Source organism: Rhinolophus hipposideros, assembly GCF_964194185.1.
Source record: "Rhinolophus hipposideros genome assembly, chromosome: 6".
Lineage (NCBI taxonomy): Eukaryota > Metazoa > Chordata > Mammalia > Chiroptera > Rhinolophidae > Rhinolophus > Rhinolophus hipposideros.
The window spans coordinates 39,236,482-39,308,570 of record NC_138052.1 but is presented as its reverse complement, the minus strand read 5'-3'; positions in this window follow the sequence as shown (position 1 = coordinate 39,308,570).

The following is a 72,089-nucleotide window of genomic DNA, read 5'->3' as shown; positions in this document are numbered from 1 at the left end:
GTATTAAGCATTTTAGAAATTACTTATTTAATCCTCCCAGCATCCCTGTGAAATAGCATCATTACTTCTGTTTTACAGATGAGGAACTTCACTTCACGCAACTTGCTTAAAGTCTCACTCTCTAGAAGGTGGAGCCAGGATTCAAACCCAGGTCAGTTTGACTTGAAAGCCAGTGCTTTTAATCTTGTTTTTATTCTGGTGAAATATGAAACATGATATGAGAATAATAATAATCTTTTGCTGAAATTTAAAATGTGAGAACGTTTGTCCATCATCCCACTTGGCCTGTCCTAGCTCCATGTAGCTGGAAGAGCTAAACTCTCCACCTTTAAGAGAATCAGCCTGGAACATCAGGTCAGGAATCACTCTGCCATCCACAGCCAGAATCCCAGGTGAGTCCCCTGGGCCGCTACTACCTGGAACCCACCATCAATCCCACTGAGGCCCCTAGAATGTGGATGAGTCTGAGCACATACAGGCAGAAGCTTCGTCTTTCCTGCTCTTCCTCCCTGTCTCTGCCACCCCACCCCCACCAGCTCTACTATCTTGTCTGTTCGTATGAAGTCAGGTCTCATCAAGAGAAACTTTAACCCTCAGGCATCCGTGATTCATGTTTCTCTGGGGGGCAGCTAGCCCCAGTCTTCTTAACTTTGACAAACCCAGCTAGCTCTCTCTCCCACAGAGCTATTAAAAATCCCAGCATGCTTAGGGCTGGTAGATAAAATATAAGTGCCCAGTTAAATTTGAATTTCACATAAACCAGAATAATGTTTTGGTTTAAGAAGGTCCCAAATATTGTATAGGACATAGTTAGACTAAATTTTATTTGTTATTTACCTGACATTGTAGTTTTAACTGGATAGCCTATATTTTTATTTGCTTATCTGGCAACCTTAACAGGCTTAGTCACCAAGTTTAGGCAGGTCTGAACATCAATGTGGGAAAAAGGAGATGAAATATCCAAACTCTTATCACAGCAGACTATATACAATAAAGACTCTAATAGAAAACTTTAAAAGAGTTTTCTTGTTTCAGTGTCAAACTTTTATAAGCATCAGTGAATATTGGCTTAATTATTTTGAGGTGATAAAACATGCCACAATTTGTTTCCTTTATACCTTGATGACACTCATAGTAAAATTGCTTTACTATATCAAAAATGCTTCTCTTCTGCTTTTCTCTCTGACTGCAACCTCAGATGAGTCTTTTCTTTTTTTTTAAACACTGCAATATGCAGGAGGGTAAAGAACAAAAGTCCCTGCCAGTGCCATTATCAAAATACAACAGTATTTGTGATAATGTAAAATAATAGTAGTGGAATTTGTTGTCCAGAAATGCCAAGAAATTTTAGAACACTTTAGTAAGTCTTATGACACTGCTTTGAAGGGATTATTACTGCCTGGATTTTCTGGGTAGAAAAATGTAAGTTCAGATAATTACCTTCTTTGTGAAAACAAAAAATTTGGGCCACCCTGTGTTAGCCATAAGCTCCCTACACCTTCCCCTGACCCAGCGATTTAACTCGCGGCCCCCAGAGCTTCAACAATCCTGGTCAAATTGCCTGGAGTTACTAAAGAGTTAAAGGAACTGAAAAATAAAAACTGAAGAAAATTCTGGTAAGTTATTTTAAAAAAGTGTCAAGGAATATCACAACTATTTAGTAACTCATCAAGTTCCCAAGGGGAGGAGGGCAAGAGAAGAGCAAATTCAGCACTTCGTCAAAGCTCAAATATAAAATGTGCCTTGCCCTCAAGTGACTCGTGAAAAATAAAATTAAATCTGATATATGTAAACTAGCTCTGGTTGTTCAGGCTGGGTAAATTGTGATTTGTTTTTCCTGACACTGTATTTCTCCATCTACTGCAGTGCTGCTAATGTACACACATTCAATATGTGAGATGCTTCCTATATGTCATTCAAACATGCCTATTTACCTTCGTGGGTTAAGCGGCTTTAATTAGTCTTCATACTATCAATCTCTGAGATGGTTAAAGACTTGCTGAAACTCTGTGTGTAAGGCTTTTGCTACGCATGAAATAGTGTCACAGCCTGAGCACGGCGCGTGTGTGTGTGTGTGTGTGTGTGTGTGTGTGTGTGTGTGTGTGTGTGTGTGTGTCTGGAGTAGCAGGGGCACCTTGGCGGAGGCGGCGGCCTTCATTCTATTCAACTAGGTGACGAGTGGTTTGAACATCCACACTGTGTTTGAAAATGCAGTCATGTGAGTATTTCTACTGTTCTAAAGTGCAAATGTCCCTAAGTCCATAAGTGGCACATAGTGTTTCACAGTGAATTGGGGCTTTTATCAGGGAGCAAATGACCCAAATTGGTATGTTTGTGAACATAGTCCATCTACACAAACCCTTTAATGAAAGAGGACTTTGGAGGTGCTGGCGGGTTGATGATGGAGGAGGGCACCCCAGACAATTTACTGTGTAAGCATGAGTCTTTTCAGCAGAATCCCTGCCTGAGAATTACCCTTAGACGGAGTAAATCCAGAGATTAGTCTGGAGTCTCTTTTGTGCACTAAAACGCGGCACATTTTGTCCGTGCCTAAGCCCTTTCCTGAAAATGGGTTTCTAATATTATGTCTAAATTCCTTGTTCACTGAACCTACAAGGAACGTATGGAGCAATGGAATTAAAAGATTAAACCTCAAGCCACTTGTGCTAAATCTTTAAATGCCTTATGGAGCACAGTTTACATAGCAACCCAGTCCACAATGGGAGTTGCACGACTCAATTGCTTTTAGAGAGTCTTAGAGACTCAGGTGTAAGGAGAATTTTTTTCTTAACTGTTTTCCTACTGTAGCAATAGGCCCAGTGGCATTATAATTTCTCCTGGTGCACACCATGAAGCTCTCACATATGGTTGGATATATTTATGTTGAGTACAGGTTTCATTTCAAGTATTACCTGGTGATCTCATGTGATATCGGCTTGGAGATTAGGTCCTGTTTAGACATCATGTTTAGCGTCTTGAGTAATCCCATCTCACATGAGATGGATAGCTGGATAGCATTTTAGAAATATATACCAGCTATTTTTTAATAGATGAGAAAAATAAGGTCAAGGGAAGTTACTACTACAACTACTACTACTAATGATTAGGAATGGCTAACATTTGTTGGGTACTTTCTATATGCTGTGAACAACTGCTTTTCACACATTACTTCCTTTATTCCTCACAGCAGGTCTGTGAATTCTGTACTTATATTTTCCTTAATATGTGCTTTTGTATCATATCTTTCCCCTCTTTCCTGTGGGAGTATATTCTGCCTTCTCCTACATCGTCAATGGTTAGCTGTCTATTAGATCATGTCCATCAGAAGGCAAACATGGTGTTAGTTCTGCCTTTTAAAAGACAAAACAACAAAACAAAACAATAACAAAGCCTTCTCCTGACCCTACTTCCCTTGCTGTCTACCATCCTACCTATGTCTTACTCCTTTTTGCAGAAAAACACCTTGAAATACCTCAGCCAATTCCTCTCATCCCATTTCTCCTTCAATCAGTGTTTACCCCTACAGCTCTGGTCAAACTACTCCCTCAGGTCACCAATATTCTCCATGCAACTAAATCCACTGGCCAATTTTCAGTCCTCCTCTAATCTGACACTACCAGCAGCTTTCAACACAGTTACTTCCTTCCCCCTGAATCACTGTTTTCCCTGACATTGCACTTGATTTTCCTCCTTCTTCCCTTGCTCACCAGCCTCCCTCAGCTTCTGTTCACGTTGGAATGCCCCGGGCTCAGCCTTGAGTTGTCCTGGTTCTCTATCCACATATAATTATTTGTGGACCTCATCCAGACTCATGGCTTAAATAGCATATATGCTTCATATTTTCTGTTGGCCTTTCTAGAGTTGCTCTCCTCCCTTCTTTCCTGGAGGCATAGCAACTTGCTCCCATGACCTTTAATTTTCATTTGGGTTTGGCCCATGGGAGGCACTGGCAGGAGATAAGAGGATAGAAAGAAAGCCAGGTTGGAGTATGTATTTCTGCCAGGTTGCCACAGATTTGCTGCATTCCTCTATGGAAGGCCGCTCTCCTGTCAGAGCTCTCCGCCCACACAGTCACCCTTTTCAGGAATGATGGGTGCTCCCTCCACTCGCCTTTCACACCAGGGATCTTAATGCCTCGGGAGTACTCTGCCAGTCCTGTTGTGTTCCCTAAACCCTGCCCATACCCTTGTAAATATTTCCTTCTCAATCACTCAGTTTGCATATACCTTCTATTTCCTGCCAGGACCTTGACTGATATATGGTTGTCATGCGGGGTGTCCGGTGGGGCGGCCTGCGGGGTCTCTGCTCCCGCTCCCCACATAAGGACGCAGGACATGGTGAGGCCAAAAAGAAACACCCACGGAGCCATAGGTAGGGAAGTCATACCACTATGGTCTCACTGGAGGCTGGGTTTACACGACGTGCGACCTGCTGTCCACTTTGCTGCCAACCGACCAACTCTCCTCGACTCTCCTTACTCTCCTTCAGTCTCCTCCTTCACTCTCCTCGGCTCTCCTCCGTAGCCGCGGCAGTTATATCAGTGACCAATGGCTTAATGACTATAGCTGATGGCCAACCAGCCACAGCTGACGGCCATCCACCATCCGAGCCAGCACCTCTCCACATGAGGCCGAGAGCCTGGAAACTGCTTTCTGGGGCTCTGTCCCCACAATGGTCCACCTTCTGACTCTTCCAAGCCCATACCTCTCTTTCTTTAACATCAGTCTCCTATAACCAACTACTTCGTCCCATGTTTATTATATCCAAAACTAAACTCTGCATTCCCCTTTCAAACCTGTTTAACCTGCAGCCATACCATCTAATTGATGACAACTCCAGCTTTCCAAGTGCTCGGACTTAACACCTTGAGTCATCCTCTACTCCTTTATTTTCCTACAGCATCTCATCTAATATGTTAGGAAATTTTGTAGGCTCTTTCTTCTAAATATATTCATAATTCTACCAGTTCTCACCATCCCTGCTCCTACCACCCTGTCCCAAGCCGCAAGTATTTCTTCCCTGCAATTATTGTAATAACCACCTGCATTACCGCTGCAGCTTTCTTATTGGTCTTCCTTTTTTTTTCTGTCCTTATCACCTATAGTTTATTCCAGAACACAGCATGACACTCCTCTGACGGAAATCCTGAAATGGATCTTGAATCACTCAGAGTAAAAGCCAAAGTTCTCTCAGTTGTCTGCAAGGATTACGTGAGGTGGCTACTTGTCTTTCCTCCTCCTGTACCCCTCTCACTCTGCTCCAGCCACACCGACTTGTTGGCCATTCCTAGATCATGTGAGGCATGCCTTCACTTTAGGAACTTCGAGCTAGCTGTTCTCACTCTTAGAATGCTCTTCCTTCTGATAACTATTTGGCTAACACCTTCAAGTGTTTGCTCAAAAGTCCCCTTCAAAATAAGCCTATTCTGACGATCCAATTGCCAGCTCTCCCAGTTCCCCATACTCTGCTCCATTTTTCTTCCTGGTACAAAGCGTGCCTCATGCACTAAGTCTCTACGAGTATATTATTTATTTAATATGTTTATTGTTTGCAGTCTCACCCCCACCACATATTGTTTGCAGTCTCACCCCACCACATACATACTAGAATATAAACACCTCAAGGGTAAAGATCTTTTTCAAAGAAGAGGACACACAGCAAATTGGAAAATATATTAAATTGAATGAACATGAAACCAACACATATCAAAAATTGTGGGAGGCCAATACAACAAATACTTTTTGAGTTAATACTATGAGCCAAATACTGGCTCCGTGTTTGACCCATGAGTTAAGTAGAAGTTTGCAGTTTCATTTCCAAATATTTAGGGATTTTCAGATAGCTTTCTGTTATTGATTTCCAGTTAAACTCTGTCGAAGAACACACTTGGTATGATTTTTAATTCTTTGATTTTTTTGAGATTTGTTTGATGGACCAGATTATGGTCTCCCTTGGTGAACGTTCCATGTGTACTTGAAATGAACATGTATTCTGTTAGTTTTAGGTGGAGGGTCCTATAAGTGGCAATTATGTTGAGCTTATTGATACTGTTGTTCTATACTCTTATTGATTTTTCTGTCTCTTTGTTCTATTGATTACTGAAAGAGGAGTGTTAGTGTTCAGTTATAATTGTGGATTTATTTGTTTATTTCTCCTTTCAAATCTATCAGTTATTGCTTCATGTATTTGGACTCTGCAGATAGATACATAAATATTTAGCAACATTATGAATTCTTGATAATTGACCCCTTTATCACAACGTAATATCCCTCTTTACCCTTGATAGTATTGCTTTTTCTAAAATCAACTTTGATATTAATATAGGTACTTCAATTTTTTTAAAGAAGAATATGTCTTTTTACATCATTATACTTTTAACCTATGTATGTCTTTCTATGTAAAGTGGGTTTCTTGTATAGTATATAATATATAGTTGGACATTGCTTTTTAGTTCAACAACCTCTGCCTCTTAATAGGGGCATTTAGACCTCCCTTTCATTGTTGAAACTCATTTTCATTGGGTATAGATCTGAGTCAGCAGATTTTTTCTTTCAGCACTTGGCTCATTTTCCTCTGACTTGCAAAGTTTCTGATGAGTAGTCTGCTGTACTTCTTTGATCTTCTCTATGTAATGTTTCTTCTTTTGCTGCCTGCAAATATTTATTCCTATCTTTGGTTTGTAGCAGTTTGATCAGTGGTGAGAATATTTGTGTCTTTGAGTTCATTCCACTTGAGCTTCTCTGGGCCTCTGGGTAGATCTGTAACATGTTGCCCTTCAGCAATTGTGGAAATTTTGAAGACATTATCTCCTCAAATATTTCTTTTGCTCCATTTTTTTCCCTCTTTCTGGGACTCCATTTTCAGATATGTTAGAACTTTAAATTTGTGTTCAGATTTTTGTGTAATCTGTTCTTTTAAAAAATTATTCTTTTTTCTCTTTGTACTTAATTTTGAATAATTTCCATGGATCCATCTTCAAGTTCACTAGTATTTCTCAGTTCCTCTTGTCTGTGCAAACAATGGGGTCTCTTTGTGCTCTTGTCCCTCCCATGTGGCTGACGGCTGTTGTGTGTTGGCTCACTGTTAGTATCACAGTGGAGACAGAGGGGTTCTCTTCTCCTGGTCTGAGTCTTAAGCAGGCCTTTTATACCTTGTCCTTGGGGGTGATGATTTTTCAGCATTCCTGCCCTCCTCGCCTGCTGCTTGTACAAATTCGACCTTCTATCTGTGATTGGTCTTGGGTTGGATAGAGTTTTTTGCTGAGCCTTCGTAGTAGCCAACTTCTGTTTATTGGTGCAGGATTCTCAGGAGCAGAGTGTTTACCTCCCCTGGCAGCAATGAATTCATCCCTGAGTTCCACACACAAAGGGACACAGGTCTTGTTTCTACTTATCCCCTGGAAGCAATGGTGTTTTACTTGGGCTTTGGGGATGAGAGGGTTTGCTGCCCTTCTCCTGGTGGCTTCATAGAGGAGAGGGGTCCAGAGGAGCAAAGGATAAGGATAACGTTATTTGTCTACCAACTCCTGTGATTTATTGAGGCCTATTTTAGGGAGCATTAACTCCCTGGCACTTTTGGCCTGCCACAAATGCAAGTCATGCATCTCCACGTAGTTGAAGACAGCCTTCTGGAAGAGAGTTCCAGATGCTTTCAGTAGGATTCATTAGACTATAAGGAACAGTGGGTGCTCAAAGGATGTGGTCAAGGCACACGCATCGGCTACCACACATGGCCTACCAGGTGATAGAAATGCCCATTCTGTTTGCCTCTCCCCAACCCAACTCTTGGTCTCGGCATCTGCAAATCATATCATCATGCTTTGCTTTGATTCAAATGAGCTGTAGTGAGCCAAAGTCAAAAATTCTGGGCAGAAGAAACACTTGAAGCTGAAAAGCCAGCAAACACCAAAGCCTTCCTGACATATGACAATGGGAAACTATGACTTTTTCTTCTTTGGTCAAGTCTCAGACAGATAATGGGATTAGGAAATAGTTCAGGTTTTTCTAAAGAAGAGCTGGAGCCAGCAATGTAAAAATGGCATGCCCATGTTAGGGAACGTATTGTTGGTTTGTAGTAGGGCTATGAAACCACATCTACATAGGAATGGTTATTACTGCTTATGGCACCAGCTTCAAATACTATAAATGAATTAAAAAGCAGACAAGGGAAGAGAGAAAATGTGGCAGGAGTTAAGAAACTACACTACACCAACACTGACTCTTCCAGGACAAGTAAACCCACAGCATATCCTGGTACTGTGGTGAATTACAGGTGGGCATGAGAAGGGCACAGAAGAAGCAAGGCTGAATTTCTTTCTATAGAAAAGCACTGCTTATGATCCAGGGATGGAATCCTGGAGGAGTGGCCGAGTTTAGGGGGAGTACTCTGTGGGGAGAGTACATATCTGTTCTTTTTGCTATCCTACATCCATTTACTCAACTCCTTATGACAATGCTTGCCTTTCTCTTTGAGAAACAATTGTCAGCTCATGAGCTTCCAATGGAGTTGACTTTACCCTCAACTCAGAAGTTGACATGTGGCTCAAGCCTGACAATCAAAACATTACATTCTCTAGTCACGGTGATTTGTTTGCTGTTGGACACATGATCCAATCAGAATCAATGAGGGGGAATTAAACTTTGCCATGGCCCTTGGAAAGCGGGGCATACTCTCTTTTTCTGGTGAATTTCAACCCAGAGGATATGAGCCTGGAGTTACAAAAGGTCATGACAAAGGGCTTTAGGACGAAGCCAAAGAGCAGGAGGCAGGGCCAAGAGATTGAGCAGAACAGATAACATCATTCCCCACCCCTTTTTTTTTCTGGAGTCAGTACAACCGTGGACTTTGAGTTATGTAGACCAAAAAAGTCCCATTGTTGTTTGTTGTTTCAAATTGAAAGTTCTGTCGCTTGGCCCCAAAAGATTCCTTCCTGACTGATATATCAACTCAGGTAAACCCTCTAGTGTTCACAAGAGAATGGAAAACAAAAGTGTTCACCTGGAGCTTTGTGTTGGTGTGCAAAGCCTAATTTTCTTAAAGAAGCCAAGGTAGTCAGGTTACCATAGAAGCAACTTTAAGGCAATTAAAATTTTTGGTTTTGCTTTAAACAGACTTTTTATTTTAAAGTCATTATATATTTAAAATAAATTGCAATGACATTACAGAGATTTCCCATAAATTTTGCCTTGTTTCCTCCACTGTTAACATCTCACCTAATCATGGCATGTTTGTGAAAACAGTGGTACGTTCCTATTACCTAACCTACAGGTTTTATTTGGATTTCACAGGCTTTCCCGCTAATGTCCTTTCTCTGTCCCAAAATTCCATCTAAGATGCCACGTTACATTTAGTTGTCTTATCTTCTTAATCTCCTCTGATCTGTGGCAGTTGCACAATTTTCCCTTGTTTTTCATGACCTTGACAGTTATGAAAAGTACTGGTTTTATATTTTGTAGAATGTTACTCAATTTGAATTGTCTGGTGTTTTTCTCATGATTAGAATGAGATGATGGCTTTGGGGGAAGAACACCACAGAGGTGAAGTAGGGTAAAATTCTAACAGTTGATTAGATGATGAGAAAATGAATACGCTACGCGTATCACTGAGTTACAGAGGCCTCTGAGTGTGGAATATGGTGGTCCTTCTAGGGTGGCTGTCACTCAGAATCATAGTGCATTGAATATTAAGCATGGAGCTCTGTATTTCAAAAAGACAAAAGTGCATAGTGATTTGCTATGAGTCTTTTTATAGTCATTGTAAATTTGAATGAGATTTTACTTTCTGAAAAATTAAGACACAAAGATATCAATTCAATTCAATAAGTGAAAAGCCAGGCCTTTCAAAACCAAAACTGGAAGAAAGGACACCATTATTCCTTCTTACTACTATAAGAAAAGCACCTTCATTTTGCAGGGACCTCTGCTATAGGAGTCCTCTGATTAGATGCCTGTGCCTCCAAATGATTTTTATAAAATGCTTCAAATAGAGAATGTTTTAAGCCTACCTCCTCACCAATTTGCGTGTTGAAGTCCTAACCCCTAGTACGCTAGTATTAGGAGGTGGGGCCTTTGGGAGGTGATTAGGTCGTGAGGGTGGAGCCCTAATCAGTGGGATTAATGCCTTTATCATAGAGACCCCAGGGAATGAGGTCCCTGGGGTCTCTATGAGCCAAGAGGCGCTCACCAGACACTGAATCTGCCAGCACCTTGATCTCGGGCACCTCAGGCTCCAGAACTGTGAGAAATAAATTTCTGTTGTTCATAAGCTACCCAGTCTGTGATAATTTGTTATAGCAGCCTGAATTGACTAAAACCAATAGTCATCTCACACATACACACACACACACACACGCAACTCACATGCCATTGTCAAAGGTTATATGGTTTCAAACAAATGTATTATTAAATCATCTTGCTATATTACCATGAAATACCCACTTCCTCCTCTCTATTATTCCATCAATTATTGAGGTAGTTATTGAACTCACTGGGCAAAGCATTGGGAAAAGTCAATTGAAAAGACACGAAGGATTCAGTTCTAATCCAAATGTCTTATGTTCTAACATAGATAATCATTATGTCCAAATTAGGGCAGGTATGTGAAACATTATAAAGTATATGTAACAAAGTTGAACATTTAACTTTCAATGAATTCTCCTGCTGAAGACTCATAGAAAACAATAAAACTTATTTTCCACATTCCCTAACCAACCACTCAGCCTCTGTTCTCGAGGTATGATGAACTTCTCGAGATTCCAGTTAGGAGTAATTAGCTTTTATTGTTTGTTCATTTGTTTTTAAATTCTAGGGTTGGTAAGTAGAATTTTCCAGAAAAAAAAATTGTTTTTCTTCATATACATGTGCATTTAAAAGATCTAGGTAAAAGGTTTTTACAATGGTAGCCCATTGACTACAGGTGCTTTTGGTTCAGTTTGAAAGGCATTTAAAAATATCAACTTCTGAAATTTGGAAGAATTCCTCTAAAAGAGTATACTCTTGGCTTCTCTTGTTGAACCAAAAGACTTAGTATTGCTGGGTAGTGCTGCACCTTATAGGGAGTGTATATAGTTCCTAACTTGTCAGTCTTAGACTTGGCCAGCTTACTCATTTGCTTTCAAGATCGGGTCAAGAAATTACAATTCCTGGTCTACACTTATCCAAATAATTCAGGTGGATTCTCTGGAAAGGCAAAAGAAATGGAGGGTTTTGCTTTGAGGGTAAAGAAAGAAGTGGTTTAACCCCAATGGAGTTGCAGCCTCCAGGAATGGCATAGGGGCAAGGAGGAGGATGGTAAAGAATTTTGTGGAAGGCAGTTGTGTGAGATGGCCAAATGCAGAAGGGGCAGGAACCTGTGAGCCCTTTGAATGAACTGCTCTCTCTGTCTTGATAAGAGTCTCCAGTAACTGAGCCTGCCACACAGGACTGGAGCCATTACACAGCTGTTGTCTTTTTTTAGTCCTCAGGAGCTCTGCAAAATAAAATGGCAGCAGCAACCTCCAAAGCTGAGACCCAGTCATGCTCCCAATTTCTAGGGCCTATGTATACCCAAGAGAGAATGGCAGTCCCAAAAAAACCACTGACACAGGAATTGGACTTTCTGCCAATTTTAGTGGACAGAGAATTGGAGTTAGATTTGATTTGTTTTAGAAAAATTTAAAAATATAACTTTACTTTCCTCCTGAGGTTTCGAACAACTTATTCTTGTGCATCACAATATAAATGTTGCTTTTTCTTTAAGAGAACATAGATTCTTGATTTAATAAGAAGCAAGGAAGCTTAGTAAGATGATAGTGATCAAACTGATTACATTCGACTACATACACAATTAAGTTCATATTCAAGAATAAGTGGTTGAACTAGATTGTCTCCAAGCTCTTTTTTAGTTTGAAAATACAAAATATTGGTAGTCTAAGGGAAAATTCAGAATATAGTTGGTGAATGGAGGTTGAATTACACAGGCTGGCAGGTAGAATAATTTAGCAACCAGGCATACGAGGATGGAGATGCAGATATCTATCTTCATTTTGAAGCCACTGTCACTTAACAGACAAATACATTGCACGGCAAAGATTTAAATTTAAAGGAAACGGTGGTTCTTAAACTAAAATTGACAGTTTAAGTTAGAATTTACTACAGGCCTCTTGTTGCAACTGTGAGTAATTTTATTTCTTTCTATCCTAATAAACAGGTTTTATTTTTGAGCTCAGGAGTCATGTGTACAACTGCCTCCTAAACATTTCCCCTGGCAAGTCCCACAGGCACCTCAGACCCATGTGATTAACATGTTTCAAAACCCCCCAGCTCTCGAAGAGCCCCTTCTCTCTATTCCCATTTACTAAATTACCTGAACTAGACAACCTGGGAGCCACTAATACATCATTATAATCCCTTATCTAGTTAGTTATCTAATCCCTTAGATCCTATGGTCTCTGTATCTTTAACTCTTCAAGGTCATGAAGCAGCCATCTAGCCTCCCAGCAGCTCTTTTTTCCAGATAGTCATTATCTCTGTCCAGAACCATTGCAAAAATCTCTTAACTAAATTTAACCTCCAGCTTTTAGTCCTATTAACATCTGCACACGGGCTCCAGAATGATCTCTTCATAATTCATTAAAGAATGCATTGAAGTACATTGAAGTACGGATGCTTTAGAAGACAGGTTAGCAGTTTCTAACAAAGTTAAATATAACCTTACCATACAGCCTAGCAATTATGCTCTTTGGTATTTATGCAGATGATTTGAAAACTTACATCAACGTAAAAAACTGCACAAGAATGTTTATGGCAGCTTTATTCACAATTATCACAAACTGAAAGCAACCAAGTTATGCCATGGCAAGTGACTGGATAAACAAACTTTGGTACATCCATTGCAATGGAATACTATTCAGGGATACAAAGGAATGAGCTTTTAGACCTTGCAAAGACATGGATGAATCTTAATTGTGTTTTGCTAAATGAAAAAAGCCACTCTGATAAAGTTATATATTATATGATTTTATTTATGTGACATTCTGGAAAAAGTAAAACTATAGAAGTGATAAACAAATAGTGTTTGTCAAGGATTCAAGGGTTGGGAAGAAGGAAGAGTTGAATAGGTAAGGCACAAGAGATATTTTAGGATAGTGATATGTGTGTGATAATGTAATTGTGGACGCATGACACTATGCATTTGTCAAAACCCATAGAACTTTACAGTGACTGAATATTAATGTATGCAAATTTTAAAATCATTTAAGAGGTCAGCGAATTTTCAGGATGGAATGCAGACTGTGACAAAAGAATCTAACTATATTATAAATATCTGAAACAACCTCGCTGAAGCGGGTGAAGGAAAAGGTGCTGATTTAAGTAGTTTTGGAAATGATTGCAATCTGTAAGATTTAAGGCCAAAGGAAATGTACATATGCATTGTAATCTAGTTAATGAAGGTGTTTCCCGTGGGTATATGGGTTAACAATTCTGAAAACACTCTACACGTATAGCAGAACTGAACAACTAAGTAAATGGATGTCAGATGGAGGGAGATAGGTTTCTCACTGTTGCAGTGAGAAGTTACAGATAAGCAAGGGGGAGAAGGCCAGAGTGATTTTTGTGGGAATGGATTAAAGTTGGAGACATGAGTATGAACTCATGTTTAGCTTGATATAGATATAGATGGTCATGTATAAAAATATTTATGGAAATGTATATATACAAGGGTTAGCATACAAAAGTATTTTCTTGCTCTCTTAGCTGAGAGACCTGGAAGCAATAGATCTCTGGTAGCAATGAAAATACCGAGTGATCATATCTTGGTTTCTAATCTGATATTCCCTGAAAAAGAACCAGGCCCCTGAAAGTAGCCAATTCTAAGACTTGGGCAGGAAATATACATGAGCTCTGAGTATCTTCTCATGCGAGAAAGTAAGGAATTGAGAGGAAAACACACACACACACACACACACACACACACACACACACACACACCCCACACAGTGACGGGGGTATTTCAAAGGGACACAGGAGCTAACTAAAAGATCTCCTAATGGCCAAAGCTGGAACAATTTGAGCAAAAAGATTAAATAAAATAGCATTGGATTATAACACAAAGCATAAAATAAATAACCATCAGTTACTACTGGTATAAATAAGTTATTAAATAATAAATAAATAAATAATAATAGACAAATGTCTCATGCAGAAACAATCCATATAATTTATGCAGATACTCCAACCTCAGGAAGGTAAAACATAAATCCCTACTCCTTATGTGTGAGCTATGCAGTGGCTTCCTTCCAAAAATATACTAGTATGCAAAGCACCAAGGAAAGAATAACTGTATAGTGGTGAAACCTGACAATACTACCTTAGCCAGGTGAAAGGTTCACATCAGCAGTGATCAGTCATGTTGATAATATGAACCCTGATATGATATAATAAACATGACACTTTACTTTGGTGGTCTTCCTCCCCCAAACTCATAACCCCAATGTAATGATAAGAAAATCATCAAGCAAATATCAATTAGAGACATTCTACATGACCAGTACTTCTTAAAACCCTCAAGGTTATCAAATACAAGGAAGGTCTGAGAAATAGTCACAGCCAAGAGGAGCCTAAGGAGACATGATGACTAAATATAACGTGATATCCTGGAAAGGACCCTGGAATAGAAAAATAGCATTATATAAAAATGGAAAAATCTGAATAAAATATGAACTTTAGTTAATAATAATGTATCAATATTTACTCATTTATCATGGGAAATGAACCATACTAATGTAGGATATTAAAAATAGGAGAAACTGGTTGTTAGGTATATGTTAACTCTCCATTCCATCCTTGTTAATTTTTCTGTAAACCTAAAATGATTTTAAAATAAAAAATTATTTTAAAAAATGCAGTGTCTACTGTGTGCCAGACATTGAGCTAGGCACCGGGAATACAGATGATAGCCGCTGCACCCATGAAAATTATTATCTGGTCAGGGAGACAGGCAATATTAGTAAATAATCATATAAATATTATTCATTTTACAAAATAAAATTACTGAGTGATATGATATTCTAATAGAAGACTTACCCTAGTCTGTGGATTATGTGAATTTTCTCAGTAAGGTGACATTCAAACCAAGCAGGAGTTACCCAGAAGTGGGTGGAGAAGGGTCTGGGGAGAAGCAAAACACTAAAAGGAAAAGAAATAGCATGTGGCTATTCCTAAAGGATGCAATGCAGGAGAAACTTCACATTGTGGTGGAGCAGAAAAAAAGGCCTTTTTTTTTTTTTTTGAATTGAGTACAAGATGGGATGGGGGAGACAGAGAGAGAGAGAGAAACCAGATACTTGAGTGGTTCATAAACTAGGATCTATAGATTCCCAATGGACTGAGGGGTAGAACTTTTCGTTTCAACAAAATTGGTTTTCTTTATAATCCTGTGTATTTTATTTTATGTATTTAAAAATACGTTCTCAGGAGGGGTCCATAGGTTTTAACGGGATGCCAAAAGGGTCCAACACAGAACCATATTAAAGATATTAAACTTTATACCAGTGCAAATTAAAAAAACAATTGAGACATTTTAATCCTTCATTGGTTAAAGTTGCCTATAGGATAAAGTCCAAACTCCTTAGCAAGTCTTGCAAGACTCTCCAAGAAATTGTCATCACAGACTTTACCAACATTTTTGTTCAGCACTTGCTTCCCAGTTATCCATCTTGTTCTATACACAAATCCTACCAAACCTCTTGAGGTCATCAGACAAAACCCACTATTTCCTGTCTTCTTACTTATGCTCATGCTTTTTCCTGTGCCTATAAAAGTCTTTCTTATCTACTCATGTTCCTAGACTTGGGTCAACAATAACATTTCTATAAACTTTTTCCTGTCCCCCTATATTGACATAAATTTTTTTTCTTATGTGGTCCATTATACCCTTGGTGTGGTAGACAGAATAAATGGCCCCCCAAATGTCTACACCCTAATTCTAGGACCCTTGAAAAATGTTAACTTACGTGGTGAAAGGGACTTTGCAGATGTAATAAAGTTAAAATTTTTGAGATACAAAGATTATTCTGAATTATCTGGTATGCTCAATGTAAACACAAGAGGTCATTATAAGAGTTCTGGAAGCAGGAGTGTCAGAGTGAAAGGAGATGTGACAAATGCAATCAGAGGAGAGAGGTGGGGTAGGAGGAGGGAGCGAGATTTGTAGATGCTACACTGCTGACTTTGAAGATGGAGGAAGGAGTCCCAACCAAGGAATGTAGGAGGCCTCAAGAAGCTGAAAAAGGCAAGGAAACATTCTCCCCTACTGCCTCCAGAAGGAATTTCTTCCAACACTGACTTTAGAACTTCTCAACTCCAGATCTATAAGATAATAAATTTGTGTTATTTTAAGCCACTAAATTTTTGGTAATTCGTTATAGTAGTAATAATAAGCTAATGCACCAGATATACCTCTACCTGGTTTTTTACAAATTACTATATTTATTTATGCCTCCCAATTAGGCATTGGATTACTTATTGAATTACCTATTCCACAACAATTAATGTGCTGCGGGACGTCTCTAGGTTTGGTACTGTTCACAGTGCTATAAATACAATGGTGGACAAAACAGATGGAAACACTGATCTCATAGAGATTACAACCCAATGTCTGGCACATAATTGGTTTTTAAAAACATTTGTTAAATAAACCAATCAAGGCAGTTTTATAAATATGGACATTTGCATCACTTTAAGTAACAATTCTACAGAAAATGATGGTGGTGTATTTCCTCAGAGATGGTAAGGCCATAAACAAATTTTATACCAAAGTAAACTTTATGCCACTGCTTCTGAACAAGGAGGAATTCATAGAGTTGAAATTCTTATTATTAGTTTTTCCCCTCCTAGAAAACGAAATGTACACATCAGGGTAAATACTATACATTTTACACAAGTAGTTGAGTCAAGGTGATGATACTTGGGCTGATGGGAAACGTTGTACCATTTGATTTGCCCAGTAGACTAGTCATAACCTGAGAACAAATTCCAAACAAGAAATAATTGGGTGGACCCTCACAGATTCTTAGAAGCATGCTTAGGGGTTGACACTTTTTATAGTGGCCGAGAAATACAACTAGTATACCAACACTATACAGTAAACACAATGAATACATATTTCTTCTATTTAGTTTTCAGTGATAAACCTAAAAATCTTCCAGAGACTATCCAGAATATGTTCTGCGCTTCTAAATGACCTTCCCCTTTCTTCTCCATGTTGTGCCTACCAAAAGCTAAAAATCAAACTAATGACTAAGTTCTTAGTAGACATTAATCATCTAGTTTTCCATGAGGCTCAGGCTCCCAATCTTGAGACTCAAAGTCTTCTCAGATTCCATTTTAAGGTCAAGACCAATCTGTATGAGCTGTAGGCAATTTGTAGAAAAGCAGATATAATAGGACAAACCACCATGAAAGTGAGTAGTGAAATAATATAGACTTGGCGATGGGGTAATACATCTGATTACTAAATGAGAGCCTCTTACGAGAGTTGAGAACCAACCCACATCCCATGAGGACTTTTTAGATTTTCAAGTAGGAATTTCTATTGAGTAAGACTGACTTTAAATAGCATTTAGCACAAATTCTTCTGTGACCAGAATGAAGAAGAAAACATGGCATTAGAAACTTAGAAAACTTTATTTAGACTCACAGGAGAAATGATTCCAATAAAGATTTTCAGGGTTCAGGTAAAGATAACTTATTTTCCTTTCAGCCCCTCTCTAAAATGATAACATGGAAGAAGAAAAGCAAGAATTCATAAAAACAAGAGACAGGAAGACATTACATTAGTGAATATGAGTTTTTTGTATTTAATTTACTTTGCAGTGAGAATTGGTTTAGTGTTTGGGAGACTACATATACATCACTCTTTTTTCTCTAGTTCACATACACTAACCTAATCCATTATGTCTATTCATAATGGAACAAAAATACTGACTCCAAGGACTGAACTATAAATAATTCTGCTTGGTCAGCGTAGGATCCTCAGTCCTAGTAGAGCAGCCTATCAACTGCTGAGGCATCCAGGGTACAGGTGAGATTTAAAGCAGTCAAGTTAGCAGATGGAGGTGTGGTAATGGAGCAGGTGGAGGGGCCATGATTTATAGTGCTACAGACAGGAAGGCTGGACAAAGAGAACAGGTTGGCACAGCAGAATCAGCAGGAAGCTCAGAATTGGAGGGACCAGAGGTGGAGATAAGGCCGCAGATGGAACAAATAGAAACTGAGTTAGAGATACTATACAAAACTGCCATCCCCAACACCAGCCCCTCCACACAGACCCAAAGATCGATGCTTGATGCTTGTCTCCTAATACTCCCAACCTTGCCATGCAGGAAGAGATCCGAGCTTTATTCTCTTGAATAGAGGCAGACTAACTGGGAATGTAATATAGCTTTAACTTCAAAGTTCTTCATCTGTGTGGACCCCTTCTAAGAGAGAGTACATGGAATGGGCCCTACAATGTGTTCACATGGCCATATGTATATATTTTTAATTTTACAAAGTAAAATATTTTAACCATAATTATTTAAGACCGCTGTATTTCTAGTTCAAATTCTTCTCCATCATATTTTCTCTCATTTCAGACAGGCTTGGAGTGGCTATGGGCATCTGGGGGAATTGTCTATGGGGAAGTTGAGTTGGAGATGCATTAATTTGAATTCACTGGGATATGTTTATGTGGTTTGCAGGCACTCCTGTGTACAATTAAATGTTTGTTAGTCATCTCAATGTATAGGGGCCACCCACTGTATCAACTACTACCTATTGTACCAACTAAATCTGCATTGTGGCCCAAAGATTCAAAGACAAATGTTATACAATGGTATGAATGTGTCATTCATTCCAGCAAAGGGGATAAGTAAATAATGGAGATAAACAAGCTAGTCTACGGAAAACTCTTCCAATCATCAAACTTACAAATAGTAAGCAGATGGTTCCCATCAATGTTTGGTCAAATAGAAATTCTCTTTTTTCAGAGACATGCTTGATAATGCATCATACATAATTTTATGGGATTACATAAAATGGAATAAGTCAGAATTCCTGTGTGTGGGCACACACACACATACACATAGCAAGTGTGTATACGTGAAGTCAGATGACTTAGGTATTCCAATAAATCAGCTTGCTATCAGGCCTAAAACAACAGGTGGCTCTAGTCTCTAACCTCACATATATATTTGAGAATAAGGCCAAATATGTAATATGAGTATTTACTTAAAACTGAAAGAAAGTTGAGATCACGGAATATGAAACAAAAGTTAAGCAGTGATAACTAAAATTGGTAGAGTATTCTGAGATAAAGCAACTTGAAACAAGTAATTTTCAGATTATTCTAAGTCAGTTCTAATGCAATAATTCTTTAAGAGACAGAGAAAAAATAAATAGCAATAATGACTTTGAGATAATTTAATAATCCAATAAATAAAAAAGTGAGAATCATGTGAACACATTGGAACCATTTTTAATTTCTAGCTGTTTTACATGAAATATTGACATCGTAAAGATAACATGAAATTCATAATATGCCACCATGAAGGCACTGTTGACAAACTGACTAATGAATGTCATCAATCTAAAGATGTTTGAAGACTAGTCATTATACAAGGCATGTTGAAATTCTCTGAAAAATTAGTTTACAATGGAAGAAATGTAAGAGAGGCCTCCCCAAATTTGGCAGCAATCTTAATTTATCTCAATCACAATGAAACGTGAAGCTGAAAGAAACATTCTAAACTATCAATATTTTTTAAAAATCCAATCAAACTAGAGGAATTATTTTCCTCGTTTCTGTACAGAAATGACATTATACAATTGTTACATAAAGAGGCAAAGAGTCCATAGCAAAAAAATAAAATAAAATAAAATGTAGGAGAAAATGTATTACAGAGTGGATTAATAAAATTATCATTTCCCTGGATTTCGTGCCATTTGTGGAATTTGTCAGCTTTTTCAACTGTGTTTTTTTTTGTGTAACTTTTTTCCTCAGTATAAATAGTGACTTTCATACTAAATCTGGACTCTTGGTTTGGTATTCTTTTCATTTAAGGAAGTTCCATATTGCAAAAGATTCAGGCTCCACAAAAGCTTGTATCTGTCCCTTCTCAAGACATCCTAAAAGAGACAGCCTTGGGGCTCCCCAGGAGATACAGAGCTGAATGGAGATTCAGCTGGAAATCTACGGATTTGTCTGCATAGACCTCTGTCCAGTCGCTCAACAGGGAAGGTGCAAGTCTGCAGGCCTTATCCACAAATGTGGAGTTCTAGCGAGGTCTTTAATACCATGATTAAAAAGAGAAAAAAAGTGAAATGTGTCATAGAGAATTACAGAGAATACTATGTGTGAACACATGGGACCCAGACTAATCAAATATACTCATATGAACATTTCCCCTATGCTCTTTGGATATATTTTTTAAAGAAATAAAATATCACACTTACAGTCGAAGTTCCCTTTGATATTCTTTTGTTTCCCTCACATCCCACATGCCAATTTTAAGCATGCTTGTTGGATTTGATTTTCGAATATATTTCAGATCTGGTCACTGCTCCATACTTCTACTGTTATTGCCACGTCCCAGGCTACTGTCACCTCTCACGGAGATTAGAACAATAGATAGCCTCATAACTGGTCTCTGCTTCTACTCTTCTACTTCACTTCCATTTTTCTACTCTCGTCAGTTTTCTGTACAGCACAATGATCTCTGAAAAAATTAGATCGCTTCATTTCTTTGTTTTAAAACCTTCTGGTGGCTTTCTGTTGTAATGAATTTTTTAAAACTCCACATTCTACAAGAATCTTCATGAAGTAAGACCAGGAACAGGCCTACTCTGGGAGATCATCTCTCATCACTTCTTCACCAGACACCAGTCACTGTGACTACTTCCAACAAGCCCAGTTGGTTCCACCTTGTGCTTTCTGTCCCCCCCAGATCCATCCTTAGACCCACTGGGCCTTGTTCCGGTTTCAGCATAAATGGCACACCCTCCACCCACCCACCCACCAGCTCACATGACTGTCATGAAGCAGCATCTCCACTCCCACCCCTTGACGCTATCTTATTTTCATCCTCAATTTTTCATAATCTATTATTCTCTCCTTTATTTGTTACCTTTTTGGGGGGTCTGTTTTCAACACCAAAATCGAAGCTCCATGAAGGTGAGAGATTTCTTTTCATATTGCTGTATTTCAAGCAGTGTCTATTATATTGCAGGCAATCAATACATATTTGTGGAAGAAATTCAAATTAGATTCCTTAACAACATCACTGAATGTTAGCCAATAATGGAGCAATGACTTCAAAAATCTGAGAGAACACGATCTTCAGCTTGGAATGCAATATCCAGCCAAATTATTAATCAAGTGTGAGGGCAGAAAAGGACATTTCTGACATGTTGGGGCTCAGAAAATTTACTTCCCATATTCTTTCTGTGAGAAGCTGGGTAGGTTCCAATTAAAAGAAGTGCTAAACAAAACAAGAGGGAGACATGGGCTCCAGAAAGCAGTGTATCAAACACAAGAGCACAGGAAAGAGATGTCTCAGGATGACAGCAGAACAGCCAGCCTAGGGAGCAACTGGTCCAGAATGCAGCCAGAGGACAGAGGTTGTGAGGAGGAGGCCACCAGGAAAAAGACCATCTGATAAGAGAGGTTCCTTGGAAAAACAAAAGAAAACAAAACAAAATAAATGGTTGGAAGATAAGGCACTTTTGGAAAAAAATTAAAAGTAATATTTGCATAGTCATAAAATATACACCAAAAATAGCTTTATAATTCTATTTAGAAAATGGGTTAAGGGAGCTAAATCTTATGTGTAAGAGGAGGAAGTTAATGTTTAAGATCAACAAACTGAGGACAAGCGGTATACAATTATTTGGAAGGAAGAAGGTAACTCTGATGGAATAGCTACAAGAATAAAACATGGCTGCCTTTGGTAGGTTGAGCTGGAAAGTTAGGCAATTTGAGGACTGCAGAAGGGGAGTGTTGTTTTCCTTGTCAGTCTTAGGACTATCTGATATATGACTTCGGTGAAAATAAAAATATCAAAAATTTTTTTAACTATAATTTCTTCTGATAACACTAATGATGACTACAGCAAAAACAAATAAACCCTTCAGGCTTATCCCAGTTCCATTGTCTGATTTTGGAAAAGCTGTAGGAGTGTCCTGGAGGTCTTCCTACCCATTTGTGAATTATATCCATTCATTCTTTTGGGGCACACTGGCTTAGATAATCTTAAATCTTTAAAAGCCAAATTATGCACTGGACTTTTCAATGCTGCAAGGTTTAGAAATGACATAGCTGTGCACAGAGAGAAAGAGAGAGGAGAGAGAGATGTCTTTGGGACATGTCAGTAGATATGGTCGAGAACAAGAGAAACTTGAATTTTTCCAGTACAATTCACAATTGGCCTGCAGTGGTACTGCTTATGGGAGATCACATTTATGCATGTGGTAATGTCTAAGACTTTGGAAAAAACCTTTTAAATATTAACCAGACTCTTTGAAGTGAATTCAAAGTACTGAAAAATAATTTACAAAGAATGTCCTTTTGGAAGTGGGGGGTTACACAAGGATAGGAATGGCTTTCATTTTCATGACTGCTTTTGGAGGTAAATAAGCATATTTTAAAATAAAATATGAAAAGATTATAGTTGGAGTTTTGTTCTCCTATGGTAAGGGGGAACACAATCGTTTTTATTTTTTATTTTAAACAGCAACTTTCGACTTGACTTTTGTCCAAACCAAATAGAACTTAAAATGTAAAAGTTTTGACATTTGTAAAATAAAAATCTTTGCACTTTTGCATGATCCTAAATAGTTCCCCATTCCTAACTCAACAATTGTTAGTAACACAATACTAGGTTGCATCATTTTCACTGTTATTGGGCAATGCAGCCTGGGTACATTCAACTATTTGTTGACTAGTTCTTCACCCACAGGAGTAGACTGAACCAACCTTCTTCTCTGTGGAGAAGGAAAATTGTTCCTAGGACACAAAAAAGCTGGCAACCTTCTACCAAGACTCACTTCCTTCCTGAGTCATTTTTATGCAAGCATCCTTGGCTTCATCTGAGAGAGGGAGTATGAGAAATCTATTTGGATTTCTCAAAAACCACAACTACTATTTTGTAGTAACTGGGAAGGATGTTTAGTCCTTTAGTTTTCTGGGTTTGGGGTGAGAAATAGAAAAATGGGAACAGACAGTTTGAAATAGACAGGGAGGTGATCTCAAGAGCTCTGTTGGCAGTGTTACCTACTTGATAGGACAATTCTGGGAAAGGAAGCCATGTCTGGTGCCACGGCCAGTAAAAAAACAAAACAAAACAAAACAAAGCAAACAAACAATAACAGTTTTTGTATCTTGCCAGAGTCTGAGATCAAGTCTGGCACTAAGTAATCTCATGAAGTAGAAAATTCATTGTGTATGGTTCTTCACTTTAAGTCACTCTCCCCTTACTTCCAACTCCTCAGGTAAATGGTACAGACTTTTTAAGCACAACTTACCCAATCACAGTGACTCTGCCTATTCATTAGAACAGGCCTGGGAGCCAAGCTGTTTTGTTTGTTTGTTTATTTTTTTTGAGCTGGAGTTGTGAGGCTAGCCCTCTTTCTTCTTTGGATGTGCTGCTTTAAGAAGGTAAACTAGAGCTAATTGGGACAATTGTTCTGGCCTCTTAGGGACAGCCAGTTTGAGAGAATAAAGCCAAAGAAGAACATGTCAGAAATTTGAATAGGAAGGATGGAGAGAGAGAGAGAGAGAGAGAGAGAGAGAGAGAGAGAGAGAGAGAGAGAGAGAGAGAGAGAGAGAGAGAGAGAGAGAGAGAGAGAGAGAGAGAGAGAGAGAGAGAGAGTCTTTGATGAAAGCAATTGGGAGTGTTCGAAAAGAACGGGACAGTAAGTGACTGCAGTCAAGCACAGGATGTGTCCCTGAGGCCAATTTCCAAGTGTGTTCTGTCTTTGGTTTAGTCAATGAATTCCATTTTCTAATTTAAGATGTTTCAAGTTAGATTTCAAATTGCGTTTGAAAGATGCAGCCAAGAGTCCTGCCTTGAGTGATAGTACAGTAGTCTCCCTTTATCCATGATTTTACTCTCCACTGTTCCAGTTACCTACAGTCAACTATAGTCCAAAAATATTAAATGGAAAATTCTAGAAATAAACAATTCATAAGTTTTAAATTGAGCACAGTTCTGAGTGGTGTGACGAAATCTCAAGACATCAGCTCCATCCTGCCCCAGATGTGAATCATTCCTTTGTCTAGCTTATCCATACTGTATACACTCCCCACCCATTAGTCACTTAGTAGTCTCAGTTATCAGATCAACTTGTTCTGGTATCACAGTGTTTGTGTTCAAGTAACCCTTGTTTTACTTAATAAGGCCCCAAAGTGCAAGAGCAGTGATGCCGGCAATTCAGATATGCCGAAGAGAAACCATAAAGTGCTTCCTTCAAGGGAAAAGCTGAGTGCAGTAAAATAAGATATTGAAAGAGAGAGAGAGAGAGAGAGAGAGAGAGAGAGAGAGAGAGAGAGAGAGAGAGAGAGGCCACATTCACATAATTTCTACTACAGAGTATTGTTATAATTATTCTATTTTATTATTAGTTATTGTTGTTAACCTATTACTGTGCCTAACTTACAAAAAAACTACATATATATATGGGGTTTGGTACTATCCATAGTTTCTGAAATCCATTGGGGGTCTTGGAACATATCTTCTGCAGATAAGGGGTGACTACTGTAATGATCTCAAAGGGAATGAAAGAGTCTTGGGTGAATTTTTGGATATTGTAACACCTGGGCAGAGGACATTTTGAGCAGGGACCCTTCAGCTTTTCCTCGTGACATATTGCTGCTGCTGCTGAAGGGAAATGTGGCAATGACTGGGAACTTTTAAATAAATTTATTGAGTTTCATTGAACCACATATATTTAAATGTACAATTTGATGAGTTTTGATATATTCATATACCATTGAAATCGTCACCAAAATCAAAATAATGAACGATCTGTCACTCTCATAAGTTTCCATGTAACCCTTTGTAATCTCTCTAACCATATTCTAACCTTCCACCTCTATCCCCAGGCAAACAATGATCTGCTTTCACATAAATGGAGTTATACTGTATGTACTCTTTTATTATGTATTTATTGTAGGTCTGGATTCTTTCGTTCAGCATTATTATTTTGTGATTTATCCACATTGTTGTGTGAATCCATAGGGGTTTATTTTTTATTGCGGAGAGTATTTCATTGTGTGGATATACCGCAATTTATTTATCCTTTCACCTTCTGAAGGATATTTAGATTGTTTCTAGTTGTGGCTATGAAAAATAAAGGTGCTATGACCATTCATGTACAAGTGTTTGTATGGATGTCTTTATTTCTCTTAGGTATATTCAAAGGAATGGGATCGCTAAGTTGTGATGTTTAACTTTTTAAGAAATTGTTGAACTGTTTTCTTAAGTGATTGTACCATTAATTCCCATTAGTGGTTCTAGTTGCTACCCATCCTCACCTATGTTTTGTATTATCTGACTTTTAATTAAGCCATTCCAATGGGTATATGTGGTTTTAATTTGCATTTCCTTAATGACTAATGACATTGAGCATTTTTAAATGTATTTACATGCCATCCTTATGTCTTCTTTGATTATCTGTTCAAAGATTTTATTCATTAAAAGAATCCTAAAAATTTTAAAGAGCTTTACTTAGGTATAATTGAAATATTGTAAAGTTCACCCATTGTAAGTTTGCATGTCAATAATCTCTAATAACTTTTATACAGTTGTGTAACCAGCACTACAGTCCACTTTTAGAACATTTCCATCACATCAGAAAGCTCTCTCTATACATTTGCATTTAATCCCTGCTGCTCTCCCAGGTAACCATAGATCTGTTTTCTGTCTTTGTAGATTTGTCTATTCTAGAAATTTCATATAAATGGAATAATAAAGTATATAGTCTTTTGTATCTGGCTTCTTTCACTTATCATAATATTATTTTGAGGTTCATCTAATTGTTGCATGTAACAGTAGTTTGTTGCTTTTTGTTGCTGAGTAGTATTCCATTGTATGGATATACCATATTTTGTCTATTCTGCAGTTGATGAACATATAGATTGCTTCTAGTTTTTGACTACTATGCATAATGCTACTGTGAACATTCCTGTATAAGTCTTTGTGTAAACATGTATTTTCATTTTCCTTGGGTAGGTACCTAGACATAGAATTGTTGGGTTGTATGATAAGTATATATTTAACTTTTTAAGAAACTACCAAAGTGTATTGCCAAGTAACTGTTCCATCTTACATTCCCATCAACAAAATATGAGGGTCCCAATTTCTCAGTTTCTTTCTATGGGATTCAAGCTAAACAATGCCCCCATGCTGGTACAAGTGACTTTCCACTTTGGAAGGTTAAGTCAGGGGTGGGCCCATGGCCAATGGTGTTTCTGACATGAAATCTCTGTCCAGGAGAACTGATGGAAACCAGCTGGGAAGTCCTCTCTCTGGGAAAATTTGACATGAAGAGAGAATGAAGTGGTTGGTGCAAATAAGCAGAAGAAAATAGAGATACCGAGGCTGAGTTCTGTGTGGGCAGAACACTAGAGTAGAGCTTGGTGAATTGTTTTAAGAGGGCAGTGATGAGAGAACCTGGTCTGCACTGGACCTTGATGGGTCTTCTTTCTGACCTAGCCTTTCCCGCCCTCCATCTGAAACCTTTCCACTCTGACCTTTAAAGTAGCCCCTCATGATCAAAAAATTCTCCCATATCCTCATTTTCTTCTGCCTTCTCTAAAACTGATTCTGTCCCTAGGAGTTTCCTCTCAGATTGAGGTGGCTGATCTTCTCACAAACCACATCCATTAAGGTTAAGAGGAAAAGTCAATGCTCTCCTCTCTCTCATTGCCTTCACTACACCATGCCTTCCTGCCCCAGACTAGATCTCTACTCCTTTGTTAACAAACAAACAAACAAACTTCTGTTCCCATGAGAGTCAAATCATCTGGCCCCACAGTTCAGTCTTCCTCTCCTCAGACTCCCTTCACATTGGCAACACACTCCACCTTTTTGTTTCTGAATTCTTGGAACTCCTCATTTCCAATGCCTGTCTCCTCCATTTTATTCCAACCACGTCTTCCAAAGTCACACTTCAGAACTTGTCATCACTACCATTCCACCTCCGAAATTACTGATTTTAACATTCCACTTTACGACAATAACTTCCCAAACTTCCAATTTGTTTGGTAAAGTACCACCTCTGCAAGTGTTCTTTCACCTCATCAAAACTTCCCAAACATTGATAACTATACTCTCTCTTAATTTATCAAACTCCTCTTGTCTTCACTTCCTTCTCTCTACAGCTCAGATTCCATGTTTTATTTCAAACACTCCTTTTTATGTACTATAATTTCCCATACCTTGTCTTTCCATCACATTCACCTTTAAAGAAAAAAAAAAGGAGTGTAAAGAACTCCACCATTCATCCACTTCATGCATATGCCCAGGCAGCTGAGAATATAGCGATCACTATATATTCATGGTTTCCAAGTTAAACCATGAGTAGACGGTGTTTTTGACCCAGCCAGGTAACACTTCTTTACCACTATCTTCAACAACCACCTCACAGGCTTTTCTGCTCTCAAACATTTGGCCACTCCTCAACAATATTTGCCTCCCTCCTCTCAGCATATGACTTTACCTCCGGCATCACAGAGAAAGTAGAAGCCTTTAAATACTGAGTTGTTGAATTTACTATCCACCAGATGTACAGCTCTGCGTCTGAGGCTTTTGCATACTTCTCTCCTCCCCACTGCAATGCAGGAGGCACCCTTCCCTCTGTACTTTCTTGTGTTCTCTGGACCTTACCCATAGCCACTTTCTCAGAAACTTAATTTATCCTGTGTCTCAAAAGTATCTCTGATTTAAAATTTTTTCTCTTTACTGAATTTTTCCAAGTAGCATTGAAAATTACTGTAGGCTCTTCAGTCTTATAGGAAACCTTTTCTCTTTCATTCCCTTAAAACAAAACAAAAACAAAACACAAAAAAACCTCTCACAGAAACCTTCCTGGACCCCACATCTTCCAATTGCTGCCCAATTTCTTCATCTTCAGAGTCACTGTCTTTAAAGAGTTGTCTCTAAATGTCTATTCTGGCTTCTGTTCCCCACCATGTCACTAAAATTGTGTTTACTAAGGTCACTAAGACTTTCCACATGGGTAAATCTAACAGATTCTTGAGGCCGTTTCTTACTTGACCAGTTAGCCCATTTGATATGTTGTCCATTCCTTTATTCTTGAAATGTTAGGCTGGCCAAGAGATGGAGTGCATAGCAAAGAGAAGCATTACAACTAGGGAATGAACTCCTTGGTTCTCTGCATCTTTTCTCTGACACCAGCCTTTCTGCTACCAGATCTCTTACATCTCTGGACTTCAGGTGTCATTTAAACTGAAGAGAAGACTACAAGTGTGCAGAAGTAGAGGTTGACCAGATGGCTTCTTGAGGTCTTTTTTATTCCCTGGAATCCATGGTTGCTGATTTTGAGTCACACATGAGTTAGCAGTCACATTTATATGCATGGTTCAGCATTCCCATCTTTGAAGTGAGACATTTCCTCTTACTGCCTAAATTACTTCTAGGTTATAAATTCACCTTTGGAAGCAATATTAACTCTTTCAGTTCTCCAGTATGCTGCTTACTAATGACTGGATTTCTAGAGAGGAATAATTAGTCAATTGAAATATCAAACAGGCTCAGCATGTTAAAGATCGTTAGATATTTAAATTCATAGAAATAAAAGTTTGCTCACTGGTCAAAGCATTAAGGCAATAACATTTTCTGCCCCAAAGACTACAGCTATCAGGAAGACATATACAATGTTTATACTGTGCTCAGTACTATGACTACTGCTTCTTTAGTCTTAGGATAGAAAAATAGGCTTATAAAAAGTCTTGAGCGGAAAAAAGCAGCATAAGTAAAAGAAAGAAAAAAATAAAGATTTTTTTTTCTAGACTGCCCAATTGCAGTATAGTAGAAAGAGCATGAACCTAGAACTAGAACTAGATTTAGACTTGGTCTAAACACCAGTTCACTCTGTGAAACTGGGCAAGCCACCCCCAAGTTATTCATCTGTAAAATGGGGAAGTGAGATACTTACTGGGCCTCCCAGCATGACTGTGAGAATCAAATGAGCCAAAGAATAGAAAATATTCTAATAAGTAAAAAGTGCTCTATAACTCAAGATATTTACTAACAGAGAAACAATGTCCTGGTAAGAAGGGTCTATTGGAGCAAGGGACCCCTGAATCCATTTCTAGTAGATAGGGTATTAGATTAATACTTCAGTATACTCAGGTATCAGAATATTGATCTAAGTTTTTGGTGGGGAGAAGCAGATGAGAATTGTTGTTTCCAATCTCCTCTCTGAATGTTGACCTTTTAGCTTACAGAGTAAAGATATAACTTGAAGATGATTTCTGATTTTCAGCCAAAAAAGTCCCATTTTACAGAAATTTTCCAAAAGGATTATTGCTTTTTTTTTTTTTTTAAAAAAGGAACAACCCAGAACGAAATACAAGTTTTAATGGAGTAAAATAAAAATAATTTAGATCTGTTAATTCATTTAAAATTTTGATGATTTGGATATGGGCCTGTGTCTCACTGGTATGTGTCAGGAAAAAAAAAATTTCCCCTCTTCTTAAGTTTCTGTACCTACAAGACACTATAGAAAAGAGAGGTAGAAAATCCACCAGTATATGTGGTTTTTACTCATCTGAAAGACAATGTGAAATTCAACCCACATACATTAGAGTGTGAATTTAGCTACTTACTTCCTTTTTACTTTATTATATTTCCTCATATAATCCTATACATGGAATATCCAATAGTTAGACACATTATTTATCCATAGAAATTTACCTTTCTCCCTCTGTTATTCATGATTTGAATTAGGGTCACCTAAAGGTATATTGTTTTTATCCCACCCCCCATTTTTTTCCACGAACTTGCTGCTCCAGAGATGGTTAAAGGTGTGCTATTTACAATTGTCTTGTGAAAAAATTGTTAAATGATTTTATGAGTCATCCCCATTCCATCCAATTGAGGAAATAAAAATTGGTCTCAAGAATTAGCATGCTTTTTTGGCATTCTGGAGTATGAAGAAGATAAAGCTCTCTATAAATACATGGAATATTCTACTGTACTTATGTTTGTAAGATTCTTACTTACATGTAAAAAAGAGCAGACCTCACTGAATCTGAGAACCTTCAGCAGGCAGGCAATGGAATTGAGTTAAATTTTAATTTGTTGTTTTGGTCTCACTGTATTTATTTTTATAATTTACTTTTATTCATCGTGTTGATTTTTCATTTTCAGGTCATAATGTTTCTTTTAAAATAAAAAAAATTCAAATATAAAATGAGACAGTAAAGAACATATTAAATATATAACACATATGTAGTAAGCAGATATAGCAAAAAGTCACGAAGGTGGAGGGCAAATGATTGAAATCTCAGAAACACTGCCTTATGGAATGTTTCTGACTCTTTATATATGGCCTGTTAATTTTCTCTTGTTATGTCCTCAAATTTTAATAATCCCATAGGACAGTATGATGGTTTGGTAACAGAGACACCTTGGTTCAAATTCCAGTCCTTCGACTGTCTAGCTTTGTAACTTGGGGCAAATTATATTTAACTTCTCCCTGAGTTTTTTCATTTGTAAATTGGAGATAACATTAGCTTACAGAATGGAGTGAATTATGGGGATAATAAATGTCGACTGCCTCACTGTGTCCAGCACAAGGTGTAGGTTCAAAAATGATGTTATTATCAGAAAGGGAATATATTAGGCATCTTATTTGACAGGCGAGAAAATTCAGACTCAAAAGTTATGTGACTGGGATGAAGTTGGCTATTACCTACCTTGGGAGCAATCATTTCTTGAGTATTGATTCAAATTCCCAAAACCACATTTCCTCACAGTCTTAATGAAAAAGGAGCTAGGAAAGCATATGCAAAGACTGACTCCATTGCTGACTTGGTACAGCATTTTATTTTAATTCTAGTTACCTTACGTATACGAACCTCAGTACTTATGCTGCTATGTGTGTAAACTTGATTCTTGAGAGATCCTTTTCAATTTGCTTTCTTCTGTGACTACAGAGTATAGTTATCATTAATCTAAGTGCTGTTGGTGACAAAAGGGACTGAATGAGAGGCTGCAATGATGAAAATTAATCTTCACTACTAGAAAACAAAACTGAAAGTAGAAGCAATTTTATTTGTTCCCTTCAGTAGTGGAGCCAGAGAAGCACTGGTTTTAGGAGCACCAGGTTTGGAGTAGTCATGCATACATGTGTAAAGAGACTAGACATCAGGACTGGGAGTCATACCAAAACCAATCTAACCTGGAATTATTATTATCTCACAATGCTGTACAGCCTTTCTGACCAGGACAGATTGGTACGTGAAACTGAGCTCACACTCTCTTGACAAATGTAGGGCTGACAATCTCTAAGGGTGAAGTTATGTCATGTATTTCTGACATTTCTACAATAAGAAATAATCTGCTCCATAAAAACACACATACACAAACAAACAAACAAACAAACAAACAAACTCACACCAGAATTAAGATCAGACTATAAATCAGTGGGGGGAAAAAATTCAATGAGGAGCTTGAAAACTCCTGCTAGTGCATGTGCAACCTTAGGCACGGCCACCCCACCCTTCCTCACATACGTACGCAATGTGGTTTACATCTACTCAATAATCACATTCATTTGCTTCCCTAAGTGACCATGGTATCTTATTGTAGTATTTATCAGCATGCATATGAAATGCATGGTTCAGTTGATGAATTTTTAACTCTTAAATTAAAGGGTGATTGTGTTTGTATCACATTTTTCTTGAGCAATTCAATAGTAATTCACTGCATTCTTGACACAGAGATGATTATGCCATTGCATAAAAGTATTGACCATGACAGTTCCATGTGGAAGTTCATAAAGATGAAAGTTTGAAAGTCACAAAATGTCATCAGTGTAAGTAATTGCAATTACCCGGGAAGGCAAAAGATTAAATCTATTTTACATGAGTTTTAGACCAACATTCTAGATTGCCTTTTATGTAGTTTGTTATCTGATTTCTTGACAAATTAGAATATAAACAGGAAATGGTCTTAATAAAAAACAGTGGTGATGTATTTGTTCAAAACTGCCTGAGATTGCTTAAAAAGTAAGATGTCTATGAGAAACACATGATTCTGGTACAGGGCTAGGATCCCTCTACCAGAGAAGCCAAGACATTTGGTAAAAGGAGGGGCTTCGATGTGAAGAGTGAGGCAAAGTGTCACGTTGCCCAGGAGAGATGAAACAGGTTCATAGAGATGTGTGCTGCAAGCATCTTGATTTGTGGCAAACTCATTTACCCCAGGAAGTTGCAACAGTGGAGGAGCAGAGGGAGTAGATACTGTAATTGCATCTAGCACTGATCCAGACAAAATAGCAATCAAAACTCAGGAGCTGACATTCAATCATTAAAGATCCCAGCCATTTGTACCGTTGACCTACCTGGCATTCAAAACATCTCAAAGAAAGCAGAATCTCAATTTCCCAAGCAAGGAAATAGAAAACTGCAATGTCTGAATGGTTTTATCTAAGCTTAGATTGGAACTGTAATAGCATTAAAATAGAAGGGGTTTAATAATAAATCTTGGCAATATAACTGCGATCTACAGAATAGTAAATTTTTCAAGTTCATTTGTTCCGCCTCCTTTTAAACAGGATACAAGTGTACTATGTATGCATATACAATGATGCCATTATATTGGGGCAGTAGTGGAAGAAATGTCTATGGCATGATTAATTGTGGAACAGAATTACTTGACAGCAGAGCTGTCAAATATCAAAACACTTGCCAGGTTTTTAACTCAGACAAGTTGAAGAATGTATATTGTTGCTATAACTGAAATCAATCCACAATTTGAGTAAAAATTAACTCTTTATAGTTCCTCCTTATCAGCACAACATAAAAAAAAAAACCCAAAAACTAAAAAACAAACAACCAAAAAAAAATCAAAAATCCCTCCACAGAAATGCTTACATGTAGACTGGCATTCAAGACTGATGACTGATAAATAAATAAAGTAGCAGCATTTGTAAGGCTTTTTGAAGTTTGCAAAGAGCTTTCATGTATATTATTTTGTTTGATTCTCATAACAACACTCAGATTGATGGGGCAGGCATTTCATTTCATTTTTCACTGAGGCCTACTCTGGGCCAGGTCTCGTGCTAGACACTTAAGATAGAAAAATAAACTAGATGACATCCCTGTAGCCAAGAAATTTAATAAATGAGGAAACTGAGTCTCAGAGAGATAGAGCTTGTCTCGTAATTTTTACTGTAGAGCCCAAAAACCTGTATCTTTGGACTCAAAATCTGATGCTTTTACCCTTTTCCTATGTACCTCTTAACAGAATGAGGTCAAATTAGTCAAGAGAGAAACACATTTTTGTTGAAAGCTGGTTTCCAGAGCACTCTAAATTTCATACAGCAAAACCAGCTTAGCAGATAACTTAATTCAAAGATCAGCCAGCTGCCTATTAAAGCAAAGGTTTTGGACCACTAATTTTATTTCCTTTAGGAGCATAGGTAAATAAACTTGCATTAAAACAGTGAACTATTCAGATTTGACATGTAAAGAGCTTGGAAGAATTACTCCTAGCCTTAGAACAAGAAAAAAGTTGAACACACTGAGAATCAATGACTTTTCTTGGACACATCCGAGAACTAAGTTTGCAGAGCAAAAAGCCACTCCCAAATCTGAAGGTACAGGTGCAACCAGAAAGACACGGCTTACCTGGAACAGAGCCATGAGAGCCATAAACTGGTAGGAACACATAATGATAACATTCTTGAATTGCTGGAGGCTGAATGAAGACCATCCGAGACTTAAAAACTCCTGGAGGCCCAGTCTTAGGCAGTGAGGGGAACCACACTTCCAGGAATTTTATCACTAGGAACCCTACCAGGTACTCTAGTGAAGATTGGAGGAAAATTCCTTTGTTTTGGGCAGGGATAGGGCAAATGTAATCATTTTGAAATATCCCAGGGGAAAAGTATATAAGTCATGTTGATAGTATGTATCCTTGATATGATGTGATGAGAAGGATACTTTCCCTTTGACTTTCCCTTCGTGGTCTTCCTTTCCAAAACCTATAACCCCAGTCTAATATGATAATAATATCAGACAGACTCTAATTGAGAGAGATCTACAAAATGCCTCACCAGTACTTCTCAAAACTGTCAAAGTCATCAAATACAAAGAATGTGTGAAAAAGCATCACAGTCTAGAGGAGCCTAAGGAGACATGATGACTAAATGCTATGTGGTATTCTGGATGGAATACTGAAATACAAAAATATATTAGGTAAAAATGAAGGAAATCTGAATAAAGTATGTAATTTAGTTAATAGTAATAATAATGATGTATTAATGTTGGTTCATTTATTGTAGCAAGTGCACCTTACTAACCATGGGAAAAATTAGGGGTGAGGCATGGGGATACTCTCAGTACTATCTTGGTGACTTTTCTGATTATCTAAAACTATTTAAAAACAGTGGGGGGAAAAGAGAATGTAAATAAACAGAATGAACTGGATTTTGAAATAACTTTTTAAGCTACTTGGGAAATATGTGTGTTGGGAAGTAGAACTGACTAGGACTGATAGTACAATTCTCTGTCTTGGGAGTTCTCCTTCTTCGACTTCTGTTTTGGGTGAGACACTCGAGGAGTTGTGAGGGAGAAAGTGTTCCCCCAGTTAGTCACCCAGATTGATACATCACCCCATAATATACTGGAATGACAGATTTTGAAGTAGAAAATGATTATTGGGAATAAAATCTATCACAAAGGAAACCAACTTCTCCGCACTCATAGAACGTAAACACTCGAAGGGACCACAGTTGCACTCAAGTCCCATTTTCTCATTTTACAGATAAGGAAATTGAGGTGCAGGAGGAAAGACATCTATGTCGAATCCAGGATTAGAACTGTTTCTTTTCATTGCCAATGTTTTATTATGAAAAATTTCAAACATAGATTTAAAATTGGTACAGTGAGTACTCTATACCCACCCCTGAATTCATTAACATTTTATCATATTTACTTCACATATCTGAAAACTATTTAAAAATAATTTTTATACCTTGTGACACTTCATCTCTAAATATTTCAGCAAAGGGTTCCTAAGAATAAGGACGTTCTTCTACATATCCACAATACTATTATCCACAATACTGTTATAACAATAATTAAAAATAATTCCTTCATATAGCTAATACCCAGTCCATTTCCTAATTTTTCCATATATCTCCCAAATGTCTTTTACAGATCCTTTTCCCCCCAAATCAGGATTCAGTCAAGAAAGTTTATTGCACTTGGTTTTATCTTCATAATCTCTTTTCATCTGGAACATTCCCCAAACATTTCTTTTTTTGATACTGACTTTTTAAAAAATGTTTCTCATCCTGGAATTGGGTGACTATTTTCTCTTTATGTCATTTAATTTCTTTCTCCACTGTATTTTCTAGAAAGGAATTGAGTTCAAAGGCTTGAGTAGATTCATATATAGAGTTTTTGGTAAAAATTTTTCATGGTTGATGCTGTGTCCTTCACATTGCCTCACCAGGAGGCTCATCATGTCAAGCTGTCCTCCCATGAGTGATGCAAAGTCTGATGACTGGATTAAGGTGGTGACCTCCAGCTCTTTCCAGTGTAAAGATGCAATGTTTTTCTGTGTTACTGGCGAGTAATCTGTGGGGTAATGCTTTGGAACTAGACACATATCCTGTTTCTCAACAAACTGACACCTAATGGTTTTAACATCCACGGATGCTGCTTGCCTGAGTCAGTTACTCCATTTCAGGTTGTAAAAGGGTGATTTTTTTCTAGTTGTCTCATTCCTTGTGCTTATGTGTGATGGGATTCTTCTATAAGGAAGAGGGGTGAATGGCTGCTACCCCTCAAAAAGGACAAGGCAAATGCTTAATTCACTTTCATGTGTTCCTTATTTTCAGAGTAATGAGTTGATGTAAGACTATGAGAAAACAGAAAAACAGTTAAAAGAAAAAATTTTAAACTTTCTTTTTTTCCCTCTCACCCTCCTCTTCTGCTTCCTCCTACTCCTTTCTTTTTAGTTTCACTGGGGAATCATTGGTTATTATTTACATTCATTATTCTTTCTGATGTAGGTAATAACTGATAACTCCCCACTGACCAGTGAGAGTTTCTTCACTGTGGGGGGATTGCCATATCCCCTCTATTATGTTAGAGTCTCCTTATTTTCTAGCAAAAGGTATTCCTGGATCACTTTACATTTGCCTCCAATCTCTCTAAGGTTTTGGTTACTTTTTGTGGGAAATGATATTTAGAAACTGAAGTCTGGATGTTTGGATATCACGGTGCTCTTGGGGTCTGTTTAGTGAGTGATAAGAAATATATTTTATAAAAGGGTTTATTTGAAGATGAACTGAGAATATCTGTGTAAGCTCAGAGCATAGTAGACAATGCATTGTGGTATAGTCGGTGTCATTATCATTTTTTCAGATGAGAAAATGAGTCTCAGAGAAGATAACTTACATCAGCTTACATAGCACGTAAGTCACCAAGCTGGGTTTTGAACCCAGGTCTTCTATTATAGCATGTAGAGAGGAGACTTCTGTCATGTATATGTTCATTCAGCACCCTTACATGTTTGGGAATTTCCACACTGTGATTCTCAACCCTCAAGTGAGAAGCCAGAATTCACATTTTCATTCTCCCTTCCAGCTAGGGTGCAGGTACCATCAAGTAGAGGCACGCACTAAGACCCCATTTGATGAACCGATCAAATCTGCAGGTACTGTGCAGGTCCATTTTGATAGAGGAGGTGGTGAAGGCATCTGGTTTTGCTGGCTTCAGGAAAAGAGTCTCTGGCATCCAATGCTCAGCATCTAGAGTATAAGCAATGTGATCCCTCAGTGGCAGAAGCAATGGGGTCTTGGCTAGAGCAATCTTTCAGTGTAGATTGGCCATTCTTCCTGGTTGTATTCTCCAAGCCTGAGTGCTACCCTCCTGGAGTTTTAATAAATTCCTTTTCTGCTTAAACTGGCTAGAGTGAATTCTGTTGTTTACAGCTAAAAACCTTGACTGATGCATTATGCCACTTTCCCTAAACAGTGCACCATGGCAGACTGATGAAAATGGGCAGCAGGTGTGTCATGATTTTGGCTTGTTTCTGAACCAGTTTATATCTCATGATCCAACTGCCCCCACAGCAAGTGGGCTGCTCGCCTTGTTCTGAGAGTCTTACCGCCATACTCCAAGACTTAGAGTCTTACCTCCATACTCAAACTTAGATCTGACTCGACCTTACTTTACAAATAACAAGGAGAGTGAGAAAAGGGGGATGAAGACACAGCTACAACAAGGGAGAAGACGCCAGACACCATCAAGAAGTCAGCATTGCCCGCAACAATGGAGGTGGAGACAAAGATGGCGCTGAGCCCAAATGATAATGTGCTCATTGGAGCACTATTTACCACTTAATACTACACATGCCCTTTCTTAATATTCCCAACAATTTTATGAGGTGGTTTTTTAAAATCGCCGTTTTATGGTTAAACAACCGAGGTTCAGAGAGAATTACAAATTAAAGGAAAAATTATGTAGTCATTTATTTTAAATATAGAAATTGCATGATTCAATTTGTTTGTTGAGCAAACACTTTGGCAGCAATGAGGATAATGGAGAGGCCTCCAGTTAGAAGGTTACTGCAAAGCTCCAGGGAAGAAGTGACTAACTCTAATAAACTCCCAGCCTGTAACTTCTCTCTTCTGGATTCAAATGCACTTTTTATAGAACCAAGGATTTCTGTTACGTTGGCCGCCCAACTTCAGATCATTAGTCACCATATGTTTTAGGCATACCCCTAACCTACTGTACTGTAGGGATCTCCAACATGTTCCTGTGGGGCACTTCACCCCCTCCTCTTGTGTTGGTGATAGAATGGCATGCTCATCTCAGCCAACAGTTGCACGGCAAGGCCCTTTTTCATTCATTCAACAAATGCACATTAATGTATGTACCATGCGCTGGGAAAAGGGTGGTAAACAAGAACAGTCGCTGCCTGCCCTCACAGACAAGGAAGTATATAATAATTCAGTGCAATTGTTTCCCTGGTGATAAGAATCACATGCTAGACATAAAGTCCCAAGTCCCAGCCTAGACTCACTGAATCTGAATCTCTAGAAGAGGTTCCTGGGAGCCCAAGTGTTTAATAAATGCCCCGAGTGAGTCTATCCATCAGGGAAGTTTATGCACATTAGGTGAAGTGCAAGCTTTAATGGGAACTCCTAGAAGAGGCATGTGACACACTTTAAGACCAGAGAAAGTTTTCTCAAGAAAGTGACAGTTAACCTGAAATCTGAAGGTGAACAAATATGTATGTGTCAGTCAGGTGAAAAGGTAGGGGAGAAGGGAAAAAGTTTTCTGAGCCCCTGTTTCTCTCTTCTGGCCACACCCCAGCTGTCAGAGGCCCAACTGGGATGGACTGCTTGGGGCTCCCTCCATGGCAAACAAGTAGTCACTATGCTACAAGAGAAAGGGATAGTATTCTTACTATCCCAAGTACACTTGCAGTTAAAAGTAATAACTTTTTCTTTTTTATTTTATGATTTATATTATAATATAGTTAACATACAATATTATATTAGTTTCAGGGGTACACCACAGTTATCCAACATTTATCTACCTAAAGAAGTGATCACCATGATAAGTCCAGCAAACCATCTAACACTGTACCATGCTATCACAATATTATTGACTATATTCCCAATACTGTACATTACATCCCCATGACTTGTTTGTTTTATACCTGGAAATTTGGACCTCTTATTCCCCTTCACTTTTTCCCCATTTAAAATTTTTTCAATTACAGTTAGCATTCAGTATTATTTTATATTAATTTCAGGTGTAGAGTGCAGTGGTTAGACATTTGTGTAATTTAAGAAGTGATCCCTCTGACTAGTCTAGTACCCACCTGGCACTATACATAGTTATTACCATATTATTGACTATATTCCCTGTGCTTTACTTTACATCTTCATGACTATTTTGTAACTACCAGTTTTTGCTTCTTAATCCCTTCATCTTTTTCACCCTGCCCCACAACCCCTCCCATCTGTCACCCCAACAAATCTAGTACCCATCTGACACCATACATAGTTATTACAATACTATTGACTATATTCCTTATGTTATATCCTATATCCCCACGATTACTGTGTAACAACCAACTAGTACTTCTTAATCCCTTCCCCTTTTTCACTCACCTCCAACTTCCTTTCCATCTGGCAACCATCAATATGTTCTCTCTATCTATGAGTTTATTTCTGTTTTCTTTGTTAATTTTGTTCTTTAGATCCCACATATAAGCAAAATCACATTGCATCTGTCTTTCTCTGTCTTACAATTAGCACAGTACCCTCCAGGTCCAACCCTGCTGCTGCAGATGACAAAAACCCATTCCCTTCCACAGCCGAGCAATATTCCATTGTATATATGGAATATACCTCCTCTTTATTCATTTATCCATCAACAGACACTCAGGCTGCCTCCACATGTTGGCCATTGTAAACAATGCTGCAATGAACATGTGGATGAACAGGTCCCCTCGAAGTAGTGTTTTGGTTTCTTCAGATAAATGCCCAGAAGTGAATTATTGTGTCCTTCTTTGTTTCTTGTTATAGCCTTTGTTTTAAAGCTGTTTTGTTTTGTGTAAATATTGCTACTCCTGATTTTCCATTTGTTTCAATTATCATGAAATATCTTTTTCCATCCCTTTGCTTTCCATCTCTGTGTGTCTTTCAATCTGAAGTGATTCTCTTGTAGGCAGCATATGTAAGGGTTTTGTTTTCTTATCCATTCAGCCCTCCTGTGTCTTTTGAGTGGGGATTTAATCAATTTAAATTTAATCCATTTACATTGAAAGTAATTGTTGATAGACATGTAGCTATCCTCATTTTTAAAATTCTTTTTTCCTTTTACTGTTCCGATTGGGTGTTTCTGCTACCTTGTCTTCCAAATCACTGATTTGATCCTCTGCTTCATCTAGTCTGCTGGTGATTCCTTCCAGTGCATTCTTAATTTCAGTTATTGTATTCTTCACTTCTGACTTGTTCGTTTTTGTGGTTTCTATATACTTTTTTTATGATTGCTATCTCTTTGTTGAAGTTTTCACTAAATTCCTTGAGCATTCTTATAACCATTGTTTTGAATTCTGTCTCTGGTAGGTTGCTTGTCTCAATTTCATTTAGTTTTTGTTTTCCTTTTGGATTTGTCTCCTGTTCTTTCATTTGGGACATATTTCTTTATTTCCTCATTTTGGCTAACTCTCTGTTTCTATGTATTAAATAGATCTGCCAGATCTCCCAGATCAACCCAGTCTTGACTGGGTTGCCTCATGTAGTAGGTGTGTGTGACCATGGCACAGTCTCCCTAGCCACCTGCTCTGGGTGCTCCAGGAGTATCCTTTGTATGGGTTATGTGTGTCCTCCCATTATAGTTGAGTCTTGATTGCTATCGTCATATCAGTGGGTAGGATTTATCCTCAGGCTGCTGGTCAGGAAGCTTACCACACTGAGTGGGATTTGCTCCAGTAGGTTCTAGTGCCTGTTGAGACCACCCTGAGTGTGCCATTTGTGGGACTAATTGGATGGTGCTCTGTTGTGTTCTGAAGCCAACCTTCAAGTACTATGTTGGTTCTGGGGCCTCTTCTAAGGGCCTCTGGTGCAGGCCCAGGTCACCCACTGCCTGTGACCAGCTGGGGACTACCTGGTAGGAGCGATGAAACAATCAACAGTTGTTTGGTGCTTGTCCTAACCCTGGAGGCATGTGGGAGAGGCCACGCTGCAAACTGAGGACAGCTGCCACCAGTACTGAGCTTCTGGTAACTCCACAAAAAGCCAGGACACCCTGAGGCCTGCTGACAACTGCAGGCTCCCATAAGGATCAGCCCCCAATAAAGCCTCAGGTGGTATGCAAGTTGGGTGAGGCAGGGTCTCAGGGAATCCTAGAATGGGAAGAATTGTGGTCAACAGATTAATATATAAAGTCTGAGAATTATGTTTATGAACTTGTTGCAATGATGTTGCTAACCTTTTTTGATATCAGAGGGATTATTCATTATGAATTTGTACCAACTGGAAAAAGAGTTAACCAAGTTTACTATTTGGAAGTTCTGAAAAGGCTGCATGGAAAAGTTAGACGACCTGAACTTTTCACCAATGATTCATGGCTCTTGCATCATGACAATGCACCAGCTCACACAGCACTGTCAGTGAGGGAGTTTTTAGCCATGAAACAAATGACTGTTTTGGAACACCCTTCCTACTCACCTGACCTGGCCCCCAATGACTTCTTTCTTTACCCAGAGAAAAAAAGAAATATTGAAAGGAAGACATTTTGATGCATTCAGGATATCAAGAGTAATACAACAACAGCTCTGATAGCTAATCCAGAAAAAGAGTTCCAAAATTGCTTTGAAGGGTGGACTAGATGCTGACATCAGTGCATAGCTTCCCAAGGGGAGTACATCGAAGGTGACCATAGTGATATTCAGTAATGAGGTATGTAGCACTTTTCCTAATACAAGTTCATGAACTTAATTGTCAGATATCGTAGACTGGTTTGGTGCTGGTGCTGAGCCTGGAGCTTCTTAGCAAAAGTCTCAGAACACACCATGGCCAGCAGCTGCCTGCCTGGGTCCTGCAAACTCTAATCATTTTTAAAGAAAGAGTTCAATGTGGGCAGGGCTGGCTATTCTGGGAAAAAGTGCCTCTAGTGTTGGGTGAGTTGGGTGGGGCAGGGACCCAGTAAGTCAGCAAAGTGGAGCAGACCAATCAGATTCAGATTTGGCCTGTGGGGGCGGGCTCAACACAGGAAAGATGGCGCCTGCCTGCTGGTTGCATGGGAGAAGGACCCCACACAGTGAAAGTGGTGACTGTCCTCCAGTCCTTGCTCCGAGCCACACACCTCAGTCTGCCCCATCCCCACCACCCCCACCCGTATGCCTCCGATGCTCTCCACGTTGCTGTCCCTCCACTGGAACCCAAGGTGAGTGCCTCAAAGAGTCTGTGCATTGGTTGTTTAAGAGGACGCCTGGGTATCCCTTCACCTTCTGTCCCACCTAGATGGTCAGAATCCCACTGTTTTTCACAGCCAAATATAGTGGAGGCTCCTCTTTCTGGCACCAGTACTCTGGGCTTGGGAGGCTGGCGTGGGGCTGGGGTCTCTTGCTCCTCCAGGGGGAATTTCCACGGCCTAGATATGCCTCCCTATTCTCGTGGAGGTTTGGGGCCTGCCCATTTCACGTCTCCACCCCTCCTGCCAGTTTCAATGTGGTTGCTTTATATCCTTAGTTATAAAACTTCTCTTCAGCCAGACTTCAAATGGTTCTCCAGGTTGATTGCTCTATAATTTAGTTTTAATTTTAATGTTTTTATGGAAGGAAGTAGGCACAGTGTTTATCTACTCCGCCATCTTGAATCTCTCCATAGTAACTTTCTTTTAAATGACAGTATATGCAAACAGAAATTCATGAAGATCCACCTGGATTGGGAGGAAGGTAATCCCTTAACAGGGATTACCTGTTAAGGTAATTAGGAGAGAAAGCTCCTGCTTTTGCATGGAGACAGAGATACTTCCCAAAGGGTACTCTGTCATCCTTGACTGGATTTTTTGAGAGTTGGGACTGCATCTTGTTCACTGTTTTATTCCTGGTGACTTGTAGCTCAATAAATGTTAGTAGAATGCACAAGTGAGTTATAATATCGATTGACTACTATTTGCCTTTCTGTATGAAATATGTTCTTGGGCATAGCTTCAGTCTGCTTTCCTTCTCCTGACCAGGTGTGTTCACTACAAGCTTCCACACTGAGCATTTTCTTTCATGGTTGTTCTTTACAATGAAAACAAACAAACAAACAAACAAAAACAGTACAGAAAGTATCCTAAAACAAATGTGGCACTGTTCTCAAACTATTAGAGCTTGTGAGAAACCTCCAAGAATATCTAGATGCTGCCCTGTGGGGACAAAGCCCCAAAAAGCAGTTTCCAGGCTCTCGGCCTCACATAGCAAGGTGCTGGCTCGGGTAGTAAATGGCCATTAACTGTGATCAGATGGCCATCAGCTGTGGCTAGTTGGCCGTCAGCTGTAACCCGTAAGCCTTTGGCCACTAATATAACTGCTGTGGCTACGCTAGCAGAAAAGAAATGGGGGCTAGCAAGAGCGGATTGCAGAGAGGCAGATGCCGCCGGCGAGAATATAGTGATATGACTCCCCTACCAATGACTCCGTGGGTGTTCCTTTTTGGCCTCACCATGTCCTGCGTTCTCATGTGGGGAGTGGGAGCAGAGACCCCGCCGGACGCCCCACAGGACATGCCCTCACTTGCTGTGAGTTTTGAAGCGAAAAGACATGAGTTCCAATACAACCTAGAGCTAGTGATTTTTGATAACCTGCTAGCATTCTTGTGCACACCCAGAAAACTGTGATTCACTCAGGTCCAAATCAAAATCATTGGTGCCCTAAGTCCAGAAAATTTTTGGTACCCTACCTACCTATATTTAAATCAAAATAAAAAAATAATACACTGTAAAATAAATGCAAAGAAGTCCAACAAATTTCTAATTTTTTTCTCATGATAATTTCTAATGCTCTTTTTTTTCTTTTTTTATTGTGGTAAAATATACATCACATAAAATTTACCATTTTCACCATTTTTAAGTCTGCAGTTCTTTGACATTAAGTGCACTCACATTGTTGTGCAACCATTACAACTATCTACCTTCAGAACTTTTACATCTTCCCCAGCTGAAATTCTCTACTCTTTGAAGACTAACTCCCTGATCTCCCTTCCACCCAGCACTTGGTAACCACTATTTTGCTTTCTGTCTTTTTGATTACTTTACTGCTCTAGGTGTCTCATATAAGTAGAATCATACAATATTTGTCTTTTTGTGTCAGGCTTACTTCACTTAGCATCATGTCTTCAAGTTTTATCTGTATTGTAACGTGTCAGGATTACCTTCTTTTTAAGGCTGAATTATATATATATATATGTACATAGATATATAATTATATATATATTTTATTATGTATATAATTATATAGCATATAATTATATATATAATTATAAATATATATAATTATATATATAATTATAAATAAATATATATATATATATATATATATATATATATATATATATATATATATATATAATTTACACACACACACAGGGGGTGCCAAAAAATGTGTACACATTTTAAGAGATGTTAACACTTTGGTCAACATTACTCAAGCAGTACTTTGCTGTAATCAGAAGTGTTTAGATGCTGATGGTAACCACTTTGAGTACCTCTTGTAATTGCAGAAGTCAAACATGACTTGAACTCATCTTTTGTTATCAGTATATATTAATATAGTTTTTTTCCTTTCTTAAAATGTGTATATATTTTTTGGAGATTATATTTCAATATAATATTTTGTTTATCCATTCATCCCTTATTGGACATTTGGGTTGTTTCCAATTTTAGAATATTATGAAATTATGAATAATGCTGCTATGAACATAGGTGTACAAATATCAGTTTCAGTCTCTGCTTCCAATATTTTTGAGTGTATACCCAGAGGTGAAATTGTTGGATAATATGGTAATTCTATGTTCAATTTATTTGAGGAACCAGCATACAATTTTCCACAGCAGTTGAGCAATTTTACATTCCCACAAGCAACACACAAGAGTTCAAATTTCTCCACATCGTCACTAACACTTGCTATTTTCTGTTTTCTGTTTTCTTTAATAATAGCCATCCTAATGGGTTTGAAATGGTATCTTATGTTTTTGATAGACTTTATTTTTACAGCAGTTTTAGATTCACAGCAAAATTGAGCAGCGAACATAGAATCCCATATAACCTCTGCTCCCACACATGTATATCCTCCCTCACTATTAAAATCCCTCACCAAAGGGTATATTTGTTATAACTGATGAGCCTACATTGACACATCAGTCTCACTCAAGTCCATAGTGTACCTGAGGTTTTAGTTTTGGAGTTGTATATTCTATGGTTTTGATAAATGTATGATATTTATCTACCACCTTTATATGTAATGTATAATACAATATATAGAATAGTATATAGTAGAAAATACAGAATAGTTTCACTGCCCTAAATGTCCTCTGTGCTCTGCTTAATCGTCCATCTCTCCCCACCAACCCTTTGTAATCACTGATCATGTTACTGTCTAGGTAGTTTTGCCTTTTTCAGAATGTAATTAGAATTATATAATATGTAGCCTTTTCAGGTTGGCTTCTTTTGCTTAGAATATGAATTTAAGGTTCCGTGTCTTTTCGTGGCTTGTCAACTCTTTTCTTTTTAGTGCCGAATAATATTCCATTGTCTGAATGTTCTACAGTTTATTGATTAATTTGTTTACTAAAGAATATCTTGATGGCTTCCAAATTTTCACAATTATGAATAAAGCTGCTATAAACATCCACACACAGATTTTATGTGGACATAAGTTTTCAACTCCTTTGGGTAAGTATCAAGGAGCATAATTGCTAATTGGTATGGTATGAGTATATTTAGTTTTGTAAGAAACCTCCAAATTGTTGCCCAAAGTATATGTACCATTTTGCATTCCCACCAGCAATGAATGAGAGTTGCTGTTGTTCCACATTCTCACAAGCAGTTTGTGTTGTCAGTGTTTTGAATTTTGGACTTTACAATGGGTATGTAGTGGTATCTTATTGTTTTAATTTGCAATCCCCTAATGATACATGATGTTGAGCATATTTTCACATGCTAATTTGCCATCTGTATAACTTTAGTGAAGTGTTTGTTGAGGTATTTTCCCTTTTCTAAATTGAGTTGTTAGTTTTATTGTTATTGAGTTTTAAGAGTTTTTTGTATATTTTGGACATCAGTGTTTTATTGGATATATTTTTTACAAATATATTCTCCCAGTGTTTGGCTTGTCTTATTCTCCAGACAGTGTCTTTTGCAGAGCAGATGTTTTAAATTTAATTTAAATTTAATATAAGTTTACTTTAAAAGTCCAGTTTTTCAATTTTGTTTTCATGGATCATGGCTTTGGCATTGTATTGAACATGTCATCATTATACCCAAGACATCTAGATTTTCCCCTATATTATCTTCTGAGAATTTTATTATTTTGCATTTTATATTTTGATCTCCAACACATTTTTAATTTTTGTGAAGGGTATAGGTCTGTGTTTAGATTCACTTTTTCCTGCATGTGGATATCCAGTTGTTCCAATACCATTTGTCAAAAAGACTAACTTTTCTCCATTGAATTGCCTTTGCTCCTTTGTCAAATGTCAGTTGACTATATTTGTATATAGTTAACCAGACTCTCTAATTCTGTTTCATTCATTTCTTTGTCTATACTTTTATTAGTACCCATACTGTACTGATTACTGTAGCTTTCACAGTAGATCTTGAAGCCAGATTGTTCCAGTCCTCTGACCTTGTTCTTTCTTTCAATATCGTCTTAGATATTGTGGGTCTTTTGCCTCTCCACATAAACTTTAGATTCAATTTGTCAATACCCACAAAATAACTTGTTAGAATTTTGATTGGGATTGTGTTGAATCTATAGACCAAGTGAGGAAAAACTGATATTTTGACAATATTGAGTCCTCCTATCCATGAACATGAAAAATTTCTTCTTTTAGTTATTGTTTGATTTCACACATGAGTTTCATAGTTTTCCTCATACAGGTCTTGTACATATTTTGTTAAATTTTTACCTATTTTATTTTTGAGTGCTAATATAAACGATATTGTGTTTTTAATTTCAAATTCCATTTGTTCATTGCTGGTTATAGGAAAGAAATTGACTTTTGAATATTAACCTTGTAGTCTTCAACCTTGCTATAATCATTTGTTAGTTCCAGTAATTTTTTTGTTGTTGGTGGTGGTGTTTTTGGATATTCTACGTAAACAATCATGTTATCTATGAACCAAAACATATTTATTTCTTCCTTCCAAATCTGTATACCTTTCATTGCCTTTACTTGTTGTTTTACATTAGGAAGTACTTCCAGTATGATGTTAAAAGGGAAAGGTAAGATGATGGGACATCATTACCCGGTCTGATCTTAGTGGGAAAGCTCAAGTTTCTTGCAATTAAGAATGCAGTTAGCTGTAGATTTTTTGTTAATATTTTTTATCAAGTTGATGAAGTTCCTTTTTATTCCTAGTTTACTGAGGGTTTATTTATTTATTTATTTTTAAGAATGGGTGCTGGATTTTGTCAAATGCTTTTTCTACATCTATTGATATGATCATATGATTTTTTTCTTTGTAAGGCTGCTGATGTGATGGATTAATTTTTAATTGATTTTTAAAAGTTAAATCAACCTTACAAACCTGGGATAAATTTTACTTGCTTGTGGTATATGATTCTTTTCATACGTTGTTGGATTTTATCTGCATTATTTTTTTGAGGATTTTTGCATTTATGTTCATGAGAGATATAACTCCCTAGTTTTCTTGTAATGTCTGTCTGGTTTTGGTGTTAAGGTAATGCCAGACTCATTGAATGATTTGGAAATTATTCTTTCTGCTTCTATCCTCTGAAAGAGTTTACACAGAATTGGTATAATTTATTTCATTAAATGTTTTGTAGAATTCACACATGAACCCATCTATGCCTGGTGATTTCTGTTTTGGAAGGCTATCAATTATTGGTTCATTTTCTTTCATGGATATAAGACTGTTTATATTGTTTATGTCTTTTTGTGTGAGTTTGGGCACATTGAACCTTTTAAGGAATTTGTCCATTTTATTTAGTTTGTCAAATTTGAGGGCATAGAGTTGTTCATAGGATTGTTTATTATCTTTTTATATTTATGGGATCTGTCGTGTCTCATTGTGATTTTGATATTCATTTCTTTAGTAATTAGTGATGTCAAGGATCTTTTCACGTGCCCGTTGGCTTTTAATGCTCTAAAAATCATATCAAATACCTGAGTCTGGCCAAGAATTGTGCTCTATTGTGTGCCCTAAGCAGACGTTTAGTGTCCTATTGAGACCATCTGTGTTGGCTTTACTTCTAGGAAAGGGAGAGAAAGTGACACAATACCATATGGCAGGTACTTTACCTCCATAATCCAGGTACTTACCATTTCACTAGGAAGACCAGCCTATTGGGTTGAAATGCCTCCTTGAAGATAAATGTTTAATAAATTAAAAACAATGCAAACATTATATTCAAAATCCTGCTGTCATACTGAACAAAGACTTGGAAAACGGTGAGCTCAGTTTATCACCAGGAAGAACCTTGTCTTCAATGGAGCTGACCATGAATATATTCTGAGTCCATAGCACGGTTAAGAATTATTCTTCTGTGCTAGCCTCAAGTAGTCTTTTCATTGCACTATTGCCAGAAAATCCCCCTGCTTCTTCCTTCAATTCCTCTCTCAGGGGGTACCCAGCTTTAATCTGCCCCTGTGACTTGTAGTAAACTCAGTAAATCTCCCACTGCCCTAATCTCTCCTTTCTTCCTCTCTCTCTCTCTCTCTCTCTCTCTCTCTCTCTCTCTCTCTCTCTCTCTCTGTCTCTTTCTCTGTCTCTCTCTCTCTCTCTCTCTCCCCCTCCGTCTCCCCCTCTCTCCTTCTTCTTCTTCTTCTTCCTCTCCCCCCACCCCGCCCCATCTGCCATCCCACTTATTCCAAGTGCATCATTCCTAGTGCATGCAGTGGGCTCTTAGTCTCAAAGCTACAAGAGACTAGTCAGGAAGTCCCACCATGGCTCATTTAAATTAACTTAAAATAAATGTGCTCAAAAGAGAATAATGGAGACATACTTCTTGCCATGTTGATTCTGGGTTCCAGAGAACTACTTTCCCCCAATAGAACTATATTTAACATAATTGGAATTATGCAATAAAAGAAAGGTACCCCCCATCCTGAATACATGCAAAGTTCAGGAAATGTCATCTATGAAATGACTGCTTTTGCAAAAATTGTATTTAAAAGATGAGATTTAGAGAGACAGCTGAATTCTTTTACTCCTCCCACACCATCCACATATAGAAGAGCTTCATGTGTTCCTAGATTCAAGTGCAAAAGAGGACAATTTCTTTCTTGTTTATTCACAGGGCAGAGAAGCTGGGCTCTGATAAAGCCTGCACCTCCTGTTACTAGTGGAGCTTTTGCTTTCTTTGAAAGCCTCACAATCAAAGCGATGACTGTTGTCTAGCATGGCCTTATATTTGAAGTACGACTTTACCTAAGGCTATTCTTAGCTCTGAATCAACAAACATTTACCTTCTTTAAAACCAGAGTCTTTTTCATCTATTCAAGATCCCCCAATATCCTATCATGATTTGTAAACTTCTACAAAAATATAAGAAAAAACAAAGTATGGGAAGAAGCTGAGCATACGATTCAGCAGAAATTTCTGGAAACTTCTGGCATTAGTTAAGATGACAACAGAATTTTCTCTTCTATCTGCAGGGTAAACCTCGTTTCAGGAGAAAAATGCACATGGAAGAGAATCTAGACGAGGCTCATAACATCTGTCTGAGTCCATACTCCCTTCCTTGGCAGCTATGTGGACTTGGCCGTGTTGCCTAACTTCTCTGAATCTTATTTTCCTCAACCAGTAGTTGGAGACAGCATAGATTAATGAAATGATTGACATTACAGTGATTAAGTTTTAAGTTCCATAGTGCTACATAAATGTGAAACAATAGTCAGGTTAATATAGGTTGCTATTTCCCTCAATTTCTCTTCACTTCCTGCTCCAGTATAACTTATTAATTTATGGAGTTGATAAGACATTTTTGTAACAGCCTGTAAGAATATGCTCATTCCCTACACGTATTAGTTTGCTCATTGGCTTGTTTTCCTATTTGATAATGATGAGGTGTATATCAGTACATAGGTAGCTAACTGGTCTTCTTTGTAACACTGGCTCACATGTGTTAAATGAATCGCGGATGTTTGTATGTTCGCTACAGGGCTCGTCAAGGGAGAGAGGCCTCAGGCTCGTCTTCATTAGTGTCTGTGTTAGCCTCTCCACATTCCTGCTAATATACCAGTCAAATCAGCTGTGTTAAGATGCTGAGGTTTACAAAAACATTGTTTTTCCTCTTTGCACTTTCCTTGTGCCATGTAGACAGTGACAATGGAAACAAGGAGTCAGATAATACTCGTCATGTTTCTCTAACAGGAGCAGCCAAATGTGGCAGGCTTGTCCTGGAGTACCTCAGGGCTTAGACAAATCGACTGTTTTAGCACAAAATAGCAGGGCACAATATTGCCTTTGTGCTCAATTCTAGGCTGCTCTGGGCCTAAGCTTCGGGAATGTGCACAGTGTTCTGAAGGCTGTTGAAAAGCTTACACAAAGAGATGGGTCCTGTATACCCTCCTGAATGGCTTCGTGTATACATGCCTTTCCTGGAAAGCAAAAAGAAATTCTCACCCTGATTGCTGGTGAAGAAAACCCTCCCTCCAATCTGAGACTATCTGTTAAATGTGACAAGACTGTGGACTATGAATCACTTCATCAAGTGTTTGAAAACCATGTATGCAAGAACCTGACCATATATTTCAATACCTAGAGTGTGTGTGTGTGTGTGTGTATGTGTATGTGTAAGAATCATGATCTCTGTAAATGACATCTTTTTTTTTTTAAGTTAAAGATTTGTCATCGATTTATTGGGGAAAATGGATGTAACATTTAGTGTTAAGTTTGTAATCATGTACATTATTTTTATTATGAGAGTAATAACACATTTTAGAAGAAAAGGCTAAAAAGTTAACCTAAGAAACATTTAGCATCTTAATATATTTCCTCAAAAAAAGAAAATATAGTAATATGTATAGTTTTATATTCTGCTTTCTTCAAAGTTTCTGTATAAGTTTCATAATCAAGATTTTAAACACTTGCATACTAAGGCCATCGAATAAAAATAATATAATTTACTTAGCCCTGCTACCTAGCTGTCCACATTGTTGCTGTATTTTATTTATAGTTATTTCAGTGAATATCTTTTTTTAATACAAAAAAGATATATTTTATAGGAACACATCGAAAGAAAAAGAACTTGAAGATGTTAAACACAAAGCGCAGAGAAATATTTACTTTTCGCTCCCATCTCAGCATCGCCTTACCCCTCCCAGCAGAGAGCTGTCTCATCAGTGTAGAGCAGGAACATTTTGGGTACAGGCCCTGAGCAATCTGAACTTAGGTGCCAGCTGTTTGGGGGAGTGCCTGGGAATATCAGTGAAGTAGGACCCGGGAATCCATATATCACTTTGGGAAGAATTACTATTTAACAATATTATGTTTTCCAGTCCATGAAAAAAAATAAAAGAATCATGATCTCTGGGGACTTACTTTGTATAGGAGAAGAAAACTCTTTTTCTCTTTTGCATACTGGTCGTGAAAGAGTTCTGCCTAAGAATTTAATTATATTAGAATAGAAACTGGAATTTCAATTTTTCTGCTGATACTTTGTGCTGCTGAAGGCTAGAAATGATTACCCTTTGTCTAGCAGAGTTTCCCAATAGTTTTTCAAAATGCAAAAGTAGACTAAAAATATATTGGAGGTTGGGAGAGTGTAGACACTGTTAAATTTCTCTGTATAAAATGTAAGTACGTTGGAAAACTGGATGCTGGAATATCTTGATTGGAGAAACAAAGACCAGAAAAAATGGCAAGCTCTGGCCTAAGGAGTTCTGGCTAGTAAGGAATTCCCTTGGCAGGGAAAGGATGCTGACATTTTATGACAGTGATGTCTCATATTAATTTTGAAGTTATTGCTTGGAATACGCTGTGCTATTTCCCTCAAACTTTGGTAAAACTTGATTCACACACAAGTGTGTGCTGGTGGTTCACTAGGGAAATGGAGGGCTATGGGTCATACCAAGGGGGGGGGGAGGAGGAAGGACACGGGGTACAGAGGGTGAGTTTCAGATCAGGAATAAAAGTTCAATATGAGATATTGGAATCAGAGGTAATCAGGAAGAATATCAAACACCCAAGAATCCTTACAGATTGGGGAGAAAGAGGAAAGTTTGAGCCACTTTACTTGAGCATTAAAGACCAAAAGGACCGCTGAAGTTGAAGGACTTGGGAGTACCCAGGTGGTTACATTTGGGAGGTACTAGAAATACGTACACACATGAGCATTTTTTCCTCTGTATGAATTTGCATATAAAACAAAATGATGTGGTTGCAGTGGTGTGTTTCTGCCAGTGGAGCATGTTCTGCAGCAACGGGGCCCACAGAGATAATCCTAGAAAACCTAGTGGGCATTGGAATAGGATTGTTTCAGCTTCCAAGGAATTCACAGCATAGTGGGAGAGATCGCCAAACACGCTTTGTTGTTATAACAATAAAATGTGATAAGTGTGGTAATAGAGATATATGCCAGCTGTTGTGGGCACACAGAGAAAGCAGTTTTTTCCTCTGCCTGGGGAGGATGTAAAAGGGAGAATGAAGGAAGCATTCATCCACAAGGTGATGCTTGAGCTCTGATTTGAAGGCGTCTACCCAGGAAAAAAAAAAAAAAGAGAAGTAGGATATCCAGGGCTGAGGGAACAGTATGCACAAGGACCCAGAATGTAAAAGAGCTTCGTACATTCACGGGAAATAACCTGCATGGGATTGACAGAGGGGAAATAGGGGATGGGAGGTGGCAGGGGTGGAGCTGGGGGTGGAAATAGATAGGAATCATATAATAAAGAAATAGGCATGACAGGTTAAGAATGTGGACTTTTGGAAGAGTCACTTTTATTATTCCAAGATACCCATAGAAATTACTGTGTTGGAACAATCAGCAGGGTCTTGTTTTGAAGGGGGAGGGCAGGTCTGCAACAGCTGAAAGAACTAGACTAAAACTCAGTTACTCTTGCCACCCTATATATTCCAACCCTTACCTTGATTTTATCTCCTCTGAGAGCTGTTGCCCTTGACTACTTTTTCCCAACATCACCAATACCTACTAATTGATGTTTTAAGCTCTAGGTTTATTCTTGAAAGTTATTTTAACCAGATTCCATCTGGGTAAAATGTTAATACAGGCAGAGGCACCCAAATAGCATGGTTTGTTCCAAAATCTTCTGTTCCATATTACTTTTATTCTTGCCATCATTTTTTTAAGACTTTTTTTTTTAGAGCAGTTTTAGATTCACAGCAAAATTGAGCAGAGAAGGTAGAGATTTCCTATGTGCCCCTGGCCTCAACACATTCATAGTCTCTCCTATTATCGACACCCCTCACCAAAGGGTACGTTTGTTATAATTGATGAACTTATATTGACATATCACACTCACTCGAAATCCATAGCTTACCATAGGTCTCATTCTTGGTGTTGTACTTTCTATGTATTTAGACAAATGTGTAATGACATGTATCCATCATTATGGTATCATGCAGAGTGTTTTCATTCCCCTAAAAATCTTCTGTGTTCTACCTAATTATTCCTTTCCGCTCTCTCCAACCCTTGACAACCACTGATCTTTTTACCATCTCTAAAGTTTTGCCTTTTTTAGAATGTCATATAATTGGAATCATACAGAATATGGTCTTCTCAGGTTGACTTTTTTCACTTCGTAATATGCTTTTAAAATGTCTCTATGCCTCTTCATGGATTGAAACTCATTACTATTTAGTGCTGAATAATATTACACTGTCTGATGGTTCAACATCTGCAAATCAATCACTGCATTAATAGACTGAAGGATAAAAATATGATAATCGATGAAGAAAAAAATGGACAAAATTTAATATTCTGTTATGATAAAAACTCTAAGCAAATTTGGTATAGAAAGAAGTACCTCAATGTAACAAAGGCCATGTGTGACACCCACAGCTAACATCATACTCAGTGGTGAAAAACAGAAAGCTTTTTCTCTGAGATTAGGAACAAGACATGATTGCCCATGGTCACCACTTTTATTCAATGTAGTACTGGAAGTCCTAGCCAGAGCAATTAGGCAAGAGAAAAAAAAAAGCCATATAAACCAAAAAAGGACAACTATCACCATTTTCAGATGACATATTATGTACAGAAAACAATAATGGCTCCACCAAAAGCTCTTAGAACTAATCAAGAAATTCAGTAAAGTTGCATGATATAAAATCAATATATGAAAATCAGATGTGTTTCTATATACTAATAACAAACTAGTGGAGAAAGAAAATAAGAAAGCAATTACATTTATATATCATGAAAAAGAATGATATGCTTAGAAATAAATTTAACCAAAGAGGTGAGAGTTCTTTACACTACAACTATAAAAAACTGATGAAAGAAAATGAAGTCACAAATAAATGGAAAGCTATTCTGTGTTCATGGATTGGAAGAATGAATATTCTTAAAATGTCCATGCTACCCCAAATGATCTATAGGTTCAATGCAATCTTTATCAAAATTCCAAAGACATTTTTAACAGAAGTAGAACAAACAAGTCAAAAATGTGTATGGAACAACAAAAGACCCCAAATAGTCATAGCAATCTTGAGAAAGAAGAGCAAAGCTGGAGGCATACATAAATTGATTTCAAACTATATTACAAAACCACAGTAATCAAAACAGTATGGTATTGACATAAAAACAGATACATAGATCTGAATAGAATAGAATATAGAATAGGGAGCCCAGAAATAAATATACGCATATATGGGCAATTGATTCTCGAGAAAGGAGGGGAGAATGTACAATGGGAAAAGGTAAATCTCTTCAACAAATGATGTTGGGAAAAGCTGGAATGCCACATGCATAAGAATGAAACTGGAACTTTATCTTATACATCCATAAAAATCAACTCAAAATGAATTAAAGGCTTCAACATTAGACTTGACATGTTAAAACTCCTAGGAGAAAACAAGGTTATAAGTTCTTTGACGTTGGTCTTAGAAATAATTTTTTGGACTTGACACCTAAAACAAAAGTAAATGAGATATATAAAACTGAAAAGCGCAGCAAAGGAAACTATCAATAATATAAACAGGCAGGGTATGGAATGGGAGAAAATTTCTTCAAATCATACCATGTTTCCCTGAAAATAAGACCTGACCGGAAAATAAGCCCTAGCATGATTTTCAGGAGGACATCCCCTGAACACAAGCCCTAATGCGTCTTTTGAAACAAAATTTAATATAAGACCTGGTCTTATTTTCAGGGAAACATGGTATATCTGATATGGAGTTAATACAAAATATATAAAGAATTCACATAAAACAATAGCAAAAACAACAACAACAACAACAAACACCCCACAACCTAATAAATGGACAGAGGAACTCAATAGACATTTTTCCAAAGAAGATGTAAAAATGGTCAACAGGTATGTGGAAAGGTGCTCAACATCACTAATCATCAGAGAAATGCAAATCAAAACTACAATGAGATATCTCTTCACAACTGTTAGGATGTCTATTATCAAAAAAATCCAAAAAATAACAAATGCTGGTGAGGATATGGAGAAGGAACATTTTTACATTTTTGATGAGAATGTGAATTGGTACAGCCACTATGGAAAATAATACAGAGGTTCCTAAGGAAATTAAAAATAAAACTACTATATACTCCAGAAATCCCACTTCTGGGTGTATATTCAAAGGAAAAGAGATCGTTATCTCAAAGAGATGTCTGTATTCTCACATTCATTGCAGCATTATTCACAATAGCCAATGTATGGAAACAATCTAAATATCTGTTGATGGATGAATAGATTTTTTAAAAAAGTGCGCGCGTGCACACACACACACACACACACACACAATGGAATATTATTCAGCCTTAAAAAAAGAAGGATATCCTGTCATTTGTGACAACATAAATGAAACTGGAGGGCATTATGCTAACAAAAATAGTAAAATAAGTCAGTCAAAGAAAGACAAATATTGAATGTTATCACTAATCTGTAGAATCTGGGGGTGAAGTCAAGTCAAACTCATAAAAAGAAAAGTAGAATGTTCTTTTGCCACTCCACATAAACTTTAGAATCAGTTTGTTGATATTCATAAAATAACTTGCTGGGATTGTGATTGCAACTGTATTGAATCTATAGATTAGTTTGGAAAGAACTGATATCTGATATCATTTTTTGTGCTTAGGATTTTCATCTCTTTGCTTACCTTGCTCATCTGTTTTTTTCATGCTATCTGCTTTATCCATTAGACAGTCCTTATCATATTAATCACAGTGGTTTTAAATCCCCAGTCTGATAATCACAACACTTCTGCCATGTCTGGTTCTGATGCTTGTTCTGTCTCTTCAAATTGTGTTCTTTGCCTTTTGACATGCCTTGTAATTTTTTTCTTGATAGCCAGACATGCTGTATCATATAAAAGGGGATGCTGTAAATAGGCATTTAGTAATGTGGTATTGAGGTGTGGGGAGAAGGAAGTGTTTTATAGTCCTATGATTAGCTCTCAGTCTTTTGGTGAGCCTATGCCTCTGGACTGTGAATGTCGTAAGTGTTTCTCAGTTTTTTTCTCCCCACTTAGTTGTGAGGGTTACGGCTAGAGTGGGCTGGAGTTGGCTATTTCCTTTCCCCCAGTTCTGCTTGGCTCTGATAATACCCAGCAGGTTAGGCTCTGGTTAACTAGTTTCCCACGAGGGCAGACTTTTTAAGAAAAATAGCATGCTGTGGCATATTTCAAAATGATTCCTTTTTCCTTCACCCTGCCAGAAGCTCCAGGGGATTTTTCTCTCACATTTATTGTGGGAACCCAGTCAAATTCCTGGAGGTAAATCTCACAGTATTCTTTCTCCCCTCCATGATTGCATTCCCCTGGAGTTTTTAACTCTCAGAATTGTCCACACTGAATCTACCTTGGCACTAGTTCTCACAGTTGGTCCTGGTGACTCCTGGATTTACCTGTCTTTCTCTTCAAAATCAAGAGCAGCGGTTTTTCCTATAATTTCACATCACTTATGGATCCAAGAAGAGTTGTTAATTTTTCAGTCTGTTCATCTTTTTACTTGTTGTTAGGATACAGTGTTGACTTCTAATCTCCTTATGTGTAGAACTGGAAACACAATCTTTTTTGGATGTTTCAAAATAATAATAATACAGGCACAGAAGAACTGGACTATAAAATTGGGTTGAAGTATTATTAGATCCACAGTGATCATTTGTATCAGTGTGGTCATCCTTAAATCAATAGTGGTATTTCAGAAGATGAAAGAATTGATTATTTGTCAAGATTATTTTAAAGTTGAAAGTTCTTACACGTATACAAATACATTTGGAGCACAAAATGCATAAATTTTCTTTTTGGTGCACGAAAATGAAAAAAACCCTGACATTTCAAATGTTTGTTGACTTTTTTACTTGCAAATTATGGTAATTGAAATGTGTAATTGTTGCAATTTATACCTTTGGTATAAATATTTCCAACAAAAATGAGAAATACTAAATATACTAGTTAGGGGTGGATTTGGTGGCAAGTAGCAAGCACCAAAACACAGCAGTTGAAGCAACATGAAAGTTTATTTTTCTTCATGTAGAATTCTAGAAGCAGACAATTCAAAGAAGGGACCCTTGGAGAAACAGGTGCCATTACTAAGATTCTTTTGGCTGTATCTGGTCCTGCCATCACATCTGCATTCCATCCAGAAGATAGGAAGGGTAAAGAAGAAAGAACAAAAGGTACACACTACCTCCTTTTTAAGGAAGATTCTGAGATGTTGCCACATGTTACTTCCACATACCTCTCACTGGCCAGAACTTAAACACATTGCCACATTTAGACAAAAGCAAGGCTGAGGAAAATAATATTTGTTCTGAGTAGCCATGATCCCTGATAAACATCTGGAAAAAAAGGAAAATTAGTATTGGTGGATCATTAACCACCTTTGCTACACTGTTCTGTGCTTCAGAAAATTATTTTTTTTCTGGAACTCCGACCAATTTTGGTGTTTGCCTATTTATTTTCTATATTAGGAGAAAGGAGGGAAGAATGGAAAAAATGAAATCTTCAAAGGAGGTTGTAGGAATAAAAAAATGGTGTGATTATTATAAAGAAGAGACTATCAAATTAGTCTCTCCTTTTTCTCCTGAATTTGTTTTTAGACCAAGAATGCTATTTTATTGGGCTTTGTGAAGAATGCTAAAAGTCTAGGTTTGAGAAGAACTAACACAAGAAAATGTATCCATTTTATAAATATGTGTTTTGGGGTGTTCATTCATCTTCAGGAGAAGAGAACATACCAAAGGAATATAGGGTTTTATTTAAGACCCTGGTCTGTGAAGCCAAGAAAAGCAAATGGTAACCAAGTCACAGCCACCATAGTGGCCTATGAAAAGAGACCTCTGGTTCCCTCCAGTTTGTAGTGTGCCTTATATCAGCTGGTTTTTATTCAGAACTTGCATTCTGAGTTAGCAAAATCTGATGTGAAAATAAGATCTAAGGAGCCCACAACATCAGACTCAAACTCACTAAAACTAGATGAGGGTGTTCAAAAATAAATGTAAGCTCTATTTTCCAACATGATGGAATGCAAGAAAATGCTTTTAGGGACACATTCATTAAACTGCCTCACTCTTCCATGCACAGGGACAGGATTACATTTCAGACAGGGTGATAAGCTTTCATTTTTCAATAGCTCCATTTTTTCTTTCTCAGAGAGAACTTAATCTTTTCAAAAGCACAGTAATATTTAATCTCTTCAGTGTACAATGATTTTTAATCTATCAGGAAGCAAGTAATTATAAAGATATTCTAGAATCTAAGGACTATAAAGCTGGAACTACCTAAAAGTCGAAATCCTATTTAAGCTAATCTGTAGCATATATATATATAACTGTGATTGAGATCAATCGAATCTAATGAAGTGTAAAACACCATTTTTATGTAGAATTATGTACTTTTTATAATTCAGATTTAGTGACTTTGAGGTTAACTAAATTTTATGGCACCGATATTAAGCCAATTCATCTCATTATAATTCAGCCGACTTTTAAATATTCCAGGAAATATGTATATATATGTGTGTATATATATATCTCCATATCCTTTTTCAAAGGCTTTTTAAATTAGTTGCCCCTTTGGAAAATTAAAATATTGAGACACAAAGAGATTAATTAAGCAAGTGTCCAAAGTCAAGCTGGAAAATCTAAACAAAGTAAGAGTAAAAGATTATATAGAAACGAAGTATCTACAATTAAAAAGAATTCCACCTCTCACACTAAGGCCATAATCTTTATCAAAATTTGTTCTTAAATTAGACAAAATAGATTTAATCACAGATAAAATTCCATGAAGCAAACCATCAGTAGAGAGTGAAGAAAAATGCTCAGCTGTTTCCCTTGGCAATGTTGGGTTGGGCCTGTCCCAAACAGGGATGGTAAAGAAAGAATATTTTCTTCAGAAGACACGTTGTTGGTTTGTTGCAATGCTCGAGCAAGAGAGCTGTTCTCAGAGTCATCTGCACCCAGCCAAAATGTATGTGTCCTCCACCACTTCCTGGACCAAAATAGTGGGATAACAGCCAAAGCTACATGTTAATAGTTGATGCTGGGACAAATTGCCAGAACATAGCATCATGTTGGTCCATAGGCACAAGTGGTGTTGCAGAGTAAAATCTAAAATTGAACACTAAATATCAAGAATTTACTAGTAAAATACTCCAATCAATAGGCATTGCCTAACCAATTTTTTATATATTTCGCAATATCCTTTCCCAAAATAACTAGTCTCATGAAAATGTCTAAAATATGCACGTAAAACACACCTTATCAAATTTAAAAACATAGGAATCATACATACATTGTATACTATCAGACCACAATGAAATTAAACTAGAAGTCAATAATAGAAAGATAGCTGGAAAATCCTCAAATACTTGTAGATTAACAATACAGTTCTAAATTGTATGTGTTAAAGAAAAAAAAATCTTAAGAGAAATAAAAAGAAAATACTTTAAATTAAGTGAAAATGAACACAGAACTTATCAAAATTTGTGGAATGAAGTGAAATCAGTGCATAGGGAAATATACAATATTGAATACACATATTAGCAAAGAAGAATGATCTACAATCAATACTCTAAGGTTCTAATTTAAGAAACTAGAAAAAGAAGAGCAAATTAAATCCAAAGTAAGCAGTGTAAAAGAAATATTAAAAAACAAAAGCAGAAATCAATGAAATTGAAAACAGGAAATCAGGAGAAAAGAAATGCAACCAAAATCTTCTTCTTTGGAAATGTAAATAAAATTAATAAGCCTCTAGCTAAGCTAATTAAGAGAAGACACAAATCACTAATCAGTCACAAATGGAGGGACATCACTACAAATTCCATGGACACAAAAGAATGAAAAGAATAATAAAGGAATACTATGAAGAACTCTGAATACATATTTGATAACCTAGGAGAAATGAACCAATTCTTTTTTTTTTTTAATTTAAATTTATTTATTGGGGTGACAATTGTTAATGAAATTACATAATTTCAGGTGTACAATTCTGTATTACGTCAACTATAAATCCCATTGTGTGTTCACCACCCAGAGTCAGTTCTCCTTCCATCACCATATATTTGATCCCCCTTACCCTCATCTCCCTCCCCCCACCCCCCTTACCCTCTGGTAACCACTAAACTATTATCTGTGTCTATGAGTTTTTGTTTCTCATTTGTTTGTCTTGTTTTTGGTTTATATACCACATATCAGTGAAATCATAGGGTTCTCTGCTTTTTCTGTCTGACTTATTTCGCTTAGCATTATACTCTCAAGATCCATCCATGTTGTCACAAATGTTCCTATATCATCTTTCCTTAACGCCGAATAGTATTCCATTGTGTATATATACCACAACATCTTTATCCATTCGTCTATCGAAGGACATTTTGGTTGTTTCCATGTCTTGGCCACCGTAAACAAAGCTGCAATGAACATTGGAGTACACGTGTCTCTATATAGAAATGCTTTCAAATTTTTTGGGTAGATACCCAGGAGAGCGATTGCTGGGTCATATGGTAATTCTATTTGTAATTTTTTGAGGAACCTCCACACTGCCTTCCATAGCGGCTGCACCAGTCTGCATTCCCACCAACAGTGTATGAGGGTTCCTTTTTCTCCACAGCCTCTCCAACACTTGTTGCTATTTGTCTTGTTGATGATAGCCATTCTGACTGGGGTGAGGTGATATCTCATTGTGGTTTTTATTTGCATTTCTCTGATGATTAGTGATGTTGAGCAATTTTTCATATGTCTATTTGCCATTTTTAGGTCCTCTTTGGAGAAATGTCTCTTCAGGTCCTCTGCCCATTTTTCAATTGGGTTGTTTGTTTTTTTGTTGTTGAGTTTCATGAGTTCCTTGTATATTTTGGATATTAGACCCTTATCGGAGGAACTGTTTGCAAAAATCTTCTCCCATTCAGTTGGTTGCCTCTTTATTTTGTCGATGGTTTCTTTTGCTGTGCAGAAAGTTTTAAGTTTCATATAGTCCCATTTGTTTATTTTAGCTTTCACTTCCATTGCCTTTGGAGTCAAATTCATAAAATGCTCTTTGAACCCAAGTGGACCAATTCTTTGAAAGCATAATCTGTTAAAATTCATACAGAATAAATATGTAATCTAAATAAATTTATTTAATCTAAATATATAATCTAAATAAACCAATTCTTTGAAAGTATAATCTGTTAAAACTCATGCAAAAGAAATATACACTCTAAATAAGTCTGTATCTATTAAAGCAATTAAATCAATAATTAATAACCTACAGTAAAATGAACCAGGCCCTGATAGGTTCATTTGTGAAATCTACTAAGCATTTAATGAAAAAATGATACCACTTCTATATAACATCCTTCAGAGGATATAAACAGAAGAAATACTTTTTATTAGTTCAGCATTATCCCAATACCAAAACCAGATAAAAATATTACAAAGAAAGAAAACTATAGATTAATATTTCTTATGAACATACATGCAAAATCTTTGACAAAATATTAACAAATAGAATCCAACAGTATAAAAAATAAATTATACTGCATGACAAACTGGGATTTATCCCAGGTATGCAAGGTTGGTTCAATATTTGAAAATCAGTTAATATAATTCATCATATCAACAGGCCAAAGAAGAAAAATTACATGATAATTTTAATATATGCAGAAAAAATATTTGACAGAATCCAACATCTGTTAATGATAAAAGTTCTCAGTAAACTGGGAATAAAATAGAACTTCCCCAATTGGATGAAGAACATTTACATAAAACCTACAGCTAACATTATTCTTAGCAGTGAGAAACTCAAGCAAATTTATGATCAGAACAATGGTTGCCTCTTGAAAGAGGAAATGAACCTGAAAGGAGTATGAAGTATATTCCTGGATTGTTGAATACACAGGCAAGATTATTTTAAATGTCATTTGGTATGCACTTAAAAGCTGTGCGTATTATATGTAAATCATATTTGAACAAAAAGTATGGATGAAAGGAAAAGATCCTCTTGCTTTATTAGAAAAGACAAATGCAGCCCTTCATTATCCCAACAGTTTGACAAGAGGCCTAATTCATTTTTAAGTACTCTCTTTTCCTACTGAAAGGAAATTGGAACAAATTATCTAATGGGTTCAGTGTTAAGATGCTATTTGTTGATGTTGATATCAAGTTATGGTTTTAAAAATAGGAAGTCCAAAGAAACTGATTGGAGAATTTGGTCTCAATTTACATCAAGTTATAGCTTTGAATTTAAAAACAAAAAAGTGGAGCATAAATATTTTATACATATTGCAGGAAAAATGGATAGCATTATTTTATGAAAATGTTATTCATTTTCAGCTTAATTTCAGCTCCTAATTTCTTCCACTTTTGCCTTCTCTTGAACAATCTATTAAGAAAGGAATTCCAAGCTCAAATTCTGATTCTGCCCTTACCCAGTGGAATGTTAATAAAATTCTTGGTTTGCCCTGGAGCAACCTGCACAACCTAGAGAAAGAAAGCAAGATCCCTAGTACCCATTACAAATTTCCTCCTTTGCCTTTACTTTTATTCTAATACTTTATTTGTTTGTTTGGGTGATTGATTGTGTTTGTTTGTTTGTTTGTTTAACTTCAGGAAGCTCTTGTCCAAAGTCCTTTTACTCATTCATGTATCAATTAATTCAGCAAACATTTTTATTCAGTAGAAAGGAAAAGTAATTATTTCTGAAACATTCCATGCTATTTCAACCAAATTCCTCTACCCTGGACAATCCTGACAGCCGGGTTTTAGAAAGTTTGATGACTCTTTTTAAACTACTTAGAAAGGAGGCTGCCAGATGTATTGCTGTGTTCACATATGTCCATGCATGAGTGAATAAAGTAATTAAATGATCCTTAGGTAGTTTGCTAAGCCCTTACAGAGAGACTTTGTTAGAAAACTTGGCATCTTTACCTAGGCTACTGATGTTGCTTCCCTATTTGCACCAAATCATTTGGTTTCTAAAAATTATGCTTTGGAATTAATTTACCTTATGCCAACTGATGAGTGAGATTTATCTTAATTTGAATAAACCATAAATGTCCATTCATCAGTTATGATCCTTGTTAAGGCAGGCTGCCAAGAAATACAAGGTGTCTGGGCGAAAGTTTACTCAAATATACGATGAACCCTATTCCTATGTTTGAAAGCTTTGAATCCTCCATTTGACTTTGGGCCAAATATTTAGTTACTCTGACTCTTGGTTTTCTTGTGAAGTAAAAATGTTGGTTATATGGGATGTAAGTTTTAGTTCTACAATTCTGTGGACATAGGATTGCTAGCGAAGAGAGGGAATATTGATACCATTAGCACAGAACCTGACTCAAAACTCAGTGTGAATACATAAAGTTAGAGCCAAAACTATGTCATGGTGATGTATCAGAGTCTTATGTCATACTATAAAAGTAATTAGGAAAATGATCCTTATCTTCAAAAGTCTTGTTATCTAGATTGGTCCGTAAGACAATCATAAAGAAATAAAAACAAATGGCAATATGTAATAAAGTGTAAGAATAAGCATTACCCAAATTCTAAGGGTTAGAAGAGTGCACTCAGATTATAACTGAAAACTAACAATGCCATCATGTCCCCCGTGCTCTTTCTTTGCCCCTGAGACACTGGTATAATTTAGAACAAAAATTCTCAGGACCAAATAGAATTATGGTGAATAGAAAATATGGCCACCCAGTATTCAATGATGATTCAAACTTTAAACTACTCTTTTAACTAATAGGAAAAATAATGACAAAGAAGGAAGGATTTTATTATGTAATGCTAATATTTTCTTTTTTCTCAATTTAAGTTTCATGCATTAAAAATGGTGACTGACAAGCACCATTTTACTTTGGTGATTCTGTTGTACAGCCGAGTGAAAGAAAAGCCATTAAAACATATTTGGCATAACATGCAATATTTATTACCTGTGGGGTTACATGACAGAAGTAGATGATGGCTTTTACAGGCGGTGCACAAGTTCTAGTGAAGGAGAATGCCTTAATTCTCCTTATTGGGGGTACTTTTGGTCAGTAGAATGCTGTATCTATTTTTGCTAATGTAAAACAACATGAAACATTCATTGTTTTCAGTCACTTCAGAACAATCCTTTTTCCAATTTGTCCTATATTTTGATGCTTTTTGGGGGGGCAATCTTTTTTTTATTATGTCCTTTGACCTTTTTATTAGCATGCATGTGTAGAAATAAATTATTCTTGCTACACTTTAAAAAGGTATTTTATTAGACAATGTTTTTAACTTGTTAAATTTTGAGCTCATTCTAATATACTTCATATACATCTTCATCCATCAATAGAATCACTAATAGGAAGCAAGGAAGTCTTAAAGGATCTTTCTAACTTGCGCTTGGAGTAGATTCTGCCTGTACAACAAATGCTTTCTATTTAAGTTATTAGCTTTCCTATTTAAATTATTAGCTTTTCTATTTAAATTATTAGCTTTCTATTTAAATTTTTTTCTCCTCAGTTGATTTGGGTTATTAGGCTAGTGGTCAGAAGACAAGAGAAGGCAAATTGAAAGGAAAAAAAAAAGCAAAAGTAACTGAAAAAAGAAAACTCACAATATATATTTTAGTTATTTGGAAAAGCAAGTTCAGAAACTGAAGTTATCATTTGTCTTCTTTTTCTCTTTTGTAAAATTTAAGGTAGTACACAAAGTCTAGCACTATTTTTGGTCCTGCACTGTATTTAGAATGCACTTACTCAGAAGCACCTCTAATACAATAGATCCTAAAAGCTTTCTTTAAAATTCAGTCCAGGTTTTCTGAAATTGAAATGCACATGCAACTCATTTGTAGGATTGAACATACATCTTACAGTACATACTGGCATTAAATTGAAACCTGAACGATGAGAAGTCATTTGTGTGGGCAGGAAGCCAAACCGTTCCTGGAGTTCTACACGCAGGCAATAATTTACATCGACAGGTAGAAAACATGTTATGTGCTTTTGGTACAATGATGCCGAAGAGCTTGGCAATGACTCATAACTCAGCTATCATTTTAAAATGCTCAAAAACACGGGAAAATGAATGAAAACTTGTTCTTGTCTAAATCTGAAGGCAAAGGAGTCCTTGGGAGCTGACAAAGTGAATTATGGAACAGAACCAAAAATAAATAGATAGATGATGGATACATAGATAGATAAAAATACAACATTATGGTTTGAGTTTTACCTCCCTCTTATTTCTATTACTATAAGGGATCTGAAAGAAGAATTAATGACATCTGTTTTTTCTATTCATTTTCTCATTTATTTAAGATAGATGACTTTTTATCCTTTCCATTTTTTATCACTGTGATTGGTTCCATCATTTTCCATTATCTCCTCCCCACTTCCCATGGAATTGTCAGTTATGAACTAAAAGAATATAAGCCATTTCCCTTAAAATTAGTAATATCTCTGTTCTTCTGAATCAATTGGTGGGAGCAGGATAGACAGATTGAATAAGGAACAAACCCACGCCTGTGGTCCTCCACCAGTATCGCTGTGGAGTTATGAGAATACCAGGGCCAAACTGCTGGATTTTCCTGAATAACAGGGAGTAACAGTTGATGTTCTTTTTCCTTGAACTTGCTCCACCCGTATAATCATTTTTCAAAGAATAAAAATGTCAACCCTCACTCTAGTTAACCAACAGGAAGTGAACAAGAGCAGTCACTGAACGCATCTAGAATGGCCACATCTATAATGACAGTGGCCTCAAATCCGACAGCTGTTTCCCATCCAAGCACATTACAAGGGTGCTGCCATTACTCCCAAGTAACTGCACACGTCAGTCATCCTGTGTGGTTTGGGTTCCAGTGTACACTGCAAAGTGAAATCAGGCACATTCCATCTTGTTGACACAACGCATTTCAGCTGCTGGTATGGAAAGCTGCTTCTCCCGGAAGCTGGGCCCAGAAATGTCTGAGTTTTGGGAACAGAAATTCTCAGCATTATTTTTTTGGCCATGCTCACATCAGCTCTCATGTGACTAGAGGAAAGTTTAAATCTTGAATTCCGACGAGTCTCAAGCAGTAACATTACAAGTTTCAACAGGTGGTACTGTTCAAATATTCGCACAAAGTGCTTCCTTTGTCATTAAAGCCTAACCTGTAATCTCTTTGGACTCAAAACGGTGTATTGTTTTTAAAATGCTGGCATGGATCATTCCTGTAGCTAGGACAAAGAGTTCCTTTGTCTGGTCAGGCATGGGAGAGTCATTGAATAAATTTGGTAAACAGTGAATTGTGAATAAGGGAAAACATGAACAACAGATGTTACTTAATTTTCATTGCCAGCTGGGTTTAACTGTCCTCTCCAAGGTGTCTGTGACTGTGAAAATCACACAGAGAAAATTATTTTCATTATCTGAAGTATATAAAAGTCTTAGAACCATATTTCTGTGTCAGCATTTTTCTCAGTACCTAGACTAGTTCTAGGTACAGAACAGGCTCTTAAATATTTGGTGAAGGAATAAATGAAGTACAGGATGAATACTTTTGTGCTAGAATCAGATTTCTTAGATATTAAGTACTTTAGTAACATGCCTTGCTCTCTGAACGTTATACAAGCCCTTACTTCATTCACAAATGTTTGCTGTATACCAGGAAATAGTACCCAGTGAGCTCCTTAACCATACCTACCAAAGAAATATTTCACACTGTGTCACAGACTGATCTCTACAGCAAGGAACCCACCTATTGTCTATTTATGTTGCCAAGTAGTTAAAAAGTAAAATTGATGCCATTTATAACAGTATTTAAGTAGACTTATTTCAAAGGGACACTGAAACTTTGACTCTTCTTTTCACATAACAATACATATCCCCCTCTTTCCCCTCTCCCTTTAATTCTGTGATTTCAGTCTATGTTTTTCTCATTCTTCTCTGTTAACTTTTCTGACAAGTTTTATTCACATTCTTCATACCCTTTTTTACAAGATATTTAAAAGTTTTCTGTTGTTATCAGGTAAAAAAATTAAGGAAACAGACTCACCTCAGTGCCTTTCAGATTGGTATTTCTTGCAAATTCACTTGGTAAAACCACTCTCTCTAGTCTCTTATCATCACTCTCTGGAGAGCTAAACCAACTAGCTCAATTTGAATCCTCCACATAATAAAATTAATAAATTGAGATTGTAAGGGAAAGAGTGGAGAAAAGGCAAGTACTCTCTTTGTACATTGAGGTTTACACATAGCTTTTGCATACATCTGTCCTCTGCCTCATCAGACACCAAAGACCCACCAGGAGATTCAAGCAGAAAGTATACCATGCAGAAGAACAGGTTAATATGTTTATTGGCTGCCCTCTGGCCCCTTTGTATGCTCTCCACTGAGGGCTATACACATTTAAAAAGGCCATTTTCTCTTCTATGTTAAGTCTCTTCAAATACTGGGGGTGCAAAAAAAATGTATACAAGTGGACACTTTGGTCAATGTTGCTCAAGCAGTAGTTCACTGTAATCAGAAGTGTCTGGACACTGATGGTAACCACTTTGAGCACCTCTTGTAATTGCAGAAGTCAAACATGACTTGTATTCACCTTCTGTTGTTGGTATATATTAAGTATTACAATTTTAATACAGTTTTCCTTTCTTAAAATATGTATACATTTTTTTTGGCATTCTCTGTATGTTGCCTGGGTACCTATCCTAGGACTAGTGAAAATTTGTAGAATGCCAAGGATGACATTTGGTTTGTCGTTAAGATACAATCAATAATCAAGGTAAGGAGATAAAGGTAAGGAACAAGAGACAGGAACAAACAATTTCAAAGAACATATAATGAAGTATAATCCAATGATGTAATTAGGGTCTGCTAAACAATTTATTGGGCCCAATGCTAAGTGAAAATGAGGGGCCCTTTGTTCAAAAATTAAGAATTTCAAGATGGCTATAGAAGTGTATAAAATTAAGTCAATCACTGGCATTCAACTGATGAATGAACTGGTCTGGAATGTCCAAGAGTCCTTCACTCAGTTGTCTGGAGCCTTGGTGGGATGGCTGGAAAGCTGGGACTGTGGCCTTGAGTGCCTACGATGGCACCTCCAGCATGGCACCTCAGGGCAGTTGGACGTCTACCTGGTGGCTCCTGGCTGCAAGCGTGAGGAAGCTGTATAGACTTTCATTAGCAATGGAACCATCTGGGAGAATAGCAATAAATATACTCAGGGAAAGCACTATTTAGTTCAAGATGCATCTTGAATGCTGGTATTTTAAAAGGAAGAATACTTTGCGTTAATAAAGTAACTATTTTGAAAAAAATGCAGGAGCTAAAACATAGACAAGGACGGCAAATGACAAATCTTTGCTTTGACCCAAACAACTATTTATCTGTGGATTTGCTGGGCCCTGGGCACCAAAATACCACTAAAGTACAGCCCTACTCTTACAGAGAACACAATCTGCAGTGAAAATCAACTCCCTAACACTAACTTAATAGCATGTGATGGATGTACTATATGAGTGCTAATGAGAGGAAGCATTGCATACCCTGTTTCCCTGAAAATCAGACCTAGCCAGACCATCAGCTCTAATGCGTCTTTTGGAGCAAAAATTAATATAAGACCCAGTGTTATGTTATGTTATGTTATGTTATGTTATGTTATGTTATGTTATATTACATTATATTATAAAGACCAGGTCTTATCTTAGAGTAAAATAAAACCAGGTATATTAATTTTTGCTCCAAAAGAGTCATTAGAGCTGATTGTCTGGCTAGGTCTTATTTTCAGGGAAACACAGTAGTAGCAAAAGATGCAACCACCTGGGTCCATTTTGTGGCTCTGCCACTTACTCGCTGTGTGACCTGGGCAATGTGTATAACCTCTCTGTGCCTTGTTTTCCTCATATGTAAAATAAACATAATAGTAATACCCATCTCAAACAGTTTTATGCAAAATTAAATGACTTTTAATACTCCTTAAAATAGCCCTTTGCACATAGAAAGTGCTTGATAACTGTGTGAAATATTTTTGCTGTCACCATTATTACAGGCACAAAGTTGGAGGAACAATTCATACTCCTGGGTAGAAAAAAAGAAAAAAAAATCAGAGAAAGTGACAAAAAACTGAATCTTGAAGGTTAATTAGATGCTTACCAAGTGGACTAGATCTTATTTAGGGACCAGGAGAATGCCATTCTAAACTGGAACTTTGCAAATCAAATTTATTCAAAGGAAATTCACAAGTTGTAAACATGTTGATAAAAGTTTTATATGTTATGAAAAAAACGACTTCAAGTTAACTTCAAAGTCGGAAAAATTTAAGAGAAGAGCTTATCTCTTAAGAGCTATGGCTCTTTATCATGTAAAAAGTTGAGCCTTTTCAAAGGCAAGGACATGTGTTGGTCATCTTTATGTTCACTTACACCTATTGAGTAGAATCAGTGTGAACTTCATATTCATATTATCTTAGCCATTTCCCCATGCCAGTAGTGAGCAGGAGTCACCTGCTTGCAGCTGCATGCAACATTCATACTGTCAGGACTTTTTACTTCTTCTCTAATAATCCTGAATGTTGTGTTTTAGAACAATCATTCACTGTTGCTCAGGGAACAATTTCTACACTATTATTTACTGCACAATCCTGATTGATGGCATTTTTGACTGAGTCAGGCAAATCTGCGTATTCAAGGGAATGGACTCAGGAAGTTATTGGAGAAATTCTTTAGAGGCCAGAAATTGGCTGACTTTGTAAAGCACTGTGCAACACAGGAGTTTATCACAAGTTACAAGCATTTCATTTTGTCCAAATAGATAGAATCAAGAGTAGCTTCTTATTCTAAAAGGGATTTTGGCCTTAAAAACATGAGTTTGTAAAATCAACCTTTACTTGGTGGACAGCACATTCTGATACAATGGATTCCATGAACTAAAGGATTATGAAAAATTCCTCTATTTCGGCTTCAGCATTTAGCACTCTCCAAATTCCCAACTACCCTATTACAAAGGCGTTGGTGTTTTAGGATAAATGCAGTGTAGTTTGACACACCCCAAGTCTGAACACAACTTTTCTAGTGTAGAACGAAAGTTCTATTTCAACTACTTGTATCTCTTTTACTGATTTTAGGCCCTAGAAGTTTTCTTGATAACTCATCCACTCATATGTAAGAGAATCATTTCTCCAATTTCATGATATCTCTTTGAAATGTTTTCTGAAATATTAACAATTTCATTCATCCTAATCGGCCTGGTAGCAGGCGAAGGTGAATTGCCTTGTGTGGTTGTGGATATCCATATCCTGTGCAACAATTAATTATAACAACTCATCCTTACAGATATTTATTTAAATTTTTAAAAATCTGATGCCTACAAGAGAAATTTTTAGAAATAAGTTAACATATTGACTGCAAGGAATTAAAGTGGTTGAGAAAAATATTCTGGTTCTTTCCAAACAACTTCTTGGTGCCTACTCATTTAATAAGTATGTACCACTAGGCGAAAAATAGAAAAATTGACCTTTATGGGATCTGTTACTCAGATATCTAAGTAACAGAATCTTTGATCTTAACTAATAATGAATCACTGATAAACACTCTTTATTTACCATGGCCAAGACATGGAAACAACCATAATATCCTTCCATAGATGACTGCATAAAGAAGATGTGGAACAATATACAATAGAATACTGCTCGGCCATAAGAAAAGATAAAATACTGCCATTTGTGACAACATGGATGGATCTTGAGGTTGTTATGTTAAGCAAAATAAGTCAGACAGAAAAAGTCAAGAAACATAGTCATATGTGGGATATAAAACTGAAAGCAACAAAGGAACAAGACAAACAAACAAACAAAATCTCATAGACCCAGACAACAGTTTAGTGGTTACCAGAGGTAAGGAGGGATGGTGGCAGAAGAGGGTATAGGTGGTCAAATATATGGTGATATATAGATGACATATTATAGAAATGTATATTTGAAACCTGTATAATTTTACTAACCAATGTCACCCCAATAAACTTAATTAAAAACACACTCTTTGAGTGTCCTACAAGAACATATCCTCTATATTTCTTATCCCTCCCATGACAACACTGAGACCCAAATTGAATCTTCTTAGTTTGCTGAGATAATTCAAGGCAGAGGGAAAATTTGGGCAAGGTGTAAAGAAAAAAAACTCCCAGAGGTCAAAAACTTCTGGATTCTACAGACAGAGAAAGACAAATACCACCTGATTTTGCTTATATATGGGATCTAAAAAAAAAAATAGATGAACAAAAAAATCAGAAACAAACTTACAGATACAGAAAACAAATTGATAGTTGCTGGTTAGGAGGGGTATTGAGGCGATAGGTGAAAAAAGGTGAAAAGGATTAAGAAACACACATTGCCAGTGATAAAAATAGCATAGGATAGTAAAGTACAGCATAGGGAATATAGTCAATAATATTGTATAACCATGTATGGTGCCAGACTTATCTCTAGTATGAGTACTAGACTTATCACAGTGATAACTTCATACGTGTGTAAATGTCTGCTCACTATGTTGT